The 65854-nt window shown below is 46.6% G+C and overlaps 8 protein-coding genes across 12 annotated transcripts in view; 2 read left to right on the top strand and 6 right to left on the bottom strand.

Moving 5' to 3' along the window:
* Window positions 1-20182, bottom strand: part of furina (furin (paired basic amino acid cleaving enzyme) a) — a 45155-nt gene extending 24973 nt beyond the window's left edge. The window contains exon 1 of the mRNA XM_062471784.1: window positions 19976-20182. Coding sequence (XP_062327768.1) covers window positions 19976-20182 — 207 coding nt within the window. The remainder of the gene's footprint in view (window positions 1-19975) is intronic.
* A 5795-nt stretch (window positions 20183-25977) lies between these two features.
* Window positions 25978-37473, bottom strand: LOC134028304 (stereocilin). Its single transcript, XM_062471783.1, has 28 exons — window positions 36471-37473; window positions 35955-35979; window positions 35203-35785; window positions 34122-35015; window positions 33934-33996; window positions 33548-33673; window positions 33217-33383; window positions 32931-33117; window positions 32471-32586; window positions 32256-32388; window positions 31839-32021; window positions 31706-31744; window positions 31437-31613; window positions 31046-31192; window positions 30581-30639; window positions 30311-30434; window positions 30053-30135; window positions 29833-29968; window positions 29266-29474; window positions 28974-29064; window positions 28678-28849; window positions 28319-28488; window positions 28005-28160; window positions 27722-27864; window positions 27276-27424; window positions 26886-26983; window positions 26442-26589; window positions 25978-26164 (listed from the first exon to the last, which is right to left on the bottom strand). The coding sequence occupies exons 1-28, from the start codon at window positions 37471-37473 to the stop codon at window positions 26076-26078; spliced, it is 5670 nt and encodes a 1889-aa protein (XP_062327767.1). The 3' UTR covers window positions 25978-26075.
* Window positions 37474-40943: 3470 nt separating this feature from the next.
* On the top strand, window positions 40944-42102 carry nitr3r.1l (novel immune-type receptor 3, related 1-like). Its single transcript, XM_062471782.1, has 3 exons — window positions 40944-41326; window positions 41372-41754; window positions 42097-42102. Exons 1-3 carry the CDS (start codon window positions 41008-41010, stop codon window positions 42100-42102), a joined length of 708 nt encoding a protein of 235 aa, XP_062327766.1. The 5' UTR covers window positions 40944-41007.
* Window positions 42103-43156: 1054 nt separating this feature from the next.
* On the bottom strand, window positions 43157-44012 carry LOC134028406 (putative C-type lectin domain family 20 member A). The gene has a single exon (XM_062471930.1). It carries the CDS (start codon window positions 43946-43948, stop codon window positions 43247-43249), a length of 702 nt encoding a protein of 233 aa, XP_062327914.1. The 5' UTR covers window positions 43949-44012; the 3' UTR covers window positions 43157-43246.
* Window positions 44013-45326: 1314 nt separating this feature from the next.
* On the bottom strand, window positions 45327-47583 carry LOC134028531 (cytochrome P450 2F2-like). The gene is given in 8 exon segments (XM_062472146.1): window positions 45327-45542; window positions 45627-45800; window positions 46080-46240; window positions 46412-46545; window positions 46547-46562; window positions 46740-46902; window positions 47427-47549; window positions 47551-47583. Coding segments are annotated over 8 exon segments (951 nt in total). The 3' UTR covers window positions 45327-45395.
* Window positions 47584-47882: 299 nt separating this feature from the next.
* LOC134028530 (transcription factor E2F4-like) lies at window positions 47883-55482 on the bottom strand. Of its 3 annotated transcripts, XM_062472144.1 has the most exons (12): window positions 55068-55482; window positions 53142-53179; window positions 52535-52999; window positions 51572-51681; window positions 51337-51497; window positions 51171-51215; window positions 50975-51039; window positions 50109-50379; window positions 49869-49979; window positions 49416-49463; window positions 49213-49257; window positions 47883-49076 (listed from the first exon to the last, which is right to left on the bottom strand). In XM_062472144.1, the coding sequence occupies exons 3-12, from the start codon at window positions 52682-52684 to the stop codon at window positions 48961-48963; spliced, it is 1122 nt and encodes a 373-aa protein (XP_062328128.1). In that variant the 5' UTR covers window positions 52685-52999; window positions 53142-53179; window positions 55068-55482; the 3' UTR covers window positions 47883-48960. The 3 variants fall into 3 exon arrangements, with proteins under 3 accessions (XP_062328128.1, XP_062328129.1, XP_062328127.1); XM_062472145.1 differs by lacking the exon at window positions 55068-55482 and having other exon boundaries at window positions 49869-49976; window positions 53142-53536; XM_062472143.1 differs by lacking the exon at window positions 55068-55482 and having other exon boundaries at window positions 53142-53531.
* A 9-nt stretch (window positions 55483-55491) lies between these two features.
* Window positions 55492-60058, top strand: si:ch211-122f10.4 (cathepsin A-like). The gene is made up of 11 exons (XM_062472139.1): window positions 55492-55844; window positions 56179-56290; window positions 56516-56653; window positions 56960-57118; window positions 57248-57339; window positions 57449-57533; window positions 57652-57804; window positions 58014-58180; window positions 58446-58608; window positions 58729-58818; window positions 58944-60058. Exons 1-11 carry the CDS (start codon window positions 55657-55659, stop codon window positions 59025-59027), a joined length of 1431 nt encoding a protein of 476 aa, XP_062328123.1. The 5' UTR covers window positions 55492-55656; the 3' UTR covers window positions 59028-60058.
* Window positions 60059-60104: 46 nt separating this feature from the next.
* slc38a7 (solute carrier family 38 member 7) lies at window positions 60105-65615 on the bottom strand. Of its 3 annotated transcripts, none has more exons than XM_062472140.1 (13): window positions 65552-65615; window positions 65298-65363; window positions 63839-64346; window positions 63465-63518; window positions 63209-63353; window positions 62420-62564; window positions 62187-62285; window positions 62008-62065; window positions 61702-61816; window positions 61417-61564; window positions 61104-61303; window positions 60959-61010; window positions 60105-60843 (listed from the first exon to the last, which is right to left on the bottom strand). In XM_062472140.1, the coding sequence occupies exons 3-13, from the start codon at window positions 64091-64093 to the stop codon at window positions 60735-60737; spliced, it is 1380 nt and encodes a 459-aa protein (XP_062328124.1). In that variant the 5' UTR covers window positions 64094-64346; window positions 65298-65363; window positions 65552-65615; the 3' UTR covers window positions 60105-60734. The 3 variants fall into 3 exon arrangements, with proteins under 3 accessions (XP_062328124.1, XP_062328125.1, XP_062328126.1); XM_062472141.1 differs by having other exon boundaries at window positions 65298-65360; window positions 65552-65612; XM_062472142.1 differs by lacking the exon at window positions 65552-65615 and having other exon boundaries at window positions 65279-65360.
* Between the last annotated feature and the right edge of the window lie 239 nt (window positions 65616-65854).

The raw sequence follows: 65854 nt of genomic DNA, 5'->3' as shown, positions 1-65854 counted from the left end.
GAATCGCTGGCTCTATCCTGTGCCCTTGAGTGCTGTACTGGCAGGTACCGGTTGTGTCTGTCTGGAGAGGGGGGAGGAGCTGTGCTGGGGGTGGTGGAGGGAAATGACTGGCTCTGCATCACTGAACAAACTGGAGGTGCTTCAGGAACAGAGAGAGAACCCAATCAATTACAAAAAAAGTGACAGCTCATTTAGAACTGAAATAACTGAAGTGATTTCACAAAGGACCTCAAGTCGTAAATACTTGGGTATTAATGAGCAAACTGACCCATTCTCATTAATCACACATTCCTCCAAATCTGGAATAGAATGTGTGAATGTAAAATTCAACTTTAAACAAGACCACATTTCAAAAATTCCATCGCCAAGCAACGCATCAATGATTAATGTGGCCATCTGTACTTCCAGAGAAAGAATATCAAAGAGTAGAAGAGTCATCAACAACCCCCCCACCACGGCCCTCCAGCCCTCCCTCTCTCACCCCTGCTCTCCTCCACCCTGCTCCTCGTCCTCAGTTCTCTGGCTCCCATCAGCTTTGTTTTGCCATGACACACACACACCTGCTTAAAATGGATGTCGTGCTTGATGTTCTGTCAGCAGCGTTTCATCATAATTGGGTAGTACCTGGTGTGTAGCACAGCCAGTGAGGATAAATAGAACAGGAACAATAGATGTAACAGTGTGCAGCTCAGCCATGGATCAATGTTCCTGTGGACACGGCGATGGTCAATATCCACCTACGGACAGTTAGCATTTCCATGACAATCAGAACAATCTCTTCCGATGTCAGACCAGAAAATGATAACTCTTCCGTGGATTTAGATTTGAGTTTCAACACACACACACTTGCAAGCATGCCCGCACACACACATACAAGCGCCTTCAGTAGGAGGTGTATGTGATTGTTACACGATCCTCTGCTGGATACTAGGTTTTATGTCCTTGTGCACACTAAGCTCTTCATCCTGGAACGCATTTCTACATACAGGGCTTTGATAGATCCTGATCGAATTGGGCTGAAGAGCGTGACGTTGACAAGAAAGGCCTTCCAGCACTGTGTCCACACAAGCAGCTAGCTAGACTGACAGGCACCACTCACATCTCAGAGCTCTTCAGAGACGCCCGCGCAAGACGACAGACACGTCTGTGATCACAACTGACGCCCAAACTGTTGCGAGTAGAGCAGGACTCGACTCACTACTCATCAGACAGGTTTTCTGAGGAAAGCCTGCCTGTGTCTGTGAGACAGACACAGGCAGGACGATGTGGCCCAATGGTTTATCTCAGGAACAGAGGATGTGCCTACCACAAAGATGCAGTTAAGTCCTTCCAGTTTCGAGCTCTTTAAGGGAGGGTTATGCGAGTGTGTGTCTGAACTACAGAAAAAGTTTGAAAGGGAGTGTGTAAGAACGAAGGGAGAGTTAAATGTGGACTGTTGGTAGGTTGTACAGCTCTTTAGTATTGGAGAAGTGAGAAAAAGATAATGACAAACATAAAGAGAATGTGCGAGAGAGCAGAGAGAGAGAGAGAGAGAGGGCTATGAAGCTTGGCAGACAGATAGCTGCAGAGAAGCAGTATACAATCTTTCCACTTCCAAGATTCCATTACCACAAAAAAAACTTTGCTATATGCCTTGTTTTTTAATGTGCTGGGTTGATAACGCCAAAGAATTCCTGGAGCCCTGATATCAAACCATGACTTTCCTATAACAGCTTGACAGGGAACCATCTTTGCAATATCAACAAAACAAACACTCAGTGCAACGGCTCTGAGAACTGTGCAGAGAATTTGTATTCATTCACCCCATCTCCGAATCTCTTATCTCTGGCCAGCCGATTGGATGTTCGCTCAGCAGTGTGTGAACCTGGGAGCAGAACATTATTTTCCCGACCTCTAACCCCCTCCAGGTTCTGATAAGTGGAAGGGCACAGTCCGGGCAGCGGGAGGAAAGTTAAATGTTTCTTTTCGGCTGTAGGAAAGATGCAGGGCCACTTCTGGGTAGACGGACCATTAACCAGAACCGTGCGTCAGACGGTTAACGGGCTGCAGTGCAAGACGCCACTTCCCACAACACACACACCATTAACACCAGTCTACCCAACATACAGTACTCTAACCACCCACATTTAATTGATCTGAGAGCCGAATCCTCACCCGTTATAAAAGGAATAGATTTATTTAATTGGTTTAGACTCCAAATGTTGGCTAATATTCCTCTGATGTCCCTTAAGGATGTATTAATTGTGTGGCACTATGGTATGTAATGCAGTGTCTTGTGTATGTGAGTGTGGTGAGTCAGTGTGTTTGCACAAACGCTTTCTGCTCATGCAAAAGTATATTTTAGCGGGTTACCTGCAGGGAATTATGGGTACCCGACCCGGGGCAGGACTTTAGAGAGGTAGAGAGGTAGAGAGAGGTAGAGAGAGAGAGGTAGAGAGGTAGAGGTAAAGGGTAGAGAGAGAGAGGTAGAAGTAGAGAGAGAGTAGAAGTAGAGAGAGAGGTAGAAGTAGAGAGAGAGGTAGAGAGAGAGGGGTAGAGAGAGAGAGGTAGAGAGAGAGAGAGAGTAGAGAGAGAGAGAGAGAGAGAGATGAGAGAGAGAGAGAGAGAGAGAGAGAGAGAGAGAGGTAGAAGAGAGAGAGAGGTAGGGAGAGAGAGAGGAAGAGACAGAACAGTGTCTGGGTCCTGTAGTCTCAGCTGCTCTGTCAGGGTGAAGAGAGCAGCTCTCCTCTGGCCTTCATTGCTGCAGCTGGACTGGCCTGGACTACACTGAATTGTTTACACTTTTGGCCCCAAGGTGTAAATAACCAGCAGAACTTCACGGATCCCTTCTCAGAACTCCTCCATCTCCTCTCAGAACCCCAGCATGGACACTAACATAGACTTCTGTACCCTAGAAGGACGACAAAATCCCAACACACACACACACACAGCTTCCCTCCCCTGGCCTACTTTATGAGAGACTGGAGTGTAACAGCATGCAAAGTGGAGCAGACCTTATTTTCGCTCTATGCTATTCTGTGTGAGATTTGCACATGTTTTTCATTAAATTCAAAAAAAGGAGGAAGGATCGCCTGAAGTATGGACGTTCAAAGAGCCTGCGATGTAACAAGCACAGCGTCTGAAAATCAAAAGGATCTGGTGAGAGGAGACTGTAATATAATCACTGTCACAGATCTGAGTCGACCAAAACTTGCAGTAATAAAAGTGGCCAGTCTGAAGCCTGAGACAATAGGACACTAAAAGACACAGAGAGACACAGAGAGACACAGAGAGACACAGAGAGACACAGAGAGGCACAGGAACGCATCCCTTCTGTTGGCCACCACACCTTCAGTAGAGATTAGCTCTTCAAATGTCTCTTCTCTCATGCACCAATGGACATGCTCCACCGTGCCAGTTCTGGGAGCTTATTACATGACATCAGTCATTGAGTGATTGAGAGACAGAGAGAAAGAGAGAGACAGGGAGACGAGAGCGACGGAGAGAATGAGCGAGATAAAAAAAAAGGAGCGAGCGTGAGAGGGAGGGAGAGACAGACGGAGAGCCCGAAGGAGAGGGAGACTTGACAGCGGGGGTCAGGAAGAGAAACAGACAGAAAAAGAGAGAGTTCCAGCCACCAGAGAGGCTGGCCCCATCACCGTCAGGCCAGGCTCCATGGTGGCTCAGGAGGACAAATCTAATCTGAGGCTGGCCTCCTTGTGTTACCACGGGCGCAGTCGCGTCCCACGGCAACACTGAAATCGGAGTGCTGGCCCAGATGCCACTGTGTGTGTGGAGATGCATGGGGGGGGGGGGGGTTACTGGGTCCAGCTGCAGTAATGCGTGTCCATGAATATATATGAACCATGATTTTTATGCTGGTGTGGAAAAGGGAGGGGGGGGGGGGTGGGGGTGGTATTAAAATACAAAGACTCTGCTTCAATCCCATCTCCTGTCACTCCCCATTGGGCTCCGACCCGGTGACTTGGAGGGTTTCCAACATTCGCCACCGTGACTGATGCTCTCTAAAACACAAGATGGTCCAACTGAGGTCAATTGCATCAATCACTCTACCAGAAGTAATTGAGGTGAATTTGATTGGCCTCATAGTTGGCTGTTATAGTGGTCGTAGATGGTTGAAGTGGATTCATTGCACCAGTTGACATAAATCAAGTGTCTTTACGGTATTCTGTCGATGGCAATTGACCCAGATCTAATGATTACAGGGACGTACGAGGCAGAGGAGAACAGAGAAGAGAGAGGTCCTTCCAGCTGTGCCGGCTGTATTCTTTACACATGGAACCATCAAGGCCTTCTGATTGAGTTCTGAATCAATTCATCTGTCCCTGCCCTCCCCAGTGGTGCGCTCCATTTCAACTGCCATCACAGGGGCAGTGTCCGGGTGGAGTTAGTTCATCTCATCATGATAGACCAGAGGGACAGGGGCTAATGAGATCAACCCGGAACTCTATTTATATCTCTCCTCTCATTACATCTCATCTCACTCCACCCCCTCTATTACGCTCTCTCTCCTCCAGACTGTCTGAGATGAGTGGAGGCTCTGAACAGTTCAGGCTACCATTCCGTTGCCAGAGACAACCTGCCAGGGAGGCCACAGTGAGGCTGCCAAAGACAGTGGAGGTATGAGCTGTTCAGTACATGTACTGATGTACTGTATACACACACACACACTCTCACTCTGTCCTACAGTCTAGGATATAGTTTGGAGCAGCATGCTGTCTGTGCTTCTGCCACGGCCCTGGCCAAGACACATTACAGTCTGTCATACTTTACTGGATCTCCCTGACACACTCACTCTACGTACAATGCTCATTCTCCTTCTCCCCCTCTCCCCTGTTCTTTCCCTCGCTATTCTTTCTTTCTCTCTCCCCCCCAACCCCTCTCCTTCCCTCCCCATCCCCCCTTTCCCTCCCCTCTTTTCCATCCCGCTCTCCCCCCCCCCCCCCCCCCCCCTCTCCATCTCACCACTAGAAGTAAAGCCAGACGAGGAAGGAGGGATAACAAAAGAAAAGCATCCACACTCACCGGACTATTACACAACAGATGGGAGCAGGGGCCTCGAAAATATGTTTGTTAATTTGTCCCCATGGAAACAAATCTGCAATGACAGAATCACTTCAGGATTCAATCTTGACAGTGCGGTCTGTGGTTTGGTGTCTGCATATTATACTTTATGAGCACCGAATATATGAGGGCTGGGTTTAAAAAATATAGTGATTAAATTGTATTATTCTTTTGTCAAGGCTGACAAGTAACTAATCCCACTCATGTGATAATCCTCAGAAATGGAAGCATTTGCATACAATCTCTCAGTTTACAGGATGCTACATTCCAGAAAGCCAGGGTGCTCAGTGACAGACACTAATACAAACAGCATGCAACCACCACCAGACTAACAAGCCAATCTTCCTGTACGGATGTCTGTCAGCATTACCCTCTGTCCACACACACACACACACACACACACACACACACACACAGCAGCCCAAGAGATGTGTGTAAGATTTGCTGAAAGGTAGAGGGATGACAGCAGTGGCAGGCACTGAACCCCCCACTGATGAAGATGATGGTGATGGGCCAAGCCATTAAACAGGTCCAACCTCGCTAGGTAAATGACAGACTATAATGATCAGGGACATTTTTCCTCTCCGCTTTGACGGCTCTTCACCTCCCCACCAAAGTCACATCGGTGATGGATACCGAATGACCGGTGATAAATCACAGCATCATTGCTACAAAGTTCCAGGAAACCCAAACCAGTTTTTCCAAAATGAACTACGGGCCGTTTCCTGGAAGCAATTGAGGTATTTATCTGCAACAAGAAAACCAAATAACCCAAAGTAAACACGTGTTCCTGTCCCTGCCTCCGGGGGACAGGTCAGGGGGCGTTCCAGCGCTCTCTCAGCACCCCACAGGAGCAGCGTCCGAGGCCGGGCCAGGCAGCACGCTTCGTACAGGTCACACAGCCAGGACTAGCTGCCTGCTGCCATGCAGAAGTCCACCAACCTAACTACCCACTGTTTAGGCCTCTGATGCTGATGGATGATCCTTTCTGTTTGCCGTTTGTAAAGCCAACATCATACAAGCTGTATGAGGATGTTGACCATGAGGATCACCCAGCCTCTAGGTGGAGAGAGGAGATCCCATTACCTGGTCACACACCAGTCCCCTTGTAGCCTCCAGGTACTGAGGTATTAAATCTAAAAAACGTTCCAGCTCTCCTGTTGTAGTCCGTTCCAGAGAGTTGGTGGTGGAGACAATATCTGTCCTGGCCTGGCCTGGCCCTGTCACTGAGAGTCAATCCATCTGTCATCTCTTGGTAAAAACCTATTTACATTTCTAAACCATTTGGGTCAATTTTGTTTAGATTTCCCACCCACAGAGTTTTTGAGTCGGCAGAAGAAATGAATAAATAAATTGCTGCAACCAAATAATTCAACAACAAAAAAGAGATGTGTGGGGAGGAGATAGACACACAATTATTCATAGTTTGGAACCGGAGACTGACAAGAGAAACAATTCCAACACAAAACAACATGTCATTTTGATACATTGTTGTCACTGGCCGGGTAGCCGCAGCATAGAGAAGCAAAAGGGACATGAAACAAACATCCCAGTTCGACCCACTGGCTCCAGGTTGCCGTGGGTACACACAGACAGTAACCAGAGCATGACTATGTCTACTACTGCAACATGCATATGAGCCTCTGTCCTGCCCTAGTCAACAGGCCTCATACTGAATTGCTCAAACAGCATTAGAAGGAAATGTAGCGAGACAGATTGTGAGGTAGCCTGATGTGTCCAAGGTCCTCTCAGGCCACAGACACACCAGCTCCTCACCTGGCTGCCACGACAACACAACCTTCAGCGTTTCTGTTGACACGACCTTGTTATGAACAGAATGCTTTGGTGTAGGTGTAGGTGTGTGTGTGTGCGCGCACGGGCGTGTGTGTGTGTGTTCTGTACCGTGCTAGGGTGTTCCGTACAGTGAGGTCGCTGCAGCCTCTGGAGGGGAACATTCCATTCTTTCTACCGAGGGTCAAAACTCCATGCCCAGCTCAGTCCAGACGGTTACCATGACAACCATTCAGCAAGGTCGCAAGATCACTGGTGGCCCCAGACACCCTGCCACTCAAACGTGACAGATGACAAGAGGGCAACCAAAACCATCCCAGAGTTGAACAAACAATACTGATTTCCCTTTCTCTATATATACAATATACGCTATTTGGCCAATAGTATGTGGACATCGCTCAGTATAAGCACACCTGTTTGTTGAACTTCTCATTCTAAAAACATGGGCATTAATATGGTGTTGGTTCCAACTTTGTTTCTAAAAAAGCCTTCACTTTTCTAGTCTGTTGGAGAGCCCTTCCATAAAGTGAAGGCTGTTTGAGAAACAAAATGGTTCTACAAGCAGTACTGAGCGGTGTCTACATACACACTAGGCCAACAGGATCTTTCTCTCTTTCCAGGTCAGCACCAAAGCAAGCTTAGTCAGGCTAATATTCCTCAATATTTCCAGGTAAGGCTAATATTTGTCAATGCTCCTCCCCCGCTCTGCGCCCAGCTCTGGGTGGAGCTGGTAAACATGCAAACATCAGCTTTACTGTACCCAGAGGGTTGCATCAATGTAAGGTTACAGTGAGCTGAAACACCCCTCTATCCAGTTCTCTCTTACACAAACACACCACACACACCTGAAACAGGGAGGATCAGGAGCAAGCCATGACTGGACTAACACCGCAACCTTACGATGCTACAATTACAGATGATTAGAGGTTTTCTAATTGCATGTGACAGCATCAGCCACAGTGTTGTCAAGTGATCGAGACAGAGAGACACAGAAGGAGGGAGGAGAGAGGGAATGTCCTTCCCAGACATTGTGTTACAGCTTTGGCACAGTTGCACAAACCCTGCAGGTTTGGAAACCTCCCCCCCTCCCCCATCTGCTTCCCCCTCTCCCACCCTTCCTCCCTCCTTCCTTCTCTCCGCTTCCCTCTCTCGGCTCTGCGCAACTATTTCACAAGCTGCTAAATTGCAGGCCTGGTGGTTAGGTTTGTGTACTAGCATGTGGGGGGAATGGCAGCACTGGACCTCCAGAGAAACCGGAGACCTTAAGTCTCCTTTAACCTACACCTCACCTCACCACAGTACAGCACAGCAGACGGAGAAAGAGACAAGAAGGACTCAGAGAGTTCCAACCTCGCTAGCTTCCTGTCCGAGTCAGTGGTCTGACTCCCAGCCAAACCTGCCTCCAGCCTCACACACTGACAAATACCTCTCACACGACTCACTCTGCTTGTCTTTATGACACACACATAATAACAGAGGCAGAGCATCCAGTCACAGATAAGCCAAACACATTCATCTATCTCCGGTCTTTCGCACACACACACACACACACACAAACAAACAAGTAGCACAACCAAAATGACACACCACGCACTCACAGTAAAAACATTGTGTACTTGACATAAACACAGAGAATGTCAAGTACATTGAGAATGTCTCTCAGTCTCACACTGAAACCAAAGGCAGTTACATTAACCATGTGGGTCTCGTTATAGGCCATTCAACCACTTTCAATGGAGTAATGTAGAGTTTGACAGTTTAGTAAAATCCTCATCAAGTAATCATCAATGATGCAAACCTATTATTTGTATTTGTTTATCGGCAATATTTGTATTATTTTATTTTTTTACCCTTTTTTTTTGCTTTCCAAACTTTTTTCCCCAAACCTTTAGAAACTTGAGAAGCAACACCAATAATTGTGTTAGCCCAACCATGAAACAAGTAAGAAATGGTGTATTCTATTGTGTATGTATTCACATTGAAATTCAGATATTTATTTGAGCCACAACTGTATGGATTACTTAAATGGTGTTGCAGATAACCTAGACCCATGTCAGAATGAGACAAAACAAGAATTTACATTTTGGGACAAGTTCAGTTTGGGACGGTTCATTTTGTACTTCGGGCCGGTACTGGGACAGTGAGGAAAAAAAGTCAGCTGACCAGGCTCTCAGAGGACCAACACTCTGATTCCTTTATCTGTTGCTGTTCCAGTCACAGAACCGTCAACACTCAGAACCACTTGGCAGCCTTCCGTCATGAGAACAAAGCAGCCCCAGAGCCCGCCTGCGATGTCGAGCTAATGAGCGATCACATGATCCCAATGCGCTCGGAAGAAATACACAGCGCCATTAGGCTCCCCTGCGTGTGTGCTCCACAACCAATGTCCTCCATAATGATTTCTCAGTGGAGTTGGCAGGGCACCAAGACATTACAGGAAAGTGGAAACATTTAAAACAAATACCGATCCAGTGAGGGGGCTGGTTAGTGGGGGACGGGTGGGGGAGGGGGAGAGAGAGAGGAGAGGGAGGGATAGGGTGTCAGAGGATAGGAGGAGAGAGATGGCCTGTGTGACATGGAGGGGGCAGTATCACAAGAGGAGCAGCAGCTTTATCTAGCCCGTCGTTGGCATGAGCCAGGACATCACCATGACAATACCTGGGGCCCACATACCGCCAGGGCGCAAGCCTCTGATACCCCCACCTCTGAGTTTGACTGTGTGTGTGTCAGAAGTCTCGTTCTGACCCCCTGCCTGAGTGATATTACAGTAAAGCAGAACTTGAGTCATCAGGACACGTCCTTGCAGGAACGACTCTGAGGTTGAGTTTCAGCACACTCTGTTCTGTGGGGCTGCCCCCCGTCCCTCTTGCCCGCTCTTCCATTTCCTCCTCCGTCCCCCCTCTTCCCGTCACCCTCCCTCCCTCCCCTGTGAGGGGTAAAGGACACAGGATGTGAAAGGTGAGCCCAGCTCTGTTACAGAGAAGACCACTCCTATCTAGTTAGAGAGCAGACACAAAGCAGCAGGATCACCTTACAGGGAAACACTTTACAGCCGTCATAATCTCCCCCGCCCCACGGAATCCCTTAATCCCCTCTGAGAAGGACCACCCCCGTCCCAGTAGACTGGCTATTGTACCCTTTTAGTCGTACACCTCAACTGTTTTTATTGCTCAAGGCTTATCTGATCTAAGCCCTAGACACTTGAAAACATGCCACAAACGGTTGCCCCGCCTTGCGTGTGTGTGTGTGTGTGCGTGTACCTGCGCAGTGTAAAGTGAGAGGCTGTGTGCGGGCTGGGTTTCACCCCAGCCGTAGGGAGCTTCCTGTCCCGAGTTGACAGCCCAGAACATTGGACACGCACTCGTATTCTTCCTCAGCTAGCTACCTTCCTCCCTCTCCTCCTCCACCACCACCACCACCTTCCCCTATTCCCTATTCCCTACCCTCTCCTTCACCACTTTCCCTCCTCTTCCTCCTCCTCCTCCTCCACCGTCTCCTTCCCCATCCCACCCCACCTCCACTGCCTCATCTTCCCCCTCTTCCATCATCTCCCCCCCATCCTCTCCTCCTCCAGGAGTTATCCAGTCAGCTGAGCAGGAGCCAGGCCTGTTCCCTGAGCTCCAGCACAGCTCAGTACTCCAAGCCAGACTCCTGCTGCCAGCAACAAAAGGCTCTTTAACCTTCCCCTCCCACTCCCAGTATCCTTTACAACCAAATATTTATGGAGGAATATCCTTTTAAAACGAGTTTCACAATGATTGATAGTTTTTAATTTCAACAGCTCCAAGTCTTGAAAACAAGCAGCGCCTGCCAGTATTGTTGGGAGCTCCTCGGAGTGTCTGAGACTCGAGGCTCCGCCCATCCTCAACCACACCTAGCAGAGGAAACACTGCTCCGAGGAACTGACCCCTGTATATTTGTGTCCCCTCTGCACATCTGGCTCTAGTTAAAAGCTTTCTGACCCCACCGCCCCCCCCCCCCCCCCGCCCCCCCCCCCCGCTAATGTGTAGACTTCAGAACTCATTGTCTGACCCCAGCCCACATTATAGTCTCCACCTCCCACCCTCTTGCCTCCACCCCCCCCCCCCAGCCTACAGCCTCCATCTCCCAGCCCCAGGATCTCAGCCTCCAGACCACTAGTTCCCAGCCCACATGGGTGTCCCCTGGTGCTGTGCGGTAGGTTGGCAGACAGCCGTCTGCGAGGTGTCTGGGGCATGGATGGCTGCTCCATGAGACTCAGAAGGGTTTTTGTTTGTGAGACTGGGTGCAGACGGGGTTCAGACGGGGTGCGGTCGGAGCTGCGATAGCCTGGCCAGGGCACTTACATCATCCTCAGGTCCCTTCTGGTTACGAAGCCCCGCCACACACGCCCAGCGCTCTCTGCACTGGGCGTGTCCCCGCGACTATGGACCGTTCCCAGGGTTACTGAGCATTCCCACAACTACTGACCTTCTATATTTATTAGCTGGGAACAGGCAACAGGAGAGAGATGGGGGACTGAAGCGGTCGCTTCACCTGACCCCACCCACAGACGAGGCTGGCCACTGTGGACGTCACCACAGGTCAGAGGAGGTCTCGAACCCAGCACCCAGCCGCGCCATCCTTAAGAGGCCTCAACCACATCCTCTCCCTTAGATCTCCCACCCCCACAGCAGTTCACAGAGGTGCCAGAGACACTTGGATTCATTAGTGTATTACTTGTGGCCTCTCTTTCTGGCCAGCCAAGCACTCAGGGTCCCCACCTACACACACACACAGACCAGACTGGTCATACCACCACAACATCCTCCACAGACAGACTGTAATATTCTGCTGGCTCGACTCATTTGTGCCCTTGTATAACAAGCAGCTTGTGTGGGAGCTTATTTACTTACCAGGCTTATTGAGCTGGACTACTACCGAGGAGATGGGTGACGGGAAGGGACTTGAATTGGGCTCGACAGCCTCTCAAAAGAAAAGCATGGCTGATACCCCTCTCTGTCAGGTCACTACTTGGTCTGAGCTTTCATCCTGCCTCTCCCCCCTCCTCCTCCTCCACCTCTCAGTCCACAGCGCATCTCCGGCTCACAGGCCATCTCTGCAGTTCATTAACTTTCCTCAGAAATCAGCAACAGCCAGTAGACGGATCAGAGGTTGCTGGGCACAGAGAAGAGTGGAGTGGGGGTGAGGGGGGGATGATTGAGTGTGAGTACAGGGCGAAGGAAGCCCTCATTTGTTACAGGCTGCTACACAAAAGAAGCACACAGAAAGAGCATTAGGAGAGGAGAAGAGGACAGTGGAGGCCTTCCTCCGTGGAGGAGAGCCCAGTCCCAGTGGTCCGCTCTGACCCGTGGGGGCCGCCCGCATCCCTCGCAGCCCTCCCCAACTGCACTCGTATCATGACGGCACTTCGAAACGTCTCTCGAGAGGCGTTTTGCGCTGGCCGTCCAGAGCGCCGCACGCTCCGCTAGACACATCGGCTCCGGTAGGCTGAAGTAGGCCAGCGAGGAGGCCACAGCACAGGGGCCGCCTGTTAAAAATTGATAAGGCCGTTACACAAGTGCGACGACTTACGGGAAGCTGTAGACTGCGATGCAATATTAACATGCGGGAATCGATATGGCGTGGCGTGTTGACAGGGACCTGGAGGGGCGGTCATTCCACTCTGTCACATAAACAACAGGAGCGTTGCTGGTGAGGGTGTCATGGAGAAGTAACGCCAGCAGCAAGGAAGGGATCCAAGTTCCCACATGAAAGGCAGTGGTGGTGATGGGGGTCTATGTTTGTAGGAGGTAGAGATAAGAGCGGGAGTCTGTGTGTGTGTGTGTGTGTGTGTGTGTGTGTGTGTGTGGGTGGGTGCGTGCGTGTGTGTGTGTGCGCGTGCAAGTCATGGGGAGGTTAGGGGGATTATGATAGAGACAGTGTATTTGTGCTTGAGTGTGTGTGTGTGTTGCGGAAGTGAGGGCCATGCTGATAGAGCCTGGGTGTGTGTGTGTGTTTGTGTGTTTGGGAGGTTAAGAGAGTGTGTGTGTGTCTCTAGGTGAGGTGAGGGGGGTTAGGCTGTGTTTAGGACGTGACCCAGTGTAGATGACAGGAAGCACCTGTGTGGAACAGATAGATTCCTGTGGAGTAACCTCTTCACTACACTCAGCATGACTCTTCCTCTACACGGCTTCTCAGCCAATCGCCTCCTCTCTCATCGCCTTCCACCCAATCGCCTCAGCCCCCTGTTGTCTCATAGCCAATTGTCTCAGCTCCCCAGGGGCCAATTACAGGCCCCCTGCTCCCCTGTTAAGTCCTGAGGTCTCTCTGTTTCACATTAGCCCAGCCATGGCTGGGCCTGCATTTTTGGGGGGCTAGAGAAAGCAGTGGGACGGGGGTCAGACATGATTTATGTATGAGGCTAGGAAGCCCCGAGCACAGCGGCTAGCAAACCTTCGACCGGAGGAGTTTGGAAACATTTGGAGGAAAAACAGTTCCCATGAACACAGGATTATATTTATAACCTTGCAACATTTCCCTCTGATTTGAAACATGGGAATCTTTTTCAAAACCAACAATGTCCAACTGAGTATTAGTTGGTGAGTGTGTGCTTTTGGTGTGTGGGTGTGTGTGTGTGTGTGTGGGGGGTGGATGTGGGGGGGCTTACATAAAGCAGTATGTGTTAGGGGGAGCCAAGTACTCAGCCATGCTCCCTCCACCAGACAAGGTGATTTAAAGGCGGTGCAGAGTGTTTTGGCGCTGGGCAAGCAAGGGCCTCTGGCCATCTTGGCACGGCTGCACCCTGCTCTCTCACCCTCCTCAGCCTGGCCTGGCTGTGCAGAATGGAGCCTCTGAAGCGTGATTAAGTTCCCCAGCGTGGGGAAGATCTGGCTGTCACAGCAGCTGTGGCTGTTTCCTTCCCCGGGACAGTCTCTGAGCAGGGTGCGCATCACACAGCCTCCTGACAGAACACTCTGCTACATGGGCAGCTGAGACATGGAACACCTGGACAAACACCGGCACAGATAAGCACTATCATGCAATCCCCTCGCAGTGAAAAGACTTGCCAGGGACGAACAGGCACTGCTAACCAGTAAGGGCTTACAGGGAGAGAGCTGGTTCAAACTGTTTCAGCTTGATCAGCTGATGGCAGAGATAGGCTCACTCTATCAGGCTGCTGAGATTGAGGTTTGGACCTAAGGCTGGGGGCTTGTGTGCTATTGTGTCAGCCAGTACAGTAGAAATACAGTCCTCCCAACACAATGGTCTCTCACAGATCCAGGCTGGACCCAGGCTCTTAAAGAGCTGGAGGCTCTCCAGGGTTTATATCATAAGAGATGAGAAGAGATGACTTTCAGTAATAAGACTACCCCCCATCACACTAGCTTACACACACACACACAGTCAGGGCTCTAACAGTCTTCAGTGACAGACCCTCAGTTCAGAGGAAGCGGCAGGCTTCTGAGAAACACTGGTTCCACTTTGAAGTGCGCACACAGGAAACCGCCAAGCATTTATGTATTAATAACCTGCTTCCTTCCACATCTGCGTGTAAATAATCAAAGACGCACTGTCGATGGATCAACTAAGACAGCAAAGGTTAACGGACATCTGTCTGTAGCAACACAGCTGGATTGAGCTGTTAAACTTGACGTACTGCGTGGGATCACCTGCACATTCCCCTCAGAGGACTGAACATCACCTCCTCTTTCCGCAAAGACTCAAGTGTGCAGACCTGTAACTCAACATCGCTGAAATCACTGGGCCACAAAAGGTCAGATGTTGTAAGAGGGAGGTTCAAAACTGGATGACTACATAATAACAGTCATTTGCAAAGGATAGATGTCTTTAATCAGGCCTGGGAGAGAGAAGGAGAAAGAGGCATAGGGAAGGAGGGAGGGAGTTGGAAACAACGTCAACACTGATGAGCTCCACAACAGCATTCTCCAACTGATTTAGAGCCCGAGGAGAGAAACGGCTCACCGCAACAGCAATCCATCCAGTCCACTTTCCCAAGCAGAAACAGTTTACAGGAGGTATTAGAGTGTGGTGGTGTTAAAAGGGAGACATGGGAGGAGACCTCCCTGCAGGATACACTGCAGTCACTGAGGAGGAGCAGGGATGGAGGGGCGGAGGGAAGGAGGAGAGGAGGAAGGGTGGAGGGCTGGAAGGGTTGAGGGGTAGAGGAGTGGAGGGCTGGAGATGGAGTGGATACGAAGTTGAGAGGCAGAGGAGAGGTAGAGGACTGGAGGAGTAAAGGACTGCGGCATGGGGGGGGGGGGGGGGTGGCGTAGGAGAGGAAGACAGGTGGAGGGAGAAAAGGAGGAGTGGAGGGGTAGAGGAGATCTTCACAGGAACTCTACAAGAGTGAACAGAGGGCTGTAAAACCTTACCAGCTGCATATTCTGATCCAACCTCTTTCTCCTTCAACACACACCAGCCTGCAAACACACAACAGGCCGCACTCACACACCCACACACACACACACACACACACAGAACAACAGAGCCTGCAAACACACACCAGGTTTACAGCTGGGCCATGCCATGCCTGACCAGACTGAAGGTTGAAGGGCTTCATATCCATTCCTCCCGGATAGAACAGAGAGCTGGAACATTTGCTGGATCACAGCTGCTTAGCAACAACACTGGGAATGGCCCCTCAACATCCTCACACATCAGAAACTGTTCAATAGGAACCAATCTCCCTACTACACTTAAGCGTACCCTTCATGTTATCTCAAAGTTAATGCAGAATGAACAGATACTAAGTGTAATGGTGTGTAGGGTGATGAACCGATGTAATGTGTTGCTATGCAGTTAGGAGTAATGACGTTTACCCATGGCTGTGACCCACTGCCGTCCATGCATCTGTGTGCCCCAGCCTGGCCCTACACCAGCCATGCAGCCGGGAGAACAGAGATGAGGGCCTGGAAGCACTCCAAAACTGGCCTGGGGCACCCCTAGCTAACCCCACCACCCACACACACAGTGTCAGGGAAGTTCACCACCCCATGCCCCCCACGGTGGCCCCCTAGCCCTTCCTCGTAAATCTAATCACTGCACCCCCATTTCCATACTCCAATCATCTCCTTTATTGCATCACACATCGTTCAGCTGAGCAGGCCAAACAGTGCTCTGCCTTCCTCCTTCCCTCCCTTCCCCCAGCCGCTCTCTGTCGCTCTCTGTCTCTGTCGCTCTCTGTCTCTGTCGCTCTCTGTCTCTGTCGCTCTCTGTCTCTGTCGCTCTCTGTCTCTGTCGCTCTCTGTCTCTGTCGCTCTCTGTCTCTGTCGCTCTCTGTCTCTGTCGCTCTCTGTCGCTCTGTCTCTGTCGCTCTCTCTATCGCTCTCTCTCTCTGTCGCTCTCTCTCTCTCTGTCGCTCTCTCTCTCTCTGTCGCTCTCTCTCTCTCTGTCGCTCTCTCTCTCTCTGTCGCTCTCTCTCTCTCTGTCGCTCTCTCTCTCTGTCGCGCTCTCTCTCTGTCGCGCTCTCTCTCTGTCGCTCTCTCTCTCTCTGTCGCTCTCTCTCTCTCTGTCGCTCTCTCTCTGTCGCTCTCTCTCTGTCGCTCTCTCTCTGTCGCTCTCTCTCTGTCGCTCTCTCTCTCTCTGACGCTCTCTCTCTCTCTGTCGCTCTCTCTCTCCTCCCACCCAGTCTCTCTTGCTGTTACGCTCCTTTTTCTCTGTGTTAGAGAATGGTTGGCCCCCTCTCTCCTTTCCTTAATGGGCTCTTTTAATGAGCGTGCTCTGTTTGTGTGTGTTTGTGGGGGGAGAGGGGGGGGGGACTGCACACGTTGTTTTAACAGCCCATCAAGCCATCAGCTCTGCCTGAAGGCCACGCTGGCGATCAGACCCCCAAACAAACGCAGCTGCTCAACATCAGCAGAACACCTTCCTAGAAACTCACTGGGTCACAGGTTCAACAACACCATGCATTGGTGACGTCAGTCTACATCAGAGTTAGACAATTCTGGGTAATTCCAGCGGAACCGATGGTTTTGGTTGGAGTCAGGGTGATGCCAATGCACCAGCAGCTGACATAGACAGAGACGAGGGCATGCGTATGTAGAAACTACTGGTTAGCATAAGTGTGGTACAAAAGCGCCACACCCACGCAGTACTGAGAACACTGCGGTTTTCCTGTACTCATATTGGAGGCAGGAAACGGCAAAAAGACGCAAAAGTGGTTTACAACCAATTTGACTTGAACTTTCTAGGACCAAATCAGCCAATACTCAACTACAAGGCTAACAAAGCATTTCACTGAGTAGAATTAGTGGTCTTCTTCATATGGGCTTACAGTACTAAAGCTTTGAATAATTCATTTGAGTGAATAACGCAACAGTAGAAGAATAAAAAGCAAAGAGCATAGAGGAATGTAATTGAAAATCCAGCCCAGCTGCATAGCAGAACGAGCGCAGCAATGTGAAGCTTCCACTCATTGTAAAACGCCCAGGGGGCGATCCAAGTGCAATTTAAATGTCTTGAGAAGAACTCCAACAGCACACTGCTGGTGAGGGAGAAGACTATAACTGCAAACTTGGCAAGCTCTCAAGCAGACGAACAGAGCGTATAAATGTTGAGGGTCTGTCAGTGGATTCTGTTCCCCTCAGAGGCATCTCTGAGGCTGGGGCAGGTACAGCTATGGAGGGCCGGAGCGCGGGTCACTCTGGAGCCCATTAGCCGGGTCCAGTTACAGATCTGGCCAATCAGGCTTAGCTATAAGTTGGCTCTGGTCTGAAAATATGGCCTGAAACTTTCCCTGTTTCTTCCATCTAGCTTGTACACAGCAGCGGAGCAGAGGGGGTCCCCCCTCCATCACAAACCCTCCCCCCACCTCACTACAATAAGCTCAACTCTTCCAGCAGTCCTCCAAGCCCCGGCCCACACACAGCTACGAGTAAGTGTCCCTAATGGTCCTGTCTGGACTCCTTATTCCCTGACGACCAGGGTGTAGGTAAAGGCTTTGTAGCAATCACAAAGAAAACCTCCAGGGGTGGGGCATGATTCACCCATTAGCCCACTCTCAGCATCTAAAGACCCAAAATAACATCTCTGTTGACCAGTCAGACATGTGTTCATTATAAACAAACCTCTAATTACCAAGTGTAAAGGAGGGGACCCGAAAGTGGAACATCTGTGATGCAGGGATCCAGAGGCCTGCTTTGACTGGGAAGGGAGCAGGCTACATGCCCCAGATCTTCTATCCCTCGGCAGGGACAGGGTAAGTGTGGAAAGGCTGGAGGTCCTCATTAGAACCAAAACAAAAGCTCTTTCATCGGCCTCAACGACTCAATCTGCACACACTGGCATCTCAGGTCAGGTCAGAGGTCACCCAGGTTGGGGAAAGGGGGTGGGGGAGTTGGTTCTTTAACTTTCTTTAATTCCCACATCCATCTTGCCAGGGATTCCCAGCATACACACACACACACACCCAGAAGCACCCTATAACACCAAATACCAATCCCTGACATTACGGAGGCTTGAAGTCACGCTATCATTTTTCAAATATTCTGACAAGAACCTGCTTCTACATGACATGAACTATCAACACAAAAGTCTGTAACTCTTCTCTGTATGCAAACTAGCAGCGATTTCTCAACAGAGTTCAGTCCTTTCTTTTTTTTCTCCAGAGAGATGAAGCAATCTTATTTCATCTATCTGACGAGTTGGCTGCAGAGACATGATTTGCTTCATTTTAAAATGTTTCTTTTTCTCTAAGTGCAATCTGTATTGACTGCTTGTACTCGGTGAAAATGTTGACTCATCCAGTAATTATTTTGAGCCTGTACAGTGTCCTTTAAGAGAAAACAACCCTAAGATAAAAGACTGGGTTTGACCAAACTGGCTGATTAATGGCAGCTCAACTGGTTTTGAACATATCTGCATGGAATCTACAGGATGATAGAACACCCACTCAGATCACCATAAATGTCACAGGAAGAATCATCTCCTACGCACTCCAAGCAATCTCTTGAGCTCATGCAGTATTGATGAGTTCTAAGGAAGTGCTAGTTGACTGGTTTCTATGCAGACTAACCAGGAAGCTATCAAAGTTAAATGTGTAGCGCATACAGAGGAGATGGGAGGGCCCCTGAGGAGGAAGCCAGAGAATATATTGTAAGGAAGGGTTTCATTTATTCTACACATCCCCCTAACCGAGCATGACAACAAACTATACCAGGGAGGGCTTAATTATTCATAGATTCGTCCTCGACATGCAACAGAATACTAGAACACTAAACCACCACGCTGGCAGAGTAACTCCTGCCACTGCAGGTTAAGCGGTCAAATTCTCAGTTCAAAGTCCTCTTCACACGCTGACATTGTTCCGGTCAGGAGGCTCATCATTGGATACACACACGCACCCATGAGCAGACAAACACGCACACATGAGCAGGCAAATACGCACACACTCCTTCACTGTTCAAACAGTGACACAACACAGGACATTGAAGAGAGAGGACTAGCTTTGCCAGTGGGGCAGGCTGGAACGGAGACTTCACCATGTACCACTAACAAGAGGAACACAGTGGCAGACCTTGTCGTCGTTCACAACTGAAAACAATAACATTAGCTGCTGATTGGAAAGAGACACTCCCAGTCTTTAGTGTCCACAGCTGCTGACGGTCTAACCAACAGCACTTCTTACCTAGAGATTGCAAAGAAAACCTGCCAGTGAGTCACTTCTCTGGAATGGACAGAAACAGACACTTCCTGTTAGTTCTTGTAGTGGTTTACAGCAGCTCCAAAGGGTTGTCTACAGCAAAATGATGAGTTCCTTTTTCATTTTTGAAAGCAGTTGAATACATGAATACAACATAGAATAGAATACAATCCTGTGATATGTGATCTTCTTTATAAAAAGTGCCCTTTTCTTCCAGCAAAAGTTATAAATATATTTCAATCTGGTTCAAAGCAGCACAGGGAACTTGGCAACTTTTATGTGTAATAAGATTCAGTCCATTGGTGGTCGCATAGTTTGGCTCAGATATGGAATAAAGCAGCCTTGATCAGTATTTTCTTTGGCATTTTCCACTTTCTACCACTTTCATATCACACACAGCACAGACACAAACCTCACATACACACACAGCCCACAAACACACACACCACCCACACACACAAAGCAACAGCAACAATGCTCCTGTCTGGCTGTACTTACATGTCCGTGGTTGATGAAGCCGTGCTTGGTGGCGATGCGGTCTGCCTCCTCTGGGCCCCCAGCGATGTGGACGGCCCAGGTGTTGGTGTAGACCTTCTGGCCCAGCGCCGACCCCAGCCCAGAGAGCAAAAGCAGCAGGAGGGGCCCCAGCAGCAGCAGCCCCGTCAGGCGGGGGCCCCTGGAGGGGTGTTGAGGGCCCAGAGCCATGGGAGGCCTATTGAAGCAGCAGGGTGTCTCTGAGAGGCCGGGGCTGCCCGCGGGACATGCAGGGGCACTGAGACACGGGGAGGGACGGTCACTGTACACGGGTCACCTGGGAGGCAGTATGGAGGAGAGGGAAAGAAGAGTTTGTCAAGTTACCAAGTGCATTAGAGTACGGCAAAGAATCCGAGACTGAGTCCTGTTCTAGCGTGACTGTAGCAGCGGCAAACAATAGTATGCTCAACCTGATCACCTGCTAGGCTACATCACCTAACTCATAAAAACAGCCCAACAAAAGCAAAGGTGGATGGCAGTGACGCCAGGCTGTCAACAATTACAAGCACACAATACAAGCCCAACAATGGACGACCAATACTGTTATAGAGATGCGAGTCCTGACTTCCTTGTCAACTGATTTCAAATTCATATACAAATGCTTTTTTGAAGTCTTTCAAGCAATCTACTGGTATATGCCAAAGGTTTAACAAATCTATGGGAGTTCAAATATTTATTTCCCTCCGAGCATAAACACAGTACTGCCCTCCTTTGTTCCAGTCTCTGTTCAGACTGGAGGGCAAGTCCCTCACCATGCATTATGTTGAGCTTATGTACAGGATCAAACAATCCCTGCAGTACAGTACCTCTCCTGTTATTACATGTAGGATAAATCAAGTTTTGCAGTCACCCTGGCCTGCACTGACTAAAGACTTCTCTTCTGGAAAACTTGGCCACTCCCTTTGGTGAAAAACATTTAGCTAGGTAGTACCCCAAGACCCAAGTCATGTTTTATGTCAAAAGTCAATTGTCTCTTAGGAATCTGTACTGACAGATGAGGCTTGGAGATACTTTTGTTCTAAGTGTACTGATCTTACCTGTTCTCCAACAATACAAGACTAGAATGCAACAGTACTATCTGCAGTCACTAAAAGGAAAATACATCAATTGGAATCAATGTGAGTTTAACAGCAAGTAAAGCAAGTGTTGTTCAAGGTTTACTATGGGCAGACAGGCAGGCAGCCAGCCATATAAGACAGTCAGTCAGACAGAAGATCTCATGTGGTGCAGGACCATGATGTTGAAGCTCACAGGAGCCTTAATTCCAAAAGAGACAAATTTAAAAGAAAAAAAAATGTTTTCCCTTGAGATCACGTTCGGCTTCTGCAGCCCCCCAAAATGCGAATTACAAGAGTGAGGGAAAAAAGATGATGTTCTTACAGAACCAGAAACTGCGGAAAAACCACTTGGCATTAATATGCAAAATGGTAAAAGTAGAGGATGTACATCCTGGAGGATTCAACCCAATAAAGCTTAAAATAGCAGGGCAGAGTAAGCTGAGATCTCACAAACACTGATGCATACTGTCTGACCGTCTACATGCTATAACACAGCAGACATCAGTTGACTCACTGTCCAAATCCAATGACTCGGACAGAGCTATGATCGATTCAGGCGACCTATGGGAACAAAGGAATGATTCTAAGAAAATGCCCTACTCATCCCCCCAATTCCTAGCATTTCATCAAAAATGTCATTAATACCCAATGCACGAAGCACTGATCAATCAAAAGTTGGCCTTGCCTATATCTGCCAGGTCATCCATTCCAGAAAGAACATTTGTTTAAAGCGATTGAGTAACCGTCACTAAGGAATCCATTGTGAGTATGTAATGTCAAGTGTGTGAGAGGTCTCCATTGCTCTGGGATGTGTGTGCTTCATTGTTAAGCGGATTCAACACACCAGATAAAACAGGTTCACCTATTGTCACAAGTTGTGGCCTTTCCACTTTCGAACCTGTTCGTCTGTCCCTTAATGTTTTGATGTGATGTGCATTGTTAACTGAACACAGAACGGTAAAACAAAAAACACAAAGACAGTCTCATCAGTCAGACAATCAATTGATCAAACATTATTTATATAACGCATTTCATACCAGCAGGGCAACACAGTGCGCTTCACCGTGGGGAAAGGGGGGGGGGGGGATGCAAACACTTATGTTTGACACTAATTTTCCCGAGGGAAGCAAAAACTGTTCACCCTTTTGGGCCAATATAGGAGAATTTAGGTATTGGTCTTTCTTATGTATCATCTCTGGCAACAGCAAGAATGGCAGGCTCAAGACAGATAGGCTAAAGATACCCATAGTTTACCAATAACAACAAACATCATCAAAAACATTTGGCCCCATGGTGCCCTGCAATGCACAGGAAGCCCAGAAGGCAGCAGGACAACCAGACGGCTGCCCACGCCCGCCACTCTCCAACTACAGACAACTGATCCAGAGAGGACTTTGCTCTGCCAACTGGAACATTGGGTCTGCCACTACAGAGCAGCAAACGCAGAGATACTCTGTTCTACTGACTCTGCTTCATTATTTACCCCCTCATTTTCAAAGGAGTTTTGGAAAACAATGACTAGACTAACCTCGACAATCATTTGTCAAAACCGAAGAAAAACATACAGCGTTCCAGATTAAGCATAGGATTAAACAATAAAGCCTAATCTTTAATCTTGTCTGTATTGTCAGTGGGCATGATTCTTTTGGTAATAAAAAACATGTTGTTTTTCAAGATTAGTCACCCAAAAAAAACATTAAATGTAAAAAGCATCCCGTGAGGCAATAACTATGAGAACGGTACACACCACTTGTCATAAGAGCAACCAAACTTTTCCTCATCAGATATAAGGGTTGGCAGCATAATAGACAAACATAAGAGGATAAGAACTAATTTCCTACCTTGGGGCTGAGTGCTGTGGTTTTTCTGTTGCAGAGAGAAGTGAAGCCGATCAAAGGTAGCACACAGGACAGACAGAGGTGTGCAATCTCCCAAACCAGCCTTTAACATGCATGGCTTAAAGAACACCCGCCCCCCTTGTGACCTCATCTGGGCGGTAATTTGTTCAGATGGAGTTTAACGTCAGTATAAAAATCATGCACCATGGAATAACTTGAGAGAAACTATTTTACTGCAAGCTAGAGATGACGGGAAGCTGGCCAGATGACTGTCACTGCGGAAGACTGGAACCACAGTACAACACACCATACACCCAATTCACATCTGGCAACAACTACAATATAAAACAGACAATTGATAGAAGACTGACATGAATCCAAAACTTGCTAGGACTCACACATTTCATTACCTTGACTGAAACGATCAAAGACATGAGAAAGGGCAAAAGAGATATTTTTTCCATGTGATCATAACATTAAGTGTGTCAATTACAGATGGAAGAACGTTTGCGACAGATAGCTCTGATAACATTAGTAAACCAAGCTTGCTGCCTTAGCCAAGGTTACAAGGTAACTCTCCTCTCCATGGTGCTCAGGCTCTATTGATGTGAGGTTAAGTTCTAGAAAGTGGTAAACAAACACGAACAAGATCCACATTTGTGTATCCTACTTGCATTTACATTTCCATTTGACCAGCAAATTTGGAAAGCCCAAACAGGACGTAACTTACCCATGGGGTTATGGTTGGAAATGTGTAAATAATTAAGTGACAAATTAAAACAACAGAACAATAAAGTGTATCCTTATTCAAGTCCTTTGTTGCTTTTTTAAAACAACCCCTAAACCAGACCAATTGTATCAGTTCACTAGCTCCTATAATTAAATACAGTACGGGTATAGTGTAACTTGGTGTGTAACGCTTTTTTGAGTAAACATTGTGGTATTATTAATAAGTCATGTAATTACATCAACATGGATAACAACATTATGTGAATGAGTAAAGTTTGGTTTAGATAAAGTTTTTTGCTAAAGCAAAAAACTTAGTGCAACACGCAAAACTTTTCCAAGGTTTTAGCAATTAATTAAAGAACTATACCCGTGTCATTAAATCGATGGTAGGTGCCAATTATTAGAATAATCATTTAGCGTAAACTATCACGAACTTACCACAAACGTCCTTGACTACCGAATGCAGCTTGGCAAACGTTCCTGGATTGTTCTTGTAATTGTATTTTTGCTGTATCAGTAACGCGCTATCAGCTACAACTAGGCTGCGTATTTCGCCTATGTCAGAGCACGCGCTGCTTCCGTTTCTCCAACGAGCGTCCGATCGAATTCCTCCCGATTACTATGAGCCGGAATATTATAAACTGATCATAATAGCCGTGCTAAACAGACGACGTTCGGTCCTTTATCTACGATTCCCTTCTACTCACGAGGAGACTGACAATCCAGTCAAAGAACGAGGCAAATAACGGTGACAGGCACACATTCCTCCAACTGAACGTACTCCTCGTGCTGATCAAAAGTGAACTAAATGCCAGCCAGACGAAGAACCAAGAAACACAAGTTCACAACTCCCCACGACCACCCTCAACAACACAAAATGTGTAAACTTTCTATTGTGTCAGTAAACGTTTGTAGCCTTACCAGTCCTTGTTTACACATTGTCTTGGTCGGGGAGATCGCACGATATTGCAACCAGTCGTATAATTTTCTATGCTGTAGGGACATTACAAACGAAACTGTTAAGACGTTACCCTAACCTAAATAATCATGTTTGTGTACCCCCTACAGTACAGCTGAGGGGTCCACTCGCCCCCAGGAAATACGTCATTGAAAAGAAGTGGATGTGCAAAGTGCAAACGATTGGACACGTCACGCCGGCCTACTCCAAGGGGAACGCAGCCTACGCAGGAGTATAGCACCATCTACTGTTATTGATCAGTTCATATCCCATACTTAAAATGATAAGCCTACACAGACATGGTATGGAATGTCTCATGTCAATAACGTGACTTGTAGTTTACAGCGGTAAGGAGGTTCTTAAATGTCGTTCCATAAAAGTGTATGGTTCTGGTTGCCGAGTCACTAGATGTTGATAATATAGATGGAAAAGCAGCTAAAGGACCCCCCCCCCCCCCCCCCCAAGACAAGATACGTTGTACTTGCGATTTAGCTAAAAGATGGTTGTCATTAGCTCATATTGATTATCTGTTTTGTAAGCCTCGCTAACTGGTTAATTAGTCTTGCTGTGAAGCTAAAGTTAATAAACCAATTAAAACAAGCTTGTGCTGGTGCCAGTACTGTAGTTACATAGCTAACGCATAGCAGTTAACATGTCAAACTTTGAGTTGCATGCCATTTTAGTCCTCCTCGCCGAATTAACTGACGTTCTCTTATGCTCTCATATTTTAGATTGTATATCTAAAATGGCAAGCAGCTTCCTCAGTCTGTTGTCCTCAAAAGGAAACATAGGGTTGGTCCTTATCCGTGGGGTGATGGACATTAGCAGGGCATTCGCAGAACCGAGAGTGCAGAATCTTAAATCATGTGCCCTACCAGGTCATCCAGTCAGTGTCATCATTAATATTAATTAGAGATGTGCACATCTCCATCACACTTAATTTTTTCAACAACCAGATATTTTAAAACTCACGCAACCTCAGAAAGAATTGTTGAGGAATTGTACCAGGTGTTGTACGTACCAGAAAAGAGTGTGGTTGTATCATGAGTCTCTGGTTTACATATTTAATCTCCTCCCCCTCTCATCATAGTTTACAGCTGCCCTACTTTGTACCTGAATGGAACTGAAATGAAATTGTAACCATAGTAACAGAGTGGTTAACAAATCTCTGCTGTTGAGAGGAGTGACGGAAGCTATGATAAAATCACAGACATAGTGATGAATGCAGTGTGTCAGTAGAACAGGCAAAGGTGTGGAAGTAAATGGAAGGTTACAGTGTTTTCATGGGGCATTCATAAGTAGTAAGCTACATGACTGACATACTATTAGCCTACAACCTTCAATTTACTCCCACAAAAGGTTCAGTCTAGGACACCAGTGGAACACAGTTGAAAAGGGAATCTTTATTTGTTTAAGTACAAATGTTACAATTTCACAAAGGGGTCAAGGAATGAATAAATACAAATGTTTTGATCTTGGTTTTACAGTAGTTGCCATAACATACAGCATAGAGCCAATAAGCACACAGCGCGACTGTCAGCTGACTGTGCTTTTGGGGCCGAGTTCCTCCCTGTGGAAACAGACACAACACATCATCAAATGACATCCATTACAATAAATAACAATACTTACTCTAGGAAGCATGACTTTACAGTAACAGACATGTTTAGTGTCACACTGCAGCCACCCTTATCTTAAAGGAGAAAGGCTTAGTTTGTGTGCCGCCTGGAAAGAAACCAGTCAAATGTGAGATGAACTCTGAATTTCAGGAAAGTTCTATCTAATCGAATTGTATCTCGTTCTCTCTATGTCTTGTTCTGTTTCTTGTTCTCTCTGCCTCCTCTTGCCTCTGTGCTCCAGGAGAACGTCGCCCTCATACTGCGCCAAGCCCAGGGCATGTCTCTGCCCGCTGTCCAGCTCCGCCCACTGCTCCTCGGTCACCGCCCACGCCTGCTCCACACTCAGCCACGCCAGCTGGGCCTCACTGAACACAACCTGGCACACACACACTAAGCACTGAACACATCCTGCTACACACACACTAAGCACTGAACACATCCTGCTACACACACACTAAGCACTGAACACATCCTGGCACACACACAAATACACACTGAACACATCCTGGCACACACACAAACACACACTGAACATAACCTGATACACACACGCATTGAACCCAGCCTGGTACACACTGATCATTGTATACTTACAAAACATGGCGCTATATTATGTTACTTGGAACCGGTTCAGCTCCAAACACTGTTTGAGATCCACACAGATCCACTCACCGACATCTTGGTTGGTGAAATGAGGGCGATGGCCTGAGGGGTGAGTCCCTCCACCTGCTGCTGCACCAGGGCAGACAGAACCATGTCCTCCAGGCCTGCTGCTCCCAGGAGAGGAGGAAGACACACACACCAGGGTAAAGATAGGGAATGACAGGATGGAACGAAAGAAAAACAGACCAGGGGAGAATTGTTAGTACTGATTCAGAGGAGGGAAATAGAGAAGGGGAGAGGCATGTTTTTAATTCAATGTGTAACTGAGGCATCGCACAAGTGGAGAACCCTATTGGGAGCTGAATTGGTAGTGTTCTATAAAAACTCCAAGGAAGCATTGAAAATACAAGGGACAAAACCTTTAAAGTACAGTCAACAGAAAGGATGCTGGCATGGTACCTGCTAATGTGCCAATCTCCGTGAAGACTTCTGGGCCCCAGGCACTGACAGGACCAAAGGCCTGAGGGCGGGACAGACGAGCAGTCAGAGCTTCCAGCTGCTGGTCTGAGCACGGCAAAGCCAGCTCCCTCAGGAACAACACAGCCAGGCTGTCAATCACAAATCCCAGGACTCATTACAACCAGAGGGAAGGAGTCCAAGCAGCCTACACTCTCTACATTCCTTCTTTCTATATTCCTTCCTTGTCTGGACTGGGTATGTTCTCATAGAATTCATGATGGAAGTTTCTTTGTTGAAAGAGTGGCCAAATTACATTATAAAACAATATCAATGTCCAGTATGTTGATTTAGATGTATTCACTAATGCTTTGAGCGATCTCCATTCTGACGATACACTTACATACAGTAGAGCTCAAAATAGTATGTTGATCAAGAACCCGACTGACCTCAGGTTATAGGGGTCAAGTCTGTTGATTTCTGAGGGGTTGAAACCACAGATCAGGTGACCCAGGACTGCCATATCGACTGCTGCTAGCTGGTCCATCTTCAGCTTCCGTCTCCTCATCACTCCAAGGACTGCTGCTCGCACCTGGAAGAAGACACGGGGGGTGACAGCCTCCAGTTCAGACTAGGAACATTAGGACCTACTCAAGGTGCAGATCTGAACAAAGTGTAAAACACAAAGGCTCCTATTTATTCACCCATCAGTGCCAGCATCAAACCTTTCACCTTTTTAGTGCTCCAGTCCGTCAGCGCCCCCAGGTGGGCCAGGAGCCCTGGGTCTGAGATGTTGACCTCTTGGAGCTCTCTCTCCCCCAGCTCAGTAACGAGGCAGCCCAGCTCTAGCACCTGCTCTGGCCTCAGGCCTCGCACTGGACCATAGCCCTGGAGACACAACCAGCAAGCGCAGTGCATCCTTTTAATCCTTACTTTAACCGAACCATAGCCTGGTTAATCTTACTGATCCCTACCATCAGACTTTAGTTTTTTAAGCGAAAAGGAATAACATAATGCTGTGTCATGATGTTCCCGATGTTACTGACCTGCCTGATTTTTATCCACAGTGCCCGGCGTTGCTCTTGGTTGAGCGAGGCGTCCTGACCTACGACTTCCACGCACTCTGCCAACTCCTCCCCCGACATCCGGCTCAGCTGATTGGCTGTCCATGCTGAGGGGAAGGTGCCTCTGATGTCAGCACAGCTTGGGACTGGAACTGATTAAGACCAAAGGTAACATGATGAGACTAAATGACTGGGTGGAAGTGGACACTGTTATTGAGATTCAGTTTGTTTTGCCTTTAGTGGTCAGGTTCCATTTGTAAAAGAGACGGTTTCTCAATGTATCTTTTCCTTGTTGATTGAATATACAACAAAGTGGTTGTTATGCAATTAGCGGTACAAACTTTTTTTCCTCCTGCTCCGGGCTTTAACAATCCCTCTCAGGAGGCTCAGGGTCCTGTCTCTCTGGCCGTGCTGGTCCACATATCGGCTCACACAGGCCTGGCCCACGTCACTGTCCTCCCAGTGCCCCTGGCCCGACAAAACCTGTTCCACTGTGTCTACACTCAGCACTGCCTGATACACACACAACCACACAAAGACACACACTCACACATATGCATCGACATAGGTAGGTTGTGTTGAATTCTAATATGAGGTCCAAAAGGGATTGGAGTGATTGGTGTAATTCTTCCCTCACCAGTGGAATGGAGTTCATCTGCTTGGGGGAGAGAGTGAACACCAGCCTGCCTAAATGATCCACATCTTCTGCAGTCCATGTAGATGGGTCTCTATAGCACACACACAAATACATACAACACATGCACAAACACACACAAACTTACCTACAAACTCAACTCATTATAAATAGAAAGTAACAACCAGAACACCCAGGAGCATCCCAGGCCTTTCTCTCTACTCAACTCTACTATTCAATCCCACTTTCAGACCCAGACTCAAATTGTTCTTTATTTCTCCCCCTCCGCTCTCACCCTAGTAATGCTCTTTCAGTCAGCAGGTTAGCAATGTCCCTCTGTGTGTCCCTGGGCAAGCAATACCCCCTCAGCTCATCCAGCCTCAGCCCCAGAGCCCCGCGGTCCACCAGGCCCAGTGTGTCCCGGTCCAGGAAGGGCAGCAGTGGCCCCAGGAGGTCCACCATGGCTCCATCTATCTCCCCTTCACCTAGGGCATGGGATGAGCTCTGGATAGGAACACATAGTCCACGGGCCAGAGAGACACATTACACATCTCACTACAAATACTGGGGTCATTAGGGAGCTGAATGATTTGAATGATGGTTACCTTCAGTGGTTCATGTTTTGTTATGATAGAGAACAACAGAAGATTTCACAGATCTCTTGATTGGTGAAGAGATCTGTTTTTTATTTATTCTGTTATTGTGGTCATGCTGTTACCTGATTGCTTGAATTTCTTTCAGGATCAACAAAGTGAATCGAACTGAATAGAACATGGTACCATCATACACATTCATATCTTTCATTAGAACAATATTGAGCTATTCTTATAGCTTTCAATGGTTAACCAGCATCCTCCTTTACCAGCACAGTGATGGCCTTCTCTGCCAGAGATGTCTGCTTGTGACGTGGCATCTGGATGAATGTCACAAAGTGCTGTTGAATGTGATCCAGGATGGCCTTGAGGGACACATTCGAGAGGCTCTCTACCATCTTGACCCTGGGACAGAGGTCAGAGTTTTGACTATTATGGTATGCATACACAGAGAGATATTGTTGGTAAAAAATATATATATTCTCCTACGGTAGTCCAGCTGTGACCCAAGGAGGCAGATCCTCCAGGTATTTTTCTTGTCCTTTCCTCAACTCCTCCACAAGACATTTCCGCTGTTAACAAAACAAACACTAAAACACTTTAATACTGTTGTTGGGATAGATTGAAATTCTACATCAGTTCCTAGGCTCCTCAACATAATTGATTGGAGGAGGAGGTGGAGGGCAAATGGAGGTGGTAAGGGAAATGAGGGGATGTAGAAAGAGACGGGGGTTGCTTGTTTCTTACCAAAGCAGGTCTGAGCCCTCCAGGTAGCTCACTGACAAATTGAAGCAACTCAGAAAAATTGGTGTCATTGTTCCAAAGCCTCAGCCAATCGCAGGTCATTCCACCAGCTATATGGCCCAGGTTTCTGTGTACCCAGCAAATGATTGGGTGAATACATTATGACCAGATGACAGCATCAATGTCTGGTCATGTGACACCTAGTTACGAAACTCCATATTGGTTTAATGAGTTGTATGAATAACCATTGGATCATTATAACATTGGACTTACTCCACTGTTGCTCTTGAAACATTGTCAAGTTGGTGAATTTTCCTGAATAACATCTGAGCCTATTAAGATATAGAGATAGGGAGAGACACACAGAAGGGGAAGGGGGGGGGGGGGGGTGAGCAGGTGGCGAAAGCAATCCAATACACCCTTGGCTGTGACAAAAATCTCTTTAAGGCAGGCATTACTAATTGATGTTCTCCCTCCAGACCATTGTACTACACGCAAACCAATTTGCTTGATGGCAGTTGATGTGTATGGAGTATGAGAATGTGAATGCCTCCTCCGATGCATATCCAATGATTTGGGCATAAAGGAGAGCCTGGATCAAAGCTGGCAACCCGTGTCTTTTCGACAGCCACAGCTCTGAGGCAGCCTGGCAGTCTGAGCCATAGGTGTGCATGCCTTGTGTGATTGCATCCAGATGGAGCAGGCTGGGGTGGGCGGAGGGTGGGGGGGGCTGTGTACCTGTTGGTGAGACCAGGGCAGGTTTCTGTACAGGTTGATATCCCCCAGGACTGTCTCCACATCTAGCTCCTCCAGCTGCCTCAGGGGGATGAACGGCAGGAGACACTGCAGCTGCAGGGTTTTATTCCCCAAGCTGGTGCCCAGGACCTGGGAATGAATAAAACATGACATAAAGTGCTGAATTCAGAACCATTTGTTGATGTTTATGTACTATCAATGTCTTTAACCCATACCACCAAAACGACTTATCCATCTGTCATCAGTGGGCTTAAAGCCTGCCAACAAACACCGGTGAGAGACAGGGAGCGAATGCAATGGATGCATAATGAACAGGGCAGACAGAGAGGAGTGAAAACAATCTCCTGGAAGAGAAAGCTGAGAGCGGTCCCACCTCCTGCAGTGCTCTGTGAAGGATGGCTCTGTGGGCAGGCGTCAGTTCAGCCAGTAAGCCTCTCCAGCATCGGCACTGTGTGGCTGCTCTGATCTCAGACCAGCGCAGACCTCCCAGTGCAGAAGGGGTTTGGCCCAGGAGTATTGGCTCCAGCCTGCACAGGGTGTCCATGGTCAGCTGCCAGGGAGAGAGTAACCATGGAAACATGGCTCAGTGAGACAAACAGTTGGTGATACTTAAAAAAAATGAAGAGGGGAAATTAAACTTACATTGGTGTCTTGTGAAATTTTTGATAGAAGCTGAAAAGCCTGCCAACAGAAAGTTAATATGAAACAAAAAATATATATATATGTCCTGCAAGAGGTTTTGTACTGCTTGCTGTTTTTTGATAGAGTTGTCAACCTGTGCCGGAGGATATGTGGGCAGGCCTGGTTGTGTGAGCAGTTCCAGGAGCTGAAATGAGGAGAGTGACTGAAGAAAGGAGGCCCCTAGCTGGGGCAGCAGCCCCTTGAGGGTGGCTAGGGCTGGAGGAGGCAGGGTGCTGGCATTCAGTGGCTGGATCACCTGGACCAGCCAGTAGGACATCTGCACACAGGACAGTGATCAGCTGGTTTCAAGTGTGTCGACAAGATAGTATGGCTATGATGCCCACTGAGGTTTTTTTTTATAGGGCTGGAGCCCAACACGCAAGTCTAGATTGTATATAGACAAGGAAGGCTTAGAGAGGTCATTGAGATGAACGCTGTGGCATGCTAACATGGTGCTGTATGGGAGGATACAGTCTCTAGTACGGTATTTGTATGTGTTTGTTGGGCTCACCCTGCCTGTGGCACTGACGAGTCCATCAGTCACACACTGAGCCAGCTGGTGCCACAGGGCCCAGGATGCTGGTGCTATGTGGAGGAACGGACGCAGGTCATCTGGGTTCAAGTAACACGCCAGGACCCCCAGCCTGTGGAGAAAGACGTTCCTCATCTCTCTGTCGGGGGCATATCTCCCCATAACTGTTTCTGACATTGTTTCGGAGAATGTACCTCAGAACGTCATCACTGGTGAGGTTCCTCCCATTGCTGAACAGACTCCGGAGAACATGGCGACCCCGGGTGCCGTCCAGGCTGCTGTTGCCTAGCAACTCCACCAGGGGACCAAGCTGAAGGTGGAACATATGTTGAAGGAAGCAATAATACTAAAACCCTAACTAACCCTAACTAACTCAGCTCCTTTGATCCTAACATCTAACATCTTACCCATAACGTTCCACCCCCCACACAAACTTAAATCTTCAAACACATTGTAAAGGGCTAATCTGTCACTTTCCTATTTCAGTTCTATTTGCTGATTTGATCAAGGGACGTGAAAAGAAAAAGCAGCATTCAGGGCTCTGAGTGAATGGTGGATGTCAGTCCTACTGATATCACCTGTCCACCCTGGAGAAGGCGATCTTGTTTCAGTGGTGTAAAATCGTTACATCAAGGAGCTGCATCTGTGTCTGACCTGCTGTGAAGTCAGCTGTCGGAAATGACTGAGTGGGAGGTGGGGGAGCAGTGGGAGGATGGAGCGGAGAAAGTATGGTGGCCAGGAGGGGACATCTCCCACCATGCTGGACTGCAGAAGCCTCTTGACAAATGCCTGTTTCTGGAGAGACTTCATCTGGGAGCTGTTGTCACGTATGGCCATCAGCCTGTCCACCCACATACCACACAGACACAGTCAACATGATGACACGCTGACATGATTAATACTGTGAATTTGTGTGTTGGAAGTCTCCCTAGCCACTCACACGCTGTCGTTCACCATCAGGGAGGCAGGAAAGCTCATTATGTCAGAGACCGACATGAAGGGGATGAACTGTGATAGGTCGACAAAGAGGTCAGGGGTCACACGTGGAAACTTGTGAATGAAGGCAGCCGTCATGGTCTCCATTGCCTGCAGCTCCTTTTTAGAGTCCTGAGGCAGGAGAACAAGAGATACAGTGACTGGGCAGGATAGGACAAAGCTATGGTCACAATCATTACTTATGAAAGATTCATATTTCCCAGCGGACATGACCCTTGATAGAGTATCTGGAGATGTTCCAGCAACTAGAGACTTAGTTACAGAAGACACATCACCTGAGCAGGTTCGACCCGCAGCTGGTCCCAGCTCTGGTGCATGTGGGACAGGAATCTCTTCACCGCATCTTTTTCTGCTGACATCACCAACGTCCGGATACTCTCTCCGGGCATCTGTAGGTACTCCTGCACAGACGGTACAGCTGGTACTGCATATGAAATATAACCATCTAAGAAAGATGCGCTTACTGGTATGTCATTCAGGAAGAGTCGAGTTGTACTTCCTTCCCTGAAGGGAAACTGCACTGTTAATGTTAACCACATTGACAGGCACTTGACTTACTTAAGTGACTTTCTTCAAACTATATGTGAGCGACTGGGATTAAACCTCAGTGCCTAGGAGCGTATCATTGTGTGTTAGTGATATGAATGTTTCAGTACCGTACCTGCATTAGGACCCTGAGGGCAGAGGAGTTGTCTTCTCTCTGAATGAGGTCCCAGAGTACTGGCTGTCATGAGGAAAGAGTTTCACTTTAATGTTCGTTGTTAGTGTGCGTGTGTGAGAGAGACAGAGAGAAACAGACAGAGAGAGACAGAGAGAGACAGAGAGAGAACAAGAAGCTTTAAAACTCACACTGAAGCAGCTGAGCAGGTCTTCTTTGAGGGCAGCGTTTTGCTCCTTGCGCAGGAACACCCCCACGGTATGGAGCATGCTGAGCGAGGCGTTTGGGCGCAGTGTGGCCCAGAACGAGGCATTGTCGCGGAGACTGGAGAGAAGGATGGCCTGGCCTAGCCCCTGCCTCACCTCCCCCTCCCCCTCCTCCAGTCCTGCTGAAAGCCCCACCACGAAGTCCAGCAGCCTCAGGACGTACTCCACAGCCCCCACCCACCCCTCACGCTCCCCCCCTTCCACCTCGCACACGCTCAGCTTATGCAGGGCCTCCGTCAGCAGAGGGCCCGGGTTCACACACAGTTGGGACGTGTCAAAGTCATACCGTGCCGGGAGCATGTCAAAGAACCGCTGCAGGAAGCACTTCCTGTCCTCCTGTTCTTCTTCCAGGTCGGCGCAGACTTGAGGGAGCTGCGGCAGGCGTCTGAGCAGGCGCCGGTAGATGGAGACGTTGTGGCAGATATACTCTCTGAACTCCTGGGTACTCCCACAAAGCTCCAGCAGGGTGGCGTTAGTGAAATGCTGCAGGGGCCATTTCCTGTAGTCACAAGCGCCCTCTCCTGGGATTTGCATGTGGGAGGAGTTGTGGACTCTGGAACAGTACTCTGCTGCCCAGCTGCCCTCTGGCAGGGGAGGAGGGGCATCACGGGACTCTCTGCCACACAAGGCCAAGATCAGGGCAGAGTTGTTGGGCAGGAAGCATCTCCTGAAGTCGTGGGCGCTGAGGGACCTGCTGCCTAGCTGAGCCAGGCAGGCCTCGTCGGGACCAGGAGCTTCTTCCCCCTCCTCAGACAGCTGCACACACAGGTCATCTATGCTAGACTGGTTGAAGTAGTGGTAGTCCTTCATCAGCACAGCCTGCCAACAGCCAAGACAGAGCACAGTACCGACCACCATGGGTTAAGAGTAAGAAGTCTGAGAGTAAAGCACAGAGGATCATGGGAACCTATCACAGGTATATATCATAGGACTGTAAAATAACAAAGGATTTAGTGACTTATGATAAATAAAGGAGGAATAGTGTGCTGTGAAGGTACTGTCTGACCTGATGGGCTCTTTGCAGCCAGAAAGAGGAGTTGGCACACACGGTGTTGTTGAACTCGTGGGCAAAGAACTCGCTGCAGATGTGGACCCACAGGAAGTCCTCCTCGGCCGCGGACAGATACCAGGCAGCGTCCGAGCAGGTGGCGTGAAGGTCTGATCCTACCTGGCCCATCACCGGGTCTGTCGCCCCTTCATCCCCGTCGAACAGATTACAGTAGAGGAACACTGTGAAGTTGGAGACCCCTGTGAGCCCTGGGATGGAAGCATTGCACGCTGCCTCCAGGATCTCCGCTGACGTAGAGTACCAATCCTCACTTGGGTGGCTGAAGTCCCCTTCCGCTGCCTCTGCCTGGGGCTGCAAGAGCCGGGAGCGCCGGGGGGCATGGGGCGAGGTCTGGGGGTGTTTTAGTTTGTTGATCCTGCGAGGAGACCAGGCTGGTCTAGGACGAGAACGGGCTAGAGGGGGTCTAGGGCCCCCTCCCGTGGTGTCAGGGGGGCAGGACAAGAAGGGGGGGCTGCTGGGGAGTCCCTGGGAGCTGAAACCCAGAGCCTGGCTGTTCCAAGTCACATTGTGCCTGATTCCCCTTCAAAAAACAGAGCATTGCAGTTAAGAGACTCAGAAGTTAGAGCATGCTTCCTTTCTACGATGATTTTCACAGTGTGAAATATTTCCTGCATTAATTCTGAAGTCTGATGTGGTATGGGATTTTAGAGCTAATGTATTTTTACGCTTTGTTCCTCTGTATAACTTACCATAAGATAAGCTGTCTCAGATCCCCTTTGAAAAGATGAAGAGAAAGAAGGAAATATTAATGGGAAATTAGAGGTTGGAGGAGGATGAAAGCAGAATGGTGGAAAAACCAACTGGGGTCCCTTTGAAACATACAATTGATCTTAATGTAACACCATATCAGAGCTCACAATGACGGGGAGATACAGTTACTGGCAACAATGATAGGATGAAGAGATTAGCCGGGCCGGGGGACATGGGGTAACACATATCCTCCTAATGACTAACAGTTAGGATTTACAAAGCAGCGTTCGTCATTGCACGCACCAATGTCTTAAAAGCCAGTTTCAACATTGAAAAAGAAAGTTTGAAAGTGTGAGCGTACAATACTATATAAGAAGTACTTCTTATACATGTTTTGTCAATGCTTATTGTTGTGGTGTTGTGTCAGACAAAACAGCATGTGTTGAAAACTGGTTTCCCATTACGTGCTGTGCTTTACTGTCTATCACCCCACTGTCCTAGCAACATGGACTCACCCACTGAGCACCTCCCTTGTTGATTGGGGTGTGGCACTTCCACTATACTGCTGACATCATCAAGCAGCACCATGGTGACCCGCGACACCTTTTTCCGCAGGTTGCTGTAGACTGAGCTGCCCACTCTGTGCAGCAGCCCACGCCTCAGACCGTCCAATCCCTGCAGTAAGGCGGGGTTCCTCTCTGCCAGCTGGCCTGCCCTCTCCGCTCCACCAGAGCGGGATAAAATCTGCAAGAGTAATGTTTGTATTGAGCTCTGCTCCTCCCCGAAGTCCCCAGTGGCGCTGCCCAGGGAGGTGTTTCCAACAAGCCCCTCCTCCTTCAACATCTCTGGGGGTAGGATGAAGGGCTTCAGGCGTCCGAAAGCAGACGAGCCCTGGCCAGAATCCCCGCTCATCCCTGCAGGGTGGAGATCAATCACAGGCTTCCAGTTCCTGGTTTCCATGAAGCGCAGGAGCTGCTGCAGCCAGCTGACGCTGAAGGTACAGTCACTGCGTCCCTTCAGGGCGCAGATGAACCCCTGGAGGCCTGCACTGGCCTGGCCGTACGTCCCGCCCACAAGCGCCTGTAGGGCCGCCTCCATCACAGCGCTCACCGTCCGCCAGTTCTGGGACAGAAAGGCCATGACGGGGCGCTGTGGCTGCCGTTCAGATAGGGCCAGCAGGCTCTGGAGAAGCCCAAGCAGGACGTCCCAGTGGGGGCTGCCTCTCAGGGACAGGAACCAGTCCTGGAGCCTCATGCTAGGCCTGGGGGGCACCCTCCCATCCCACTGGCCCAGAGCACCACCGCCCTCTGACTGGAGGAAGGACTGCAGCACTTTCTCCCACAGCTGCTCCTCGTCAGAGGCAGGCTGACGCTCCTCCAGCTCTGCACCCATCTCCTGGAGGTAGAGGGAGATGTTGTAGAGGAAGCCCGATAAACGCTGCCTGTCAATGGGCTTGCTGAGGGAGGGGAGGTCCAGGCTGTTGCTGGGCAGGAGGCCCAAGGTCTTCAGGCCCCCCATGATGCCCCTCACCACAGTGTGGACCTGCTGTTTAGAGTCTCTCTCAGGGAGTGGGGGATCACCTCGGGGGTACCACCCCCCTCCTTTGCGCCATAACGACACCAGCTCCTTCAGAAAGGGCTGTCTCTGTTCTTCTCTGTTGGTTCCTTGTGAAGAAATGAGAAAAACTGATGAAGTGAGACATTTTGATGTGGTTCAGAACAAATAAGTGTGTGTATCAAATCATGGTCATTTTCTATATGATACTACCAAACGATAATACCAACACCATGCATTATGATGTGAGACATTGTGGCTGGATGGTTGGAGTGGTCTTACCAGTGTCATCAGCACATGCCAGTCCCAGTAGAACCAACAACACCATGAAAAATAGACACAAAGCTCTTCCCTGGGCCCTGCCGGGAGCCTGCCCTACCATCTCTGAGCCAGGGGGAAGGACAGCACGGTGAGGTCCCACCTGCCCGCTGAAGGGCCTTCCACACTAGGCCGCTAAGATGTCGCTGGACTGGATCAACATAGATCCTCCAGGGATCCCTGTCCTTTTGTCTCGATCTGGAATGATCCCAGGTCTGTATCACACGTCGTCACACCCACGTCAATATTAACAGGAGACCATAATGGACTGATGACGACGACTTCTGATGACAGTGTGTGAACAAGCCTGGAGTCTGTGTGTTTGTGATGTCATATCCGTCTGTCAGGTAGGAAGGATGAGTCCCATCCCCGTCAGCCTTGGTGAACGGGTGGACGTGGGGAGTAGAGTGTCTCACCTGGGTCAGTTACAAGGATCCATTACTTCATCAGAGTATTTGAAAGTAATTGAGATTTGCGTCAAAGTTTAAACTTAAGGGACTGATGTATTGGTTTTATTGAAGTGGGTTTCAAAAACTGTATTTATTTACAAATAACATGCAGGTCTGCTGCCCAGTGGACATGAAACCTTAATAACCAGCCATTGTCACCTGACCACCTGACCAAACATTTATCTCTCATTATCTCTTCTATCGCATAAGTATTGTTTGTAAGAAAAACTGTGTACAACTGTGAGACAATATGAAATACAAGAATTGTAAGTGTATTACATATTTTTCTGACTTAATTTACAGGATGTTGTACATTATTGGCACAGAAATTGTTTGTATAATTGGTTATGTAACAGACAATGGTTCATCCTAATTCTGAATGTTACTACAACTAGAACTGGTATTGATAAAGTTCAAATTAGGAGAAAAAATGCATATCTTACCAAGATTGATCAATTAGTTCATATCCCTGAAATCTCCTTTGACTTGAGCCTATCCATAACCAGAAGACATCAATGGTCATTAACAGAAGTTTATATGATGACCCATCTCTCCTCTCTCGTTCTGTCTCTCACACTTTCCCCCTTTCTCCTTGCCCTTCTCTATTTCACTCTCTCCCTCTCTGCCCCTCCCCCCTGCTCTCTCCTCTGCCTCTGCTTGTGTTGCCCTCCAGGTATCCAGGGTTGAGCTGAAGGCGAGAGATTGACCACAGCCACAACTGAATCATATTTCACTGTCATCCTCTCTTCATCTTGTTTTTTGAGTGAAACTGAGAAAGCGGTCAGGAAGTGGACAGTGGGCACAGCTCAAGCTGGGGAAAAATAACCTTAATTCCTATACCACAGAGTAAAATGCATTATCAACTGATAATCTATGTATCACAATTATTGCTTTTCAAACCAATTTATCCATGAAAGCTCTAGTAGGCCCAGCCACTCACTGATTTTGGAATCACACAAGATTACAATTTGGAAACGTGTTCCTAGCAATCATTTACGTTAACTGTCAGCTAGCTGCTCAAGCAGGGTGCAAATCTGGATGACACCAATCACACCCAGGCCATCCATCCCTTTCTCATGTCTGTTAGCTCCCACTGACTAGTCCTCTGTTGAGCTGTCCCTCAGCTGGGCCTCATCCAGGGGCGCTGGGTCGGAGGGGGTATAGTCTTACCCTGCAGCCTCGGCCAGCATGTCTCTGTGGCCTGTCACTGTGCAGACCCCTCCTCCCCCTGGTCCCCTCTCACTCTGGCCACACAATCAGGCCCTGTGCAGAGCCACCAAGGCAGGCTCCCTGGTGTCAGACTGCTGTCTGCCGGCACTGAAACCCTAGAGGGCTGAGTGAAAGGGCCCCCCTCGGCCCCTGAGCTGCCTGTCCCAGTGGCCTGTGGAGGGACAAAAACTTCCTCTTGTATTATTGATGCTGCGGGGAACAGCAGTCACTCAGCACGGCAGGGCTCTGCTGGCCATAGGAATATTCAATGAGAAACTAAATACACCACCTTTCTCTCTCTCTCTCTCTCTCTCTCTCTCTCTCTCTCTCTCTCTCTCTCTCTCTCTGTCTCTTTCTCTCTCTCTTTCTTTCTCTTTCTCTCTCTTCCTCTTTCAGCTCACAGAGGGCGCTAGAGAAGAGATCAAATATTTTTCAACCTAAGCTTTCAACCTTCAGATGCAACTGAGAGCGGATTTGAGAGGGCGCAACAAGTAGCATTTATATTTCATGTCCTCACACTATTGCTTACCTTTTGGTCTTCATAGGTGTGTAGAGAGCAGTGCAGATATGGATTTGGTTTGGGATTTATGCTTGGAAAAAATGTTCTGCTAAAGGGAATTGGACTAAGAAATCTCTAATCCAAAGAATATAGAGTAAATCATATTTAGTCTGAAATACCAGGGCTAGAACTCCTTGCATGTTTGCATTTCTTAAGGAAAAAATACATGTTTTTTTGTCATTACTCTAGCAATTTGCCCCAGGACTTTCCGAATTACTTTCTTGCATAAGTTACACTGAAAGTAATTCTACACATGATTTAGGCTACATAGAAAAACGTCTTTCTGGAGCATGTTTACTTTGTTCAGTCTTCATTTGTTTAGAAGACATCGAGGCAATTTGACTAACTCTGTCCCATGTAGTCAAATGGCCTTTCTGAACTTGTAAATTATAGCCACATTTGTTTAGGTCATTTGTCAGGTTTATGACTTTGTCTCCCTCTCTATGCCTCTTTGTCGCTTTTCTTGTTCTCGTCTTAATATTTACACAAATTAATGAATGTATATATTGGATGGTGTGTGTATTTGATGAAAAGTATCATCATATCACAGAGGCCCTTCTGTGCTGGCACACTCTTGAAAAAGGGCCTTGACTTAGATTGCCTCTCCCCTGCTAACCCAGCTGCCACAAGACTAATATATTAAATAGCCTAACTTTGATCAAATTTACATCACAATTACCTTAATGTCAAAGAGAAAAATGTATATGGTATGAACAAAAAATGAGACGGACCCAAACAACAAGGGTGTACACTTCCCATGTAAAACATATGCAAATGATGTAAGTAATACACACACCATATGCTGTTCACATCCTATTTCATCAGTAGATGTTTTTATTGGCTTTCGTGCTTTGATACCAGGTTTCACAAGTGAGGTACAGGTTTTTTGATTGGTCGACTGGGTCTTCATATTAGTAGAGACAGAGCCAGGTGTATTCCACACTGACTAGCCACCAGGTCAGGATGGAGAGAAAGGGTAGCTTCACCATGCTTCTCATCACTGCCCTGTTAGTGCTGGTATCTGCTCTACAAAGAGAGTACTTCCTTGTAACAGAACCAGCATCATGGAATGATGCCCAGCAACATTGCAGAAGCCACCACACCGACCTGGCCTTCATCCGCACCAAGGAAGAAGCCAACCACGTCTCTGCTCTTGGTAATGGGGCCTGGGTCTGGATTGGTATCCACAGAGACACCAAGAACCATACACTTTGGTACTGGTCTGGACGCAGGACATCTACATTCACCGTCTGGAAACCTGGCGAGCCTAACAATCATATGGGTAAAGAGGACTGTGGCAGCGCAGGAGCAGATGGACCCTAGTATGATTTATCATGCAATGTCAAAATAAACTTTGTCTGCTACCAGGAGACGCCTAAAATGGTCCTGGTGAAGGAGAACAGGACGTGGGAGGAGGCCCTGGAGTACTGCAGAGATCAGGACAGTGACCTCCCCAGTTTGCTCTCTGAGGATGAGCAAAATTCGGCCAAGAAAACAACCCTAGAGGCCCAGACCAGCCAGGTGTGGACCGGCCTGCGCTTCCTGGCTGGTCAGTGGCTGTGGGTGAACGGAGATAAAATGGAATACCAGGACTGGCCTGCGGGGGAGATGCCTTTCTGCCCTGCCCAGTACCTCCACTGTGGGACCCTGGACAAGGAAGAAGAGCACTGGGGGACCAGGGACTGCAAGGAGAAGCTCAACTTCTTATGTGTAAAAAAAAATTAAGACAGGGAAGTGAAACTAAATATGCTTGTAAATCTATCGTTAAAGTAGTTTATGCCTCCAGTTAGAAGACACATTCATATTTTCATTAAGACACCATTGTAGATTATATACTTGTATAATGTTGATAATAGATTCTCTTTTTAACTTTTTCAAACTTTAAGTTTATGTTAACAACCTATTGCGTACTGAATTAGCTTTGTTTGGCCCTGTTCATTTGTATGCTATGCCGTTATCTATAGATTCTGTATTCTTAAAAGAAATTAAAACATTTAAAATACTCTGTTTAGGTCTCATGTTTTCTTGGGGTTTTCTCTGCCTTCTCTGTAGCTTTAGAGTTGATTATCCTGTCAAAGGTGTAGTATCATAGAGTATGGCCCGAATCCCAATACTCTGTCTTACCCCTACCCCTTACCCCTAGCCCTTAGTTTTGCGTGTTCCCGTGAGAGTAAGTGGTGTCCCAATACTCTTTTTGAGCTAGGGGTAGGGCTAAGACGAAGGGGTATACTCCCAACCAAGTAAGGTCGGGAGCTCACTTGAAACCTAGGGGTATGTGAATACTGCGCTACCTGCAACAATGGCGGACAGATCATCCAGAGTCCCATAAATGTAATATTTTCGGCTTAAATAATTGATTAAAAAATTATGACAGTCTTGTTTTGTGTTCTACACAGTCCTGTACATATGTATTTGCAACCATGTTCCAGACATCCCAACCTGCAAAAACCCTGATTCTCCCGGAACTTCCGGGAGACTTAGGATGTCTGATGTTTTTAATTGAAACATTTTTTTAAATCGCTAGTTTGCTGCGCTAACGTTACATTGCTGATTTGCACAACAGTCCAGCATTTCTCTGATTAGCCTTGAATGGACTCCATGCATGTCTACAGTTTTAATTAAACTCCATTAGCAGCGAATTTCAAACGAATTTCGTTTGATATCAGTGCATAACACTACTTGCTTTGGAGACATCGAACCGTAACCAAGTGGCGTCTTGGTGATGCCCAGCAACATTGCTGTTGCTGGGCATCACAGCCATATGATCACAACCCTATGAAATGAGTTTTACCCCTCAGTTTCGAGACATAAGGGCTAGGGGCAAACTAAGGGCTAGGGGTAAGGGGTAGGGGTAAGGGGTAGTATTGGGATTTGGCCTAAGTCAAAGTGTTGTTGGGTATGAAGAGAATTGCACCACTAGGGGACAGCAAAAACGTTCAATTAAAAAGATTTAATGAGCAAAACACAAGATAGTGTATTAGGGTATTTATCCTCAAATAAAACTCTTTAAGAAAGGGTAAAGGACAATTACAGTTACAGTCTGTTAATATGTCAGTATGCATATTTAATCTACACAATCAAATTATATTTGACACAAAGACCAAACAGTTTGAAACCCAGTAACAGCAACCCATCTATAGATATTCTCAAAGATACTTATGATCATGTTTCCTACAGAAATGCATAGTACAGTATATCTGTACTAATCTGACCACTTTTTGACACATAAGAAGTTGAGCTTCTCCTTGCAGTCCCTGGTCCCCCAGTGCTCTTCTTCCTTGTCCAGGGTCCCACAGTGGAGGTACCGGGCAGGGCAGAAAGGCATCTCCCCCGCAGGCCAGTCCTGGTATTCCAGGGGTTCCTCTGGGGTTGTTTTCTTGGCCGAATTTTGCTCATCCTCAGAGAGCAAACTGGGGAGGTCACTGTCCTGATCTCTGCAGTACTCCAGGGCCTCCTCCCACGTCCTGTTCTCCTTCACCAGGACCATTTTAGGCGTCTCCTGGTAGCAGACAAAGTTTATTTTGATATTGCATGATAAATCATACCAGAGTCTACCTGCTCCTGCGCTGCCACAGTCCTCTTTACCCATATTATTGTTAGGCTCGCCAGGTTTCCAGAAGGTGAATGTAGATGTCCTGCGTCCAGACCAGTACCAAAGTGTATGGTTCTTGGTGTCTCTGTGGATACCAATCCAGACCCAGGCCCCATTACCAAGAGCAGAGACGTGGTTGGCTTCTTCCTTGGTGCGGATGAAGGCCAGGTCGGTGTGGTGGCTTCTGCAATGTTGCTGGGCATCATTCCATGATGCTGGTTCTGTTACAAGGAAGTACTCTCTTTGTAGAGCAGATACCAGCACTAACAGGGCAGTGATGAGAAGCATGGTGAAGCTACCCTTTCTCTCCATCCTGACCTGGTGGCTAGTCAGTGTGGAATACACCTGGCTCTGTCTCTACTAATATGAAGACCCAGTCGACCAATCAAAAAACCTGTACCTCACCTGTGAAACCTGGTATCAAAGCACGAAAGCCAATAAAAACATCTACTGATGAAATATGATGTGAACAGAAGTGTACACCCTTGTTGTTTGGGTCCGTCTCATTTTTCGTTCATACCATGTACATTTTTCTCTTTGACATTAAGGTAATTGTGATGTAAATTTGATCAAAGTTAGGCTATTTAATAGATTAGTCTTGTGGCTGCTGGGTTAGCAGGGGAGAGGCAATCTAAGTCAAGGCCCTTTCTCAAGAGTGTGCCAGCACAGAAGGGCCTCTGTGATATGATGATACTTTTCATCAAATACACACACCATCCAATATATACATTCATGAATTTGTGTAAATATTAAGACGAGAACAAGAAAGGCGACAAAGAGGCATAGAGAGGGAGACAAAGTCATAAACCTGACAAATGACCTAAACAAATGTGGCTATAATTTACAAGTTCAGAAAGGCCATTTGACTACATGTGACAGAGTTAGTCAAATTGCCTTGATGTCTTCTAAACAAATGAAGACTCTGAACAAAGTAAACATAAAGCTCCAGAAAGACGTTTTTCTTTGTAGCCTAAATCATGTGTTGAATTACTTTCAGTGTAACTTATGCAAGAAAGTAATCCGGAAAGTCCTGGGGCAAATTGCAAGAGTAATGACAAAAAAACATGTATTTTTTTCCTTAAGAAATGCAAACATGTAATGCAAGAAGTTCTAGCCCTGGTATTTCAGACTAAAGATGATTTACTCTATATTCTTTGGATTAGAGATTTCTTAGTTCAATTCCCTTTAGCAGAACATTTTTTCCAAGCATAAATCCCAAACCAAATCCATATCTGCACTGCTCTCTACACACCTATGAAGACCAAAAGGTAAGCGATAGTGTGAGGACATGAAATATAAGAAAGGCCATTTGACTACATGCTATTTGACTGGTCTCTCCTTCAGAGGTCAGAGCACATATACCTTGTGCTGGTTGGCTGTATGGATACATTGTTTACATATTACTGACCTTTTTTCAATCCTATATTAAAAGCCTTGTAGGACTGAGTACACTCTACAGGGACTGGGCAGTGGGACAAGATGGGGAGGAAGAGCAGCTTCGCAGGGCTCCTCGTCACGGCTCTGTGTGGGCTGGTCTGCAGCTTGTACAGGAAAGATATTTACGTGGCTGAAGCAAAGACCTGGTATGAAGCCCAGCGCTACTGCAGAGAGAAACACACTGACCTGTCCTATGTCAACAACGCAGAAAATGCAGATCGACTGAACACAATTAGTGGCAATAGAAACAACGCTCTGGAGAGGATGCACATTTGAATGGGACATTTGGTGGGAGACCGGTGTGTGTGTTTGTGTGTGCCGTCTATTCACCCTGTATGTTTTGGTTGTTCATGAGCTGTATCATGAGACAGCGGAAGGTGGTGGAAGTGGTGTCTGTCCCGGCTATAAACAGGTCAAGCAGCAATATTATCATCTGTGTCTCATCAAATGTTGAGTCTTCATTCGCTGTCTGCACATAGACAGATATACATTTAAATTCCTTATTTCCCATCATAGTTTACAAGGGGATACTTCCCGCTCTCAGACTCTGTACCTTATCCAGCTGGTCTAAGTAGCAGTCAGTGAGGTCTCTGGGCTTGCCCGGAACCCTGGACTTCTTGTGTTCCAACACAACCTTCTGGGTGTGTTCTTTGACGTTGTTGTAGATGGTGAAGGCTCTTCTGAAGGGGAGGGGCAGGTTCCTCAGGGCAGGACAGATCTCATAGAGCTGAAACAAAAACACCTGGCAAATACTGTACTACTGACATAATAAAGATGTGTAGATCTTTGTGTGAGAACATACCTAAATTAACACCTAACCTCGCTCTCATTCATAAATGTTCTACCTGGGTTGTCCATTGCAATGTAAACCAGAACAGCAAGCAGCAAACCAGTGAGTATCTGTTTTTTTTTTGTACCCTGTGATCTAAATCAAGTTCATCCTGATGTATGTGTAGCATTATCCTAATGTGGCAGCAGTACTGGAAATGCTTGTTATTTGACTGACCATGGCCCAGGGTCCAATGGCCAGCGTGGTCAGTTCCTGCATCCCCTTGATCAAGGTGATGAAGACGGGGTCTTTCCACTCAAATCTCTCCCCGAATATAAGAGAGCAGATGATGTTGGATGCAGCTTGGTGGAACAACACCTGAGGGTCCATGGATCGCCCTGTCCAGCAAGAACAAGCATTACTGTTCAATAAACAATGACCAAACTATCATCACACTTGACAGATATCAAGTGTGTGTGTATAAGTGCATCTCTCTTTGTAAGTGTGTGTTTTTGAGAGAGAGAGAGTTTGTATCTGTGTGTGTTGAATGGTTGAATGGGACACTATACCATCATGTGACTCCAGCTCAGCGCTGATATGGGACACTTCTTCTAGGATACGTTCTTCCATGGAGCGTTTCCCTAGACCAAAGTTCCTCAGCGTAAACAGAGCGAACCGTCTGTGCTCCTTCCAGCTCGGACCAGTCTGCTAGGATGACCCCTGACACACAAGCACACAAAGTATACACATAAAACAAAGTACATGCACAAAAAAGTATAAGCAGAAGGGTTATTGGGCAGCCTTTTCTTCTCTTTGTCCATTGAGAATAATAAACTTACTATCTAATCAGCACTAATATAAAACTCCAAGTTGCCAGTGCAGGCTTCCAGTCTTTACCTTTGCCCTTTGTTATGTGGCTAATCATGAGGTTATCTGGGCGTCCAGAAAACTCAGCGGCGCGTGTGACCAGTGCTTCACGGATAATCTCTGTGCCCGTTAACACCACAACAGGCCTCGAACCCAAGTAGAGGCTGAAGATCTTGCCATAGCGCTGTGATAGCTAGAACGGAGGAAGGGAGGGATACAGACAGAGTTGTGTCATGAAAACATGAACTTTACTCAACTCTGGACTTTGTACTACTATCTAAACTGATAGTCTCTCGAGGGTTCTCCTTTAGTAAGTATTTACAGATACCATAGTTTAAGAATGAGACTGAAGATCTGGAATGCAGAGAAGGAGGGAGGGACAGGTAGACTACAGACTTCTCAACCCTGTGAACTTGTTCTACTATATAATATGGCACTTTTTACAGATCTGAGATTGTGTAGTACAAAAGCAGTAGAGCAATTCTCTAATATTGTACAGATATTAAAAGAGACAAAGTATGACAGATAAACTAGCACTAAAACCTGCTAACTGTCAATCAGGAATTCCTATTTGAATGGCGACGGCAGAGGTAAAATGGCTTATATTATCTTATTTGATCTTACACCATATTGCTTTATCACATCATCATGCTGTGAGCTTCTGCTTAGATCACTATATATATAGAAATTTGTATCAATTAAATGAAACTATATTACCCTATCCAGGTCGTTTAGAGGGTTTGTGGCATTCAGCTGCAGAATATTGCCTATAAACGGCAGCGGACGCGGTCCGGGCGGGAAGCCGACAGGCCTGCGAATCGTAATGAGAAAGAGGAGGAGAAAGAAGACACAGCAGCACCATCGACCCCAACATGGTTACTATGTTGACAACTGATTTGGACGTGTTTATTCAGTGCTTCAATATTTATAGAGCACCAAGCAAGCATGCGCACACAGATGCACAACAATGACATCGCAGTATTAACTGTACTTAGTAATTTAAGTAATAATAAACTAAAAGTAATAAACTAATTAATTTGCTTTATTAGTCAAAAACGAGAATGAAATTTTTGAAATATTTCTCAAAAGAAATAAGTGGTTATTTTTATTATTAAATCGAATCAAGTGATGCAACAAAGTCTAAATAAATCAAAACCAGTTAACATTGTAGAACTGAAGAACAGGGACTTTTCATAAAACGAACATTCCCTCAGCCTCTGCAGCAACATATGTATTATCCGCAGGTCTTACACAGAGAAGGTTAAGTCAGATGAGCACAGTGCTGTGGTTGCAAAACGTTCAACACAGTGAGATGCATGTTAGGGTGTTTATCAGCATCATACATAAACTACATATAGAAATGGCTGAAATGGAATAATAATTTTGGTATATTACAGCAATTATTTCTCACACACCAACCTTCTCTCCCTCCAAACACATTTTAAATGAACAAAATATTCGATTTTAAAGTAGCTAATATGAAACATCATGATAATCATTTACCTATGTCTTCTTTCAGTCAAAGTACTTACAGTCTTGCAAGACAAGGCTAAACTCATTTATCAGTACATATGCATCATGCTGACCCTGTACAGTGTACTGACCCTGGTGAAAGATGATATATTATATACAATATAAATGACCACGCTGAAAAACATGGGACCCTGTATAAGACTGCTGATAATATGTATTCCACCTGAGTTCTCTGGCACATTTGTTAACACCATAGATTGCCCCCAGATAAACTGGTTCTTTGCTTGCTGTGACATTCGGTCGCCATCTAGTGGACAGGGAAAGAAACTGCACCACTTGACATCAAAAGAAAAAAAACACGAGCTTTGCAGTGTCATGTAGTTTTACTACAGTTTAACTGTCAATATACAGTTCCTTGTATATTGTCTATGGTAGCAGTAAAAAACTGGCATTTCATTGCCCCCTCCCCATCCTAGTGCAAGGACATGCTAAAACATATTTTCAGCTTTATAATAGCTTATCTGTAATGACAATAGTACAAATAAACAAACAGCCAATAAGATGGATGCTTTTTTTACAAAAACTTGTCCTTTTAAGGTATTAACTGAAACTTTACAAAGATTAAAAGAATAGTATAAAAATTGTCCGGACAAAAAAGGGTCCGTCAAAATCGCTTATATAAGAACACTCTAAAAATACATCAATTATCTGTAACAAAAAAAAAAAAGTGATAAATTGATTCTTAAAAAAATATTTTTCACCCAGAAGGGTTTAAAGGTCAGAGGTTGAGTATGGGGATGTCAAAGAGGTCACAGAGACCCTCACTTTCATCCAGGTTATAGATATAGTCACAGTCTCCTGGTGGAGGAGAGAGGCGAAGAAGAGGAGAGAAGACTGGAAGACAAAGAGACAGGAAAAATAGGTAAGACACAGATAAAAACATAACCACATCTACAGTGTATAACAATATATGTATATAAATTACTAAAATCCTTATGATGGAAAACAACGTGATTATATCATCACTCACCTTCAGATGCCATGAGCTCTTCCAATAGATCTGCACTCACTATTTCTGGAGAGAGAGACAGAGTGGGAGAATGAGAGAGGGGGAGAGAGAATGAGAGTGTAGAGGAAGAGGGAGAGAGAGACATAATACATATAATGAAATAGGAAATGCAGCACATCAGAAAAATGATATACCAGGTGTAACCACACCACACTTTTCTCTACCTTTGGTTGCGTCAAACACATCAGAGAAGTCTTTGGAGAAATCAAGCACTGAAACGAAAAAACATAAAAAAAGACCAAACCATCATGAAGTACCAAATGATATACCAGGAGTAGAAAGCCCGCCCTACACTACGAACAATACCCCAAAATACACCAACATCTGGCGCACACACTCAAGATCTCTGACTGAAGTATAACAGGGCCTTGTGAGCCCCCTGGCAGATGCTTCCTGTGTAACAGGGCATTGGGGTTGACAACAGTTAGACAGTGCAAACAGTAATTGGGTCAAAACGGGTATGCTAACTAGACAGATGAACTGTGTGTGTATGAGATGACACAAACCGTTAGTGCAGCAGCCCAGTGCCAAGATACCCAGCTGGCCTTCTCTCTCACACACACACACACACAGTCATAGCAAGTAAGAAATGTTTAACTGAAAACAAGATAACCTACAGTCAGTTGTGGTAGGTTCCTTATAAGGAGAGTTGTTGACCAATGAGGTTGACGACTGAAGAGTCTGGGTGTCCAACGAGAGGGTCTGTGTGTTTGAGTTGGTGGTCTCTGCTGAGAACAAGATAGAAGATAGAGAACGTGAGAATAAGGGAAAGAAAGACACCGAGTAGGACATGTTCCACTTGAGGTTTTGCAGGTACTCTTGATTTTTGGACTGTTAACATTCTCCTGGTGCCATACCTCTTGTTTTAGGGTTGGTCTTGCTAGTGGTCTGAACAGCGGCTACATTCTGGCTGCTGTCTGTTGCCCTAGTCCGGTTGGGTTTGGCCGTCTTTGCAGTTGCACCTGCAGAGGCCACTGCTGCTTGGGCGTTCTGAAGCATGTCCTCAGGGGGCGGGACTGGGACCACCGTGGGGGCGGGGTTAACAGGATCTTTGTTGATGAGCAGAACGTCTATGGGTCCAGCGGTGCTTTTCAGATGGATCTGGTACTTTCCCTTACCATTGACAACCTAGGATGATCAAACAAAAGCACTTTTTAAACAGAGAATCATGACAAACCATTATCATGCCGGCTTTGTTTGTTAAGACTAAACCAAGCCAGCATGGTGCTGCCCCATGTGTAATCTTAGATAGCATGCCGGCATTCTGGAATCAGAGGAACACAGACGTTGATTCAGTACTGTGATTAACTTGACTTGGACTGATTGAGAAGAAGTCTAAGAACAACCATCAGTGGAAGTGCGTAGAGAGTGTGAGTGTGTGTGTGTGTGCCGGTACAACAATGAAGGTGCAACCTCCCCACCTTGAACAGGCTGTGTAAAAGGAGCAACATACACACTTACTATTCTAGTGCATGAAGAGAAGCTTGCGGAGCAGAAGAGAAGGAGGTGGAGGATGAGAAAGAGGGACAGTAGAAGGAGGTGGAGGAAGAGAAAGAGGGACAGTAGAAGGAGGTGGAGGAGGAGAAAGAGGGACAGTAGAAGGAGGTGGAGGAAGAGAAAGAGGGACAGTAGAAGGAGGTGGAGGAGGAGAAAGAGGGACAGTAGAAGGAGGTGGAGGAGGAGAAAGAGGGACAGTAGAAGGAAGTGAAGGTTCTGGACTTACAGTGGCAGGTATGGGCACTTCCAGCTGAGTTCCAGATGGAGCTCGAACAGCCAGGAGGGTTTTCCCTGAGGAGAGACAGAGAGAGGGACCGTCCTTACAGGCAACATTCACCAGGGATCTCCCTCACAAACCCCACAGGACTCAACAGGAGAGATACAGAGAGAACCAGGAAGAGAGATGAATGGGGGAAGTATACCTTTAAAGCAGTTGCAGATGTCCTCATGGTTCACGTAGGCTAGAGTTAGTCAGAGTCAAGGTCTGGAGCTAAGAGCCATTACAGGGTTAGCAGAAATTACAGCAAGTTAGGCTTCTAGGCAAATGTGCGTGTATACGCCTGCATGTGTGAGCGTAGTAAGGATATGGCATGTTGTGCGAGTCCTCCGTCACGTTCTTGAGGCTTTGCTGGACCCACACCCTCTGACGGTCTAGCTCATGTTCCTTCTTCTCCAGATCGTCCAGCTCCGACTTCAGGTCTACAAGCCGATCACCGATCTCCCGTGTGTTACAGCCCGGACCCACACCTCTGTTAGACAAAGAACACAGTGTTTAAACACACACACAAACGCACGGACATGCACACACCCTCTCTCTACGCACTTCCACTGAATGCTGTTCTTGGACTTCTTCTCAATCAGTCCAATGCCCTCCAGCACGTTGGTGATGTCATAGATGCGTCTCTTCTGTCGGACAGCCAGAGTGTCTGCAGCCTGCAGAGAAGAAGCAGGAAGACACCTTGTTACTCCATGTCACTCTCTCTTCCTCTCCCTTTGTCTCTTTCTTTCTTCATCTCTCTTTTTCTCTCTCTCCGTCCACTGTATCTTTCCCTCTATCTGTCTCTTGGTCTCTCTTCCCATCTCTCCACCTCTCTCCAACACACACAACCTTGTAAAGATACTTTTCTTCTGGGGTGCTCCACCAGGAAGGAGGCCTCCTCCAATGTGGATTTCTAGAACTGTCAAATCACAGGGGTCAGAGAGGCCTGTCAGCCAATTACTGGATGGGTCACAGCCCTCTTAGCCAATAAAAGGAGAGGTCAAAACCCTATGAGAAAATCAGAGGGGGGTACCAAAGACCTAGACAATAATGACAGACCATGACATAGCCACCCACTGAAGAAAGACTTCCTAAGACTTAACCTAAGCGCTCTAGCTCCATCCCTTTCTACTCATCCAGAAAATTCTTACTGGCAAAGAAAATGGGGCGTGCTTCCACTCTCTGCTTGCCAATTTAATTCCGATTAAATCCTTTCTAGTAAAAGCCATACAAATACTTTGGCTAATGGAATATAAAACTTAACAGCATTGTCCTCTAACACTACTTCTCATCAGTCAAATACTTTAATAAAACGTGCAAAGGAACTTTAGTAAAGAGGAATTGTGCAACGTTTAACACCCAATGATGCCATACTGTTCTGCAGCTAAAAGCACCAGTTACTTTTGGGATTTTTGCATATTACTCAATTGATCAAGCTGCGGATCCGAGCTTAGTGCAAGCTAGCTGATTTGGTGACGAACTAGCTTGTTGATCATAAATTCAGACATTTGAAGCGAGATCACTCACTACTTTCAGATCCAGCACACCGTCCTTGGCCTCTTGCAGTAACGTTACGAACTTGGTCGTGAGCAGGCCGAGACTCCTCTCGTGCCTCATCGCTGGAGTCTGTCCATCTGACATGGTCTCGAGCTCGGTTCGGCTCACCTCCACCTCCATGGTGTACCGTCTGGGCCGACTGCTACTAGAACCGGGCTTGTTTATGCTATTTCTGACCAGCACAAGCCTAAACTAGCTATTTGGCTTCTCAGGTGGCAGACCGTGAACTGGCACGGTCCTTCTGTTGAAACTTAAGAGTTGCAAAATCGTGGCTGTGTTTATTACTGTGCCTGTCTGGGATCGGTCCGCTTGGTGTTCCCGTGACAAGCCACTGCAGCCAGCTGCAGCCAGTCGATAAAACAGACAGATACTCCAACGTTGTATCTACAGCCGTTAGGGGCGCGCTGCTCGGTTGATTTGAAGTGTAGGGAGTATCTGCGAAAAGAAGACGGCCAGCAGCCACGGGTGAAAACGCACCGTATTCTTTAAGATTTCACAATATACGAAGATATCTTTAGTTCGCTAGTTATGTGTGGAGCTACAATAGCTAATTTAAGCAAGCAAACTTGGAACTTACTGCAACTGTTCCTTGCAATCCCAAAACCGGACTCGCTTCTGGATTAGGGTAATGACAAAAAGAACTGCCTTAACATGCGGTTCAAATACAATTTGAATACAGTCGATTAATGGCGACCTCCGTTTTAGGTAAATGCGATATGCAGTTTAAAAACTCCCTCCAACTGCATCTGTCACCCAACAGTCACGGCTACGTCTTCCTTCCTTCCTCTTTCATCCAGAAAACAAGACGACGAAAACGAATGGCTGTCGGCAGCTCAGATCTCGTGCTCAGCCAATAGAATGACGCCTGTTCTAAGGGAGCGTCTCTATTTTATTTTTTACAACACACAGAAGGAAGTCCTTTAACACAAATAAACCTGTGTCTGTTTTCCATGCAAATAAATGGGAGCTATAGGCTATATCAATGAGTACATAGATATACGTTGCATTAATGTGGACATAGACATAGGTTTGGCCTACTAAAGGTACCTTTATGATGGTTTGGCCATGATCCATCAAGAGTTGGTTTGTTGGTCAACCGTGCTTTTTAACTTTCTTTATGACTGCATTGTCTGTTCGGAGCTTTAAGTGAGGATTGTTATTTAGTTTGTGCTTGAGATAATACAAAGCTATCAGGACTGAAATGATTTCTGCCATTGTCAGTGTGATTTTGCTAGCATGTGTATGAGAAAGAGAGTGAGTGTGTATACTTATCCATGCGAGTTGGGATTTGGGTACTAAATACTGCAGGTCATGCTGGACATGTAATGGTCAACTGCACAGAAGGCAATGGGCTGGGTCGAAGGACCGGAGCTTTCCTTCTATCCAAAATTACCAACTGACCTATTTCTGTCCACCATGGTTACCAGCCCACAAAGGGGTCTTCCCAGGAGGTCCAGACTGGACAGTGAGGTCTGTGGTGGCCCATCCTATAGGGGAGCATCCCCCAACTCTACACCCCACACACCCCCACCCTACCAGAACATCAGGAGGATGCAACTATTCCAGTTAAGGAGCAAGGTCCAAACACAGCAAACACTAAGTACCAGCAATCTGGTCTGGACACTATAAGCTTAAGGTGATCATAATAGTATGTGGTAAGACTCAGACTAAGTTATATTAGTATACTAGGAGGGGTGCACTTGACTGGAGAGACTAAACCCTGATATAAAGGGTGTGTAACAAGAGAGACAGGAGAGAGATGCACTTGGGTCTCTGTGGCAGCTATATGCTATGAATGCACAATCACTCACATGAAAGCCTACAGCTCTCTGTCCCTGCCCAGCGTTGGGAGAGGGACAGAGGTCATTGTTTGGTGGACAATGGGCTAACGGTGCCCAGGACGCCCCTCTATGCATGTGGCCTCCAGGAGAGGATGAGGCGGAGGAGTGTCCAGACTACAGCCATCCATACCCTCTTCCTCCTCCTCCCAGTGCCAGAATACAAATTTCCCATACCCTTTCAGACAAAAGCATAATGTAAAAGCGTCTTCCTCTTATGATATGTAAGAGCCGAGAATGAAGGTTGAAGACAGTTAAAATGAGAGAGGGTGAGTAAGGGGGGTGAAGGAGGGAACCATAGTTTCTGTGATCTTCCCAAAACTGCTGGGGGTGACTAATAGCCAAAGACAGGGAGACAACACATAGTAATAATTAATTCACACACACACACACTCATTCAAACAGTCTGACAACTGCATGCTGAGGGAGAAAGAGTCACTCTGTCCCTCCATTCTCTCAAGGCAAAGCTATGGGACAATCTTACCATGAAAGAGAGAGAGAGAGATTCTGTAGCACTATAGCGTAACCCCACAGGTCACAGTCAGACCTAGAAGCTTAATAATAGTGCAAATGCACACACTCAACACACATCTCATAACAGCCAGGTCTATCGATACTAAAATATCCTATTTTGAAAGATTGTCTTAAACATGCCTGATACTCACTTATTTTTCTTAAATCTTTTTTCTTTTTTACTTATATTGCTGTTTTTCCTTTCAGACAGGCCTCCCCAACATTTGACCACACCCAAGAACAACAACTAATGCATTATGTACATTTTGTACAATAAAGGCACGTTGTTTTCTCAGTTAAGTAACATCAAAGTCCGATGCAATTTTGACTTTATAAGGTAGCGCAATGTAAGAATGTATCCATCCCATTAAGCCCACTCGCTTTTTGAGCATTTTTTTTCTCTTCTGAATTCTGCAGATCTTATATCACCTAATAATGTAAACTACTCCACATATTCTCTGTCATCGTAAAAATATTTTGATAATAATAAACCCGACAAGTTATCCATAGCTACTGCGTACGGTTATATTAAGAACAGTCTATGTAATGACCGCGGGGACACAACCCTGCGCAAAATGATAGAAGCCACGTAATAGAATCACGTGACGTGGCAGAGGAACCAGGCTGAAGTCATATGACCTCCCTTGTCTGACTACAAGATGAGTGCATGAGATAGAAGTTTGCGTTTCAGACAGGGAAAGTCACTGGAATCAGGTCTGTGTATTATTTTTCTGACTTTAAATGAAAACCCTAACCTCCGGTATGTTTTGGGGTTTTGCCGTGTATATCCTCGCTGTGTCTTGGCCCTCCACATGGGCACAGTACGCTCCGGACGAGGTGACTATGCTGCCTGGGATGTCTTTCAAACCAAACTACCAACAATGGTCTGGTTATCTGAAAGCTAGCCCCGGGAAATACCTTCACTATTGGTAAGTTTTTACTTGCAGGACGAAGGCTATTAGATATCAGTGTAAATGAGAGGTTAACTTGCAAACGCACAACTGTACTTCCTTGTTGACTTCCTCGAAGCCAAAAGAGTAGCTTCACAATATGTCCAGGGTGATGTGCCGTGGACATTTTCACCATGATATATATATATAAAACGGTATGCCTCGTCAAGGCAGGTTCTCCAAACGCTCTGTTTAAAATCTCTCATATATAATAAAGGTGCTTTGTATGAATGTGGAATCCTTTGTTTTACAAACGCCTGCTCTTCCAGACACCCTCATACCCCCTACACCTCCTGTTCCCATGCTCCCTCAGGTTTGTGACTTCCCAGAGGGACCCACTGAAAGATCCCCTGGTGCTGTGGCTGAACGGAGGCCCAGGATGCAGCTCGCTGGACGGGTTCCTATCAGAGAATGGCCCCTTCCATGTAAGCAGTGTAGCAGAGTGACCCTGTCTGCCACCAGAAGTGCCCAAATATGGATGTCTAAATCGTGTTAGTCTAATTGATGGGAAGTTAAATCTCTCACACACATATGCAGAAACACCATCCATATATGTGCCTATGTATTGGGTATCTTTTTTTTTGTACGCTGTTCAAAATGTTGATTGTGAAGGATGTGAACATACTGAATGTTGTCTGTTTCTGACTCAGGTGAATGATGATGGTGCCACTTTGTATGAGAACGAATTCAGCTGGAATAAGATTGCCAACATCCTGTACCTGGAGTCTCCAGCTGGTGTGGGCTACTCTTACTCTGACGACAAGGTGTACAAAACAGATGATGATCAGGTAAGAACTCACTTGTGTTTAAGGATCAGAGATTCTCAAGACTATAGTCCCATAGCCATATTCTGTTAATATAGACCCTATATAAATCACAGATCTTGCATCTGAGGATTGGTGATGGCTGTATAGCAAACCAAATTTTTGTACCTACCTAGTTGAGGTTTGATCATAGATTGCGAGGAAGGTTATATTTCAAGACAATCCTATCTAGAAAGTGGTTTCTGACAGTAGACCTGGGATCTAGTATGGCAGCTTTAGCAAACCTAGTATTATTATTTAATTTATTTATTATTTATCCTTGACTTCCAGGTTGCAGATGACAACTACCTGGCCTTGGAGAGCTTCTTTGCTAAGTTCCCAAACTTCACCCAGAACGAATTCTTCATCTTCGGAGAGAGTTACGGTGGGATCTACGCCCCAACTCTTAGTTTGCGTGTGGCTACTGGGACGGCCAAGGTCAACTTTAAGGTGAGAGGAGGTTTAGCAGACTGTTCTGTGCACATTCAGCATGGGTTGATAGTATGTTCCAGCCTCATGTATAATTATGTAAAAACATGTGTGTTGTGTTTGACTGTGATGACCCCTGTATATTCCCAGGGGTTTTCCGTGGGTAACGGTCTTAGTAGCTTCAACCTGAATGACCAGTCCTTGATATATTTTGGTTACTACCATGGCCTCTTTGGAGAGGAGTAAGTAAAACACACACTTAGCTGCACCTATCAATGTCCTATGAGTGTGGTGTCCATTAGTACGATGAATTTGTAATTCCCAACCCACTTTCTTTCCTTCAATTTGCAGATTGTGGCATGATCTAAACACCAACTGCTGTGACAAACAAGGCTGTAACTTTTACAATAACAGTCGGGACACCTGCAAGACAATGGTATAAATCAACTCCTTTACGGTTTGGATTTGCTTACACAACAGTAGCAGAATAACAGACCAAACCTGCTGCCTCACCTTTACTGGATTGCTTTTTGCCTCTTTAAACTCCATTTCAGTTGGGTCAAGCCTTCAGCATAATTTACCAGTCCGGACTAAATGAGTATGCACTGTACCTGGATTGTGCAGGAGGTGTCAAGTCTCATAAAGGCTATGAGAGAAGCATGCACCATCTCTTCAGGAATTACAGGAAAGACTGGGAGACCTACCAGGTAACCTCCCTCCTGTGGACACATGTGGTATTACCTAACATAAGCTATTGCTGTGGATTTCAAACATATTTTTTTAGCTCATTGTATGATTTCAACTGGTTATAATGTAGGGATTATTCCCTACAACTAATTTCCTTTTGTAAAGGACACAAAATAACAGTCTTGAGGGTTATATAATGTTTGTTAATGTTGTCATTTTGTGTCGTTAGTTGTTGAAGTTTACATCTCCAGTGTCAGCCCCGGCTTCTCCTATCATCTCGCTGGGGGAGGTCCCTCCCTGCATCAACAGCACTGCTCAGATGAACTGGCTAAACAGGGGTGATGTGAGGAAGGCTCTTCACATTCCTGACACTCTGCCTCCTTGGGACATCTGCAGGTAAACTGAATTACCCACAACTCGACATTACCCACCACGCCCCACATAAACCGGAAATGCTAGATACTGGCTCATCTCATGGCCCAACTCATCACTGCCCTTTCTACTGGTGTACTAGAGTAGTTACAGTAGGACACTAGCCTACAATGTTTTCTCGAATGTAGTTTTCTACACCATCTTTAACCAATTCAGTACTATTATATCCAGGATCTTAAAATAGTGAGACGAAGAAAGTTCACCTCAGTGTCTCTGTCTGCTTGTGTAGTGATGAAGTTGGGAACCAGTACACCAACCTGTACCCCACAGTGAAGGATGTGTACCTGAAGCTGCTGTCTGTGGGCCTCCGGGCTCTGGTCTACAACGGAGACACTGACATGGCCTGCAACTTCCTGGGAGACCAGTGGTTCGTGGAGCAGCTGGGGCAGAAGGTCAGGCTGCTATGGGTTATGTCATGTTGTTTGGACGGTAAAGTCAATGGATGGGAGAAACTATAGACTTTGGATATTTTCTGCCTACTTTACAGTAGAAGTGTTTCTGTTGTCTTGTAGGAAACCACCAAGTATCAGAGTTGGATCTTTGATAACCAGATTGCCGGCTTTTACCAGCAGTTTAGCAACCTCACCTTCCTGACTGTAAAGGTAAGGCCTGACTATTAGTAGGGTAACATGCTGTTAATTGTCAGATAAAGTGATCTAATTGAGGGGCATCCCTCGGTTGTCAATGAGCGAACAGTGTTCCAATCCCACTGTTGTCCCTGTTTCAGGGTGCTGGTCACATGGTGCCTCAGTGGGCTCCAGGCCCTGCCCTGCACATGTTTCAGGCCTTCATCACAAACGGATCCTACTGAGCATGCTCCAGAGCTTACTTCCTGTGACATCACGGCACCTGTCAGTGGTCAAGGCTCTGTCCCTCAGGGAACAGATTATGATGGGATAGAAATGTACAGTTGGGATTAAGTAAACCACTTTATCACATTCAAAAACAGTGGAGGTTTCTGGGGTGTGCTCAGTCCTGGGCATTGTTTTGGTAACCCTACAACCTACTGTTTGTCACTGAGCAAAACAGTCCTGTGGTGAAGTGTGGTGTTTGAAACCGTGCCTTTACTCAGATGTTTCTTTCAAATCAGCACTTTAATAACACCGTACTTTTTATGATCGTTTTGAAATTGTAATAAATACTTGTATTACAACCATGAAAATCATTATTGGTTGATTTATTTGGGGGGAAATATAGGATGACTGGAGCGTTGATAATCGATTTGGAAATGTACACAATAGTTTATGAAGGAATCTAAAGATTGAAAACTAATTCCATTGCTCAGCCACCATGAGATGGCTATCCAGGCCAGGATCCTGTTCAGAATAATTGAACCACATTACAAATATATATATTTATACATATCCACAAAGGCTGACATGTTTTAATGAGGTTGGGAAGGACCATAACAACAATGACAAGTACAGTTTGATCACAAGCTCTGTCAAAGACGGTTAAACATGTTTCTGTACAAAAGTATGTCAAAAGCTGAGGTATCGCTACGATTATCTCTGTGGGAGACGGAAATGGTGTAATGACGTGGAATAAAACCAGTGAAAGATTTACACAGGAGCTTGAACTTTCATCACAACAATGATCCATTGCAGAGGACTTAATTACTAGATGGCTTATTGATCCAAACAGTTACTTCTTATTATGGTTACAAGTGAGAATAAAAGCATTCATCTAAACAATTCATTGCATTTCAAGCGTTTCCAGTCTCATTCAAGTCAAGATAAAACCATAACTGCTGTACTAGGAACAACTCCTTTTAACTTGATTTATTTGTATCCCTTACCACTCTCTGTACATCTTTGAAAAATAAAAACATTTCTTTTGAAACCAGGTCCAAAGCAAATAACTCTGTCCAAGAGTTTAAGAAAAGTATTAAATTATACAGTCCTGATTATCTTGCCACATTATTACACGTGATTGTTGGCTGCGATCTCAGGCTGCCTCTGTTAAATCACTGGAATTACTCAAGTACTATAAACGAAATATATTTGGCAGTAAACTTAAAACGGAACCCCTTAAAATTAGTGTCAGTGAGAGAGGCCTCCAGGTCATCTACTGCTGGCCAGCTGAACTAGTGTCAGGGAGGTCCTCCGCACCTGAGCTCAGGTAAACAGGAAGTGGGTGTGACGCCATGTAGAGCATGCTGGGCCTGATTCAGTCAGATGGTGGTCAAATCTAGACTGCAAAACCGAGGCTAAAAAACATATCAGAATCTAAACCATAATTAAAAAATTGGCATTGGGATCTAAAAAAGACACAATGTGTTTCCATTCGATTGGTCACTCTTTGCGCCCTGTCGAGTCAGAGGGCTCCATGGCTGAGGAACAGGACAGGCCATGCTGCATGCAGAAGAGGCCTTTATAAGGAGCCTCACGAAGGGTCGGAGCTCATGTGTGCATTGGATCCCCAACATCCTGCTAAGTTCAAAAAGACAGTGAAGACCTGTTCCTCCCCCTCCTCCTCCTCCCCCTCCTCCTCTTGACAAGACTCCTCTGGCTCCCTATTAGCTGTGGTTGTTGATGTCTTGGTAGATGGCATTGGCAGTGGTCTGGCCAAAGATGAACGCTCCGATGGTAACCATGACAACACCATAAACCACCATCCCATGCCAGCTGTGAGTAGAAGAGGTTAAGAGGCATTAAGAGAATCCCCTTAATCGACCATGGGAACATCATGGTCCCAACAACTGCAGTTCAACTGATGTCAGTAGATGGGGTCTGATCTTACCTCGCTGATCTGTTCTCCGTCTCTGACAGTTTGGCCTGGATCAGACAGAGACCTGGAAAAGTGCACACACCATGTTTACAGCCGTTAAAAAAATTAGTACGACAGCCACATCGACAAGAAACAACCAAGATGATGATTATGATACCTGGAAAGACAAAGATGAAGCAGGCAGCGAGCCCTCCAATGAGGGCGATGACGCGGCCAATGTCGGGGATGAAGAGGGCGAGGATGAGGGTGATTGTGAACCACAGCAGCGTCTGCAGGACCCTGCGCCTCTGCTCACGACGCACGCACAGCTCCACCTGCTCGCCATGGAAACGCAGCCAGAGCCCCTCCAGCACAGCCCTGGAGAGATAAGAAACCACTTTTCTTGACGAACCCTGAAAACTCGGGATACCAGCAACCATCCTCACAGCGGTGACTGTATACACAGGATACAAGGCGTTCCAGAGTCTCACCTGCCACAGAAGTGCAGGATGGGATAGGAGGTGACGACGCAGACCACGATGAAGGCTCGTGCGATGGCCACCGCAATGTCATTCGGAGGATATGACATCAGAACATCTTGGCTGACATTCGAGCCAAAGGACAGGAAGCCACACACGCCTAAAGGGGAGATCACAATAACTGTTCTATAGCAACAGACCCATGTGTTCCAAATATGTTTCTACTATTCATAATATAAGTCAGCCCCGGCCCCCCACTCCACACACATTACACACACAACACAAACACACACAGACCTGTGCCAGTGTAGACAAAGAGGCAGATGATCATGCCAAAAGTCACTACACCTCCCCAGGGCTTGATCTCACTCCTGCTCATGCTGTTAAACACAGGCACACTGCTGACATGACACTGCCATGTGGAGGATAGAACGGGAGGGAATGAAAGAAAGAGGGAGAGGGAGGGAGGGAGAGTTTAGGACAAAAAGACAGTACCTCAGAATTCTCATCGATTCTCACCTAACGCTTATTATGTTACATTACATGTACATCCTTACAACTATTCTCAAAATATTAAAAGACAAACACATTACAAACAGGTACCTGGAAGCCAAAGCATATGGTGGGGATGGCATTGAGCACTGCAGTCCAGGAGGATGGGCTGTAAAACCAACACAAGCTCATCAGCACATGAAAAGCATGATAGGATTTGTAGCTCCTGTCTACATTTGGTGAATTTGTTACGGTGCACAATGCTCAAATCTGTACTTGTGTAAGGTCACCTGGTTGGGATGTATCCTGGAGTCATTTCCTTATCCGGCCAGATGTACTTGACGATGACAACAACGGTGACATACCAGGTTCCCACAACACTCAAAGCACTACAGACAAAACAATGCAGTCAAAGTAGGGCCTAATGTTGCAGTAAAATGACATGCAGTTCAAAGAGTGAAGGGATGTTTCCAGAGGCTTAAAGCACAAGAGTGAAACTGTGGTTGGATGAGGAAGGGTTTACCTAGCGTATTTCTGGAAGCCTATCTCTTTGGGGATGGAGAGAGGAAGGATCACTAGAACGCCAGTGACCACGATGGTGAACTTGCGGTCGGTGTACCAGGTTTTACTGACCACACTCTCAGGATCATGGGCCATGGCCGCTATCACTATGGAAACACAGAAAGGAAGATGAACAGGCTTTGTTTGAAATTTGATGGAACAATAGTGAATAGGTGACAACAAAGGCCTCTCCACACAGCTGTCTGCCCCCCAGCAAGTTCAGATCTGTGACTCCTCAAAGGAAGAAAGGCTGCATGGAGGGAAGTTAGGTGAGACAGGAAGATGAAGAACTCAGACAGTCAGAAAAGAGCAGAGATGAAAACCCGGAGGTAGAAAGAGACAGGAGCATGGGCAGGCAGATTCATCATCATATACTGAGTAACAACTACTCACTTCACTTTTAATAGTAACTATTGACCTACCCATGGGTCATAGTCCATGTATGCAAGCATACCCAAAGAATGTTTCCGCTTACTGTCAGCACTTTTGATTATGTCATATGACATCAGTCATTGTCAGACAGCTGAACCACTGACTTTATGTCCCCCTCACCCTAAGCCAGGCATTTCCCTTAACTCCAATGATATGACCTAATATCTTCCACACTCTAGCCAAATACTACTTAACTTCATAGCTTAATCACTAACTCACACCACAGCCAGCACTGAGGGTTAGCTACAGTATGAGCAGGGTTATGCAGAGTCTGGAAAACGACAATGCTTTTACTTTTACTTTATCATTTTACACTCACATCTGTCCAGCTGGTCTCCGATGACGATGAAGAAAGCAATGCAGGTGCCGAAGGTGTAAACAGCGATGGCGACCTCACAGATGACCCCCATGACCTTCCCACACGAGGCTCTCACAACCTCCTGATAGGTGCTCTCGTTACTGACCTAGAGATGGAAGAGAGAGAGGAATGGAAGGAATGAATAGAGGGAGAAAAGAGAGGAACTGATGAAGTAAAACAGTGTGTGTGGGGGACAGAAAGGGTACCCAACACTCACCTGAGAGCAGTACGCCAGGATTACCAGTCCACTGATGATGAAGGTCAGCATAAACTGAAAACGTGCAAGGAAAACAGGAAGTGTTACAATGATGGCGCCTCTCGCTTCCCCCTAGATTGTCTACACACACATTGCTGTGGTCAAATTCTTACATGCAAGCAATATGAGAAAAACATGGATATGAGCAATAATATATCAAAAGGCTTGCATTGTTCACTTCTAACTATGAACTTCTATGTGCCAGTGAGGGCACCATAAAGTAATGAATGAATAATGAATAGAAGTCATACAAGTCCTTTTAGATCTGATTCTACATGGTCCTCCAGAGTAAGATAGTAGCTTCTAGGGGTTCTGGGCTGGCAAGATGCTCTCACCATCTGGAGAACCACACCCGCTGTCACTCCTCCCGCCATGTAGAAGGCAGCGGGGAAGTTTAGAAGCCCCGCCCCGAGTGCCGCGTTGACCACAATGAAGACCGCCCCAATGGAGGACACCCCTCCACTCCTGTCCCGGGTTGCCTCCATTTGCCGTATAGACTCCACGCTTGGACTCTGCAGTAGCCATGCTCTTTCACCCGAGTCCTCGCTCCCTGTGGTACCCCAGTCTGCCACGTCACTGTTAATTGCCATAGGATACCACCCAGCTGGGAGTTACACTCCAACCCCACTGACTATTGTCCTTCGTAGGGCTTGCTATCCACTATCAAAGAGCCAGGGGGAGGTGGATGGGAGAGATCAGGTCCATAGACAAGGGATCCAGTTGCAGCTTAAGATCTGAGGAACTCAGGCTGTAAACTTCCGAGGACACGGGAGGTGAGGTGCTCTGAGTCTTGGTATGTATCGTCTTCAAGGAAGGGGAGGAAGCCGTGTGTCTTTCTAGGACCTGCAATGACAAGACAGAAGAATTTGTAATAGAAGAAAAACTGACCAGGCCCTTTCATGCCCCACTTTAATAACCTTTAACAACCCCATCTCTGAGTGAAAGCTTCTATGTAAGCTATAACACAGGCCTTCTCCGCTACACATACCAGTCGAGTCAAGGCTCTTTGAGAGTACACCCTGTGTCGCCGATTGACCCCCTTACACCTGGCTGTGAACATGTTATAATAACCTCCAGAGATACCTTACCAGTCACCACAAGACTTTGGAAAATAAATGTTCCCCTTGACATGGCAACAAACAGAATAACCTATTCAGAATATGAATAATGTTGCCTTCGGTGACTCCTAAAGAACGAAGCAGCAGCACTTGTAATAGGAGGTTACATGTTCACTCACAGAGCAGACGTCGGACAGGTGACCTGTGAGATCCTACAAGTGAGGCTGACATGTTATCACTGTGATTGAATCACGAACAGAACCTCTGCATGCCTCGTTCTCACAGGCATAAGCCTATCAATATAGATATTTGAAATACACGGAAACACTCAATACCTACCGTACGCACAACACAAAATTGTATCTTATTGTCTTCAGAATTGTTTATAGCAGATGGCATTCTTGATTAGCTTAGATTTTTGACACCGCCAGACAGCTAAGCAGATGTAACGTTACAAGCTCACAAGAGAAATTCCCCTGAATGGTAGAATTAAAAATTGAGGTCGCACCGCTGGAATATTCCTGGCAACACGGACAGCTGATTAAATCACCGCTGTTGATGGCTCACGAGCGCGCTAATGTTAGCCTGCAGTCACTAAACATCAATGTCCGTAGCTACAAAGACGAAAAACTTCCTAGTCCCATTTCTTTCATGTGATTTTCACAAGTGCATATGGCTGGTTTGAAAATAAATGGAGGACAATTAAATAATACATACAATGGTCTTCTTATATTACCTTTCTGTTACTCCCTTTCAGCCTGTTTGTGTTTTGGCTGCACCCGCACGCGCAGTCCGATACCTGCTGAACAAGCAATGAGGCATGTGATGTGAGTACACTCGTTTTGTATTAGACAGAGCGCCGATAGCCAACAGTTGGGAGGAGTATGGGCTCACTGATTTAATCAACAACTACAATCGACACATGTAATATCCCGTAGGTTTCACCATCTAATCCTTCTAACTATCAGGTTAAACTTGTTATTTACTCACGTATTTCTGTTTTAAAATAGGATGGTCACCCAATCCAAACTCCGAGTGTCGGCCCAGATCTGGGTGGCCTCAGTTGAAAATAATTGCGAACGTGTTGATCACATGGTATTGCGTTGTTGTGACCGTTGAGCATTTTGGGAATTAGAGTTTACGCGAAGAACCCGCCTTCATGCCACTGCTTTTTTTTATTTTATGGTGGATGGTTCTCACCGGTAAAATAGTTCTTATTGTTGTCTATGTTATATCAAGAGGCATTTTCTTAATATTGTATAACAAAAATATATATAAGGCATAAAATAAGAA

The sequence above is a fragment of the Osmerus eperlanus genome, chromosome 10 (genome assembly GCF_963692335.1).
Source record: "Osmerus eperlanus chromosome 10, fOsmEpe2.1, whole genome shotgun sequence".
In the NCBI taxonomy this organism is placed as follows: Eukaryota; Metazoa; Chordata; class Actinopteri; order Osmeriformes; family Osmeridae; genus Osmerus; species Osmerus eperlanus.
This window is presented reverse-complemented; position numbering and strand designations above follow the sequence as displayed.

What these genes read in the sequence shown, in the direction of transcription:
- LOC134028304 (XM_062471783.1), bottom strand. Translation starts at nt 37,473, where the DNA reads ATGGGGGGCCTGAAGACCTTGGGCCTCCTGCCCAGCAACAGCCTGGAC. An exon ending in ACCTGCTCAGCTGCTTCAGT is followed by an intron (nt 33,997 to 34,121) that starts GTGAGTTTTAAA and finishes TCCTCATGACAG; the next exon opens with CCAGTACTCTGGGACCTCAT. An exon ending in CTTGACCCCTATAACCTGAG is followed by an intron (nt 27,425 to 27,721) that starts GTCAGTCGGGTT and finishes TGTGATTGACAG; the next exon opens with CCTGGCTGTGTTGTTCCTGA.
- nitr3r.1l (XM_062471782.1), top strand. Translation starts at nt 41,008, where the DNA reads ATGGAGAGAAAGGGTAGCTTCACCATGCTTCTCATCACTGCCCTGTTA. An exon ending in CGAGCCTAACAATCATATGG is followed by an intron (nt 41,327 to 41,371) that starts GTAAAGAGGACT and finishes GACCCTAGTATG; the next exon opens with ATTTATCATGCAATGTCAAA.
- LOC134028406 (XM_062471930.1), bottom strand. Translation starts at nt 43,948, where the DNA reads ATGGAGAGAAAGGGTAGCTTCACCATGCTTCTCATCACTGCCCTGTTA.
- LOC134028530 (XM_062472144.1), bottom strand. Translation starts at nt 52,684, where the DNA reads ATGGAGGTGGAGGTGAGCCGAACCGAGCTCGAGACCATGTCAGATGGA. An exon ending in GACCAACCCTAAAACAAGAG is followed by an intron (nt 49,980 to 50,108) that starts GTATGGCACCAG and finishes TCTTGTTCTCAG; the next exon opens with CAGAGACCACCAACTCAAAC. An exon ending in GGAACCTACCACAACTGACT is followed by an intron (nt 49,464 to 49,868) that starts GTAGGTTATCTT and finishes TTTTCGTTTCAG; the next exon opens with TGCTTGATTTCTCCAAAGAC.
- si:ch211-122f10.4 (XM_062472139.1), top strand. Translation starts at nt 55,657, where the DNA reads ATGAAAACCCTAACCTCCGGTATGTTTTGGGGTTTTGCCGTGTATATC. An exon ending in CAGAGAATGGCCCCTTCCAT is followed by an intron (nt 56,291 to 56,515) that starts GTAAGCAGTGTA and finishes TTTCTGACTCAG; the next exon opens with GTGAATGATGATGGTGCCAC. An exon ending in CGGCCAAGGTCAACTTTAAG is followed by an intron (nt 57,119 to 57,247) that starts GTGAGAGGAGGT and finishes GTATATTCCCAG; the next exon opens with GGGTTTTCCGTGGGTAACGG.
- slc38a7 (XM_062472140.1), bottom strand. Translation starts at nt 64,093, where the DNA reads ATGGCAATTAACAGTGACGTGGCAGACTGGGGTACCACAGGGAGCGAG. An exon ending in ATCCTGCACTTCTGTGGCAG is followed by an intron (nt 61,304 to 61,416) that starts GTGAGACTCTGG and finishes TTATCTCTCCAG; the next exon opens with GGCTGTGCTGGAGGGGCTCT. An exon ending in CTTCATCTTTGTCTTTCCAG is followed by an intron (nt 61,011 to 61,103) that starts GTATCATAATCA and finishes GCACTTTTCCAG; the next exon opens with GTCTCTGTCTGATCCAGGCC.